The 55,902-nt window shown below is 26.0% G+C and overlaps 3 protein-coding genes across 3 annotated transcripts; 1 reads left to right on the top strand and 2 right to left on the bottom strand.

The window, feature by feature from the left end:
* Positions 1-16,713: 16,713 nt before the first annotated feature.
* On the top strand, positions 16,714-28,319 carry LOC145831762 (uncharacterized). Its single transcript, XM_082939094.1, has 6 exons — positions 16,714-17,105; positions 20,816-21,195; positions 25,329-25,537; positions 26,260-26,451; positions 26,690-26,903; positions 27,775-28,319. Exons 1-6 carry the CDS (start codon positions 16,728-16,730, stop codon positions 27,956-27,958), a joined length of 1,557 nt encoding a protein of 518 aa, XP_082795220.1. The 5' UTR covers positions 16,714-16,727; the 3' UTR covers positions 27,959-28,319.
* A 6,300-nt stretch (positions 28,320-34,619) lies between these two features.
* On the bottom strand, positions 34,620-40,525 carry LOC145831500 (adenosine deaminase-like). Its single transcript, XM_082938776.1, has 10 exons — positions 40,383-40,525; positions 39,809-39,870; positions 38,896-39,021; positions 38,446-38,568; positions 37,910-38,040; positions 36,957-37,081; positions 36,798-36,869; positions 36,144-36,313; positions 35,707-35,836; positions 34,620-34,883 (listed from the first exon to the last, which is right to left on the bottom strand). The coding sequence occupies exons 1-10, from the start codon at positions 40,422-40,424 to the stop codon at positions 34,758-34,760; spliced, it is 1,107 nt and encodes a 368-aa protein (XP_082794902.1). The 5' UTR covers positions 40,425-40,525; the 3' UTR covers positions 34,620-34,757.
* An 8,146-nt stretch (positions 40,526-48,671) lies between these two features.
* LOC145831794 (heme-binding protein 2-like) lies at positions 48,672-55,678 on the bottom strand. Its single transcript, XM_082939133.1, has 4 exons — positions 55,502-55,678; positions 51,518-51,653; positions 51,015-51,195; positions 48,672-49,228 (listed from the first exon to the last, which is right to left on the bottom strand). Exons 1-4 carry the CDS (start codon positions 55,640-55,642, stop codon positions 49,051-49,053), a joined length of 636 nt encoding a protein of 211 aa, XP_082795259.1. The 5' UTR covers positions 55,643-55,678; the 3' UTR covers positions 48,672-49,050.
* Positions 55,679-55,902: the final 224 nt, after the last annotated feature.

Raw genomic sequence — 55,902 nt, 5'->3', positions numbered from 1 at the left:
ACAATAATAGTAAATCATTTTATTACAATTATGCTCGAGCTTTTTAATTTTCTCTATGTTATTTTTTTTTAAATTATGCAGCCTGCAATTACATTTTTTAACGAGTTGAAACAAGAAAAGATTTTTTAGTAAATATGAATTTCTGACTACAAAAGTTGTTTACCACAACCCTAAAAGTTTCATTAGTTTCAAAACAGTTCATATTTAATCAGGATTGATTACAGATTACACAAGGCTTTTTAAAATTTAAGTAATTTAATACACTTTACTGGGCTTATAAGAAAACAACTGTAACTTAATATCCCAAGCCCTGTAAACTACTTTAAACACAACCCAAAAGTGCGTGCATAAGAAATACCAGACTAAATTACATATCGAACACAAATTTTTAGGCTCAAAAGTTTGTACTCAAGAAAGAAACTACTTTTTAAATTCGTGGGGGCGATTATTTTTCAAATTTCTGAAAAGGGGGCGATATAGTAATTGAGTTTGAGAAACCCTGATTTAGAATGAATAATTTGAAGATAGTCTGCTTTTTTTGTATTAGAAATTGGACAGCTTTGAATTACCATTGTACGTAAATTGTTTAAAAGCAGAGATGCAATTTATTTGGTCGAAGCAGATATACTTCATCAAGAAGTTTTAGCTTAAATAGTCGCTTTTAGTTTCTTGTTTTCAATTAAAAACTCTGTTTTTGAAGAACTTTATTAATCTTGATTAATATATTTTGTCCTTAATGTAAAAGGTAACAGACCTATAAAGCAAAAAAAAACCAAGTTAATATTTAATATATTACCTTCAATACTTTATTCTTAAAGGAATGCTATAACAATTAGTTTAAAGTATAAGCTCATATTAGGGTTACCTGACACTCAGGGAAATTCAGAGAAATTTCAAACTATAGAAAATAGAAAAGTATTTCTTTATAGAACGAAAAAAAAAGCGCTCAAAATGTTAGTCCAAAGACCTGGTGTACGAAAAATCCTTTCAGTTATCGAGTCATACACCAGGAAACAGTTTATATAAAATAGAAAATTACAACTCAGGGAATTATGATTATTTTTCTTAACTCAGGGCAATTTTGTTTTTTTTTTTTAATTTCAGGGAAGTTTTATAATTTCAAAAAAATATCTCAGGGAAAATTTATTTTAGAATGAGATTTAGTTGATACAGTTTCAATATTTTGTTCAAATTAAAAGTTTTATTATTTTCAAGTGCTTATTTAGAAATTTTTTAGCCTTGCGGCTAGTACTTCAATGGGTGCACGACTATTGATAAATGTCTTTAAAAGTTGGGGTATGACTCCAAATAGGTGGAGGTTTGTGTATATCCGGTAAGCATGGTGTCATGCTTAAGATTTCTTGTTTAAAACAGACATAGCTAGGTGGTTTAATAATTTTTACATAGTAAAGTACATATTCGGATTATGATTTCAAACAGATTTAAATCGTCGAAAATGCCCTGGCTTTTACACTGAAGCTCAAACAGTTTGAATTCTTCTCTAGGATTTTTCCCTTTAATTTTCCTAAACATTCGCTCTTTAAAACGAATTAATTGCCATGAATTTATTGTTTGGTGGAAGTTTTGATTCTCGGGCGAATATTCTTGGTTGAAAGAAATATAATTGCCATTAGTTTGATTCAAATTTCTAAAGCATTAAGGATTTTTGTTTACCTTATTTTGAAGAATGTCGATTTGTCGTTTAAGCTGCTCAATAGTTAAGTTATTGCTGTAAATTTGATTTTCTGTAATTTGTTAGATCAGAGTTTAAGTGAGAATTTGAATTTTGTTGACGACAATATGGTCGTGAAAAATTGTCCAATGGTGTATTAATTGGGCTCATGTTTGTAGTAAGGAATGTTTCTGTTCCAGATGTTACTGGGTAGCTGGATATATGCGATGTTCTGTGTTTGGGGAATCTTGAAAGTGCGTAGGATTGTTGGCAGCCGTTGTTTTGGTTATCATACATTTACCGGTTGAGTGCGAGTCTGTCAAGTTTATTTGTGAATTAAAACTAGGAACTGAACTTACCACACTTCTTGCAGGGGTATTGATTGGTTGATTGTTTTGTAAAGAAAGTGCTTTTAAAAATTCATCAAATTTTTTTTCTACTACTTTAGTTAGCTCGTTTATTCTTTTAGTGTTTTCTTCAATGGCTGGTGTGAAAGTGCTGGAGAGGACGCCATTGATGTACTCCGAATTACTGTGGTCACTAGCTTCATGTGAAACCGCCTCTGTAACAGATTCGGCAGTTTTGACAGAATCCAGATTAGCAGTAGCTTCGGGGCCATCTTTAGTTGCTACCTCGGTCTGCGACCGAGTACAAGAGTGTGTAAGAGCTAATATCCTTTTCATTTTACTTATAAATTAAGTTTAAATATAGACTAACAAGTATCTATATGCTTTATTATACAATACAATCAAAGACACGACAATAAGTTTATTACTTGAGAAGGCTTCTTGCAGTTCACAATTTTAGTTGGGCTGTAACAAATGGTTGCTCGTACAGTTTACTGGTTCAGAATGTAGGAACTTATACTTCCTCGTTGACACTGTATGTAAAGCGCGCGAGATAAAAAGATACAATATTTAAATAGAGAAAATGAAAGATAAGAGTAGTAAATTTATGCCACCGAATGCGTGGGCTTATTGGTCGAGTTCAATGTTCAAATTGATCCAAACTGGAAGTCGTTGCTGCAGTATGCTTAGGCTTATGAGTATGGCACGTTAACAACTCAGATCAAGTTGTACGCCCCGTCGACGTTGCTAAAGTAGGTATACAAAACGTATATAGAACAAGATATAAAAAATACGAATTTATGAAGTTAAGTACAAAGTAGATGTTTCAGACAACTAACAAATACTTGAATAAAAACGTTTTGCCAGAGATCATCTAGTTTTTCCAACATAGCGACTTAACTTATAGCGCCAAGAGAAGAGTTCAGCTAGCTTCAAGATAGCTCCAAGATGGCGGCTTACGCTTCGGACTAAAAACTGGTGTGGTGATGCTTTTTGTTAACGTTGAAATCCAAATGATCTGCTTTCTCGTTTGCTCTGCTGTTTATATACGTCTTTCTTACTTAACAATCGCCTGGTCAAGACATGGTTGCATGATGTAACATGCTGATTAAAGCATGAAACCCGGCGTGATCAGTAGTTAATTCTACATGGCAAAAATGCGTCAAGTAGCGGTAGTTATTATTTTTCGAAACAATGCTTTTAAAAACCAAAGTGTTTTTATCATTTTAAGAATTATTAGTAAAAGAAAAGGATTTAAATATGAAATTACTTATAAACTCGACTTTTGGACTATCGAAGCAAAAATTATAAAATTTTCACGTCGATGTCCAACAGCTGTACTATTACATTTTAACTCAATTTTTTCAAGAAATTATTGCTTCTACAGAACTTTTAAACAGCTATTTTTATTTATTTTTATGGTAAATGTATCAGTTGCATTCAATATATTTTGTACATCGAATGTGTTTTGTAAATCGCTTAAATATGATGTATTTAATGTTTATTGAACGATAAAAAATGTGCTCAGAAAGTTTTGTGTTAGGACCTTGTGTGCAAAAAAAACCTTCCGGCTATCGAATTGTACATATTGCACAATAAAAAACATTACATATAATTGTTGTGATTTTCTTACCGTTAATAGTACTTGTATGTTATAACCTACACCTGACAGTGTTATATAATGTTCAGAAAAAATTGAGTTCAGTAAGCGACAATACAAGCATGTAAACCAACAAAAAAATTTAGTTTTACAGTTCAGATAGAATTTAAATAGAGTTAAAACGCTTAAATAGTACTATGCTTAATAAGTATTTTTGTGAAAGAAATATTTTTATACAATTCTTTATTAGTTTGAAAATTTTTCAAGTTTGTACTTGTTGGTATTTTTGACAATTTTAAAAAGAATTTAAAAATAGTTAAAATGAGAACGTGTTTCACAATGTTTTTTGATTTAGAGCGCACAATATTGTCTAGAAAAGATTCAAAACAATATTAAAGTTCTTAATGAGGCTCATATTTTATAATAACTTTTCTTTCACTTTTGGAAATATTAAGATTGAGTTATTATACTTCAGGATCTAAATTTTAAGTGTGTCAGTCTAAAATATAAACTAATATACTTTTTAGTAAGATGTGATGCTAAAGATGAAAAAATGTAAATCTTTAAGTATAGTAGTGTAGTTACTGTATTTACAAATTTAATTTGTATCACTGTATAGAAAATTCAAGTAATCCAATTCATAATAATAAAGTTTTATAGCGACCTCAAAATGCTACATTTAATAATAAATTTGAAAAGTTTATAACTTGGTCAAAATACTCCAGATCTTGTTATTTAACTTTTGTCGAATCGCACTTTTGCCATTAACTAGTACGTATCATAGTTTTTTTTTTCGTTTTTTCTGGAATAGAAACTTTTCTTTGACAAAAAATTTATAAATATTACAAACAAAAGTTATAACAGAAAACTTACTTTCATAAGAGACTAACGGTATTTTTAATATTTAACTTTGTTTTATCTAAAAGTTGACTATTTGAAAACTTAATTTTTAATTTCTACAATGAGTAAACTCAAATAATTCATTTAAAAGATAAATAAACTTTTTTAATGCCATAAAGAAACTAAAATGTATAACTTTTGTTAAACCGTGTGTAAATGTGTTTAAACCAAAAATTTCTAAATTTTTCAATTAAGTTTTTTTTTTAAGTTATTTTAAAGTCTTTTTATATATTGAGGTATTTAATTTTCATTTTTTATAGATTTTTCATAAAATATTTGTTCAGTACAAATAACTTTTTCTTCAACAAGATATAAGTTCTAATCTACATTAAAATATAATTTCTATAAATATATACTTTTATTCAAAAAAAAAATATTTGCTTTTAAACTATATCTATAAAAGTACAAACTTAAAAAAGTAGGGCCTAATTAACTTTATATTTTTTCTAAATTAATCAAAATAAAGTATTTAATCTTTTTTGATATACAGATAATAACGCTTGTCTAGTATAAATTGTAAAGTTATTACTTAATACATAATAACTGCAGGGTTGCTAAAGGTTTTTTGGTAAAAAGGTTCTAGACTTTCTGAATTTCTTCCAGGTTTCTAAAAGTACAAGCTTTTTTGTTCATTTTTAATATAAAGTTAAACTTATGGTAAAAGACTGTCTTCAATAGTATAAAAATATTAAATATAAAGATACTGTACTACTATTTTAATAAAAAGTTATAATAAATAATATTTAAATGGTACTAAAAAAATTATCATTATGATATTTTGTATCTAAAAATAATTTAATTATCATAAATATAAAAATTGTTTAAAACTGCAAGTTTTTCCGAATTTTTTAATTAATTTGTGTTCGATATTCCAGGTTTTTTTATAAGATTCCAAACTTTTCGGCAACCCTGTAACAGCCAAATTTAAACTACTTCCCATTTTTCTTTCAATTTTCAACATGAAACATTTCAAGTAGTTCAAAAAAGACTCACAATAATATAGGTTAAAATAATAATTTAGTTGTTTATTACTTGTAGTTATGCTCAATAAAACTATTTTGCGCAGATTTTTTTATTTATAAGAAAATTTGTTTAAGAACTAATCAATTTTCACTAGAACCTTTCCAAATCAAAACAATATTAGTATCCAAATTAAACCAATTTTTTTAAAAGTCGAATTTTTTGTCAAACAGCAAAGTTATTTTTCTAACAAGTCTGAATTTAATAAAGAACAATAATAATTTTATCAAAAATAGAATAAATTGTTTTTAGTCTATAAACTAAATAATCATGTATTAAAATAATTAAACAATAAACTAAATTTTAAAACCTTAATGTAATAAAACTACAACTTGCATAATTAAATATTGTTATTCATTAAAAAGCCGCAAAAAAAATTACAATGGGAAAAAAAGTCATATTTCACTTTTTAATTCTATTTAAAATATTAATAGTTTTATAAAATTCACAACTAATTCAACATTTATAAACGTAATCAGTTTTTTATTAAATTTTTTTAAAGACAAATATTTATTTTAATATTTTTAAACTTTTTGTCAAACTTAAGTTCAATTTGACCAAATATCTTACAAAAAAACAAGATATTTTTGAAAGTAATTTGAAAAATAATTTGCATAATAAAAACTCTACTATGCATTAAAAAGTCGCAAAAACATTTATTCAAACAAAAAAAAGTTAACTGCATATAAAAGATTTTAAAGTTTGCTTAAAAACGAGACTTTTTGTTTGTTTCTACATCAATTTTATAATTGTCCTGTTTAATTGTCCTGGACATGACTTTAAACTGTATCCTAGTGTATGACTCGATAACCGAAAGATTTTTTCGTACACCAGGTCCTTGAACCAAATATTTGAGCGCTTTTTTTTTTTCTTCCTTTAATAAACATTATATAAATGCGGCAAGACTAATGGTAGAATTTATTAGATTGAGTGCGACTAGCCAGCAACAATTTTTAATACAAGTTTGCCCTTTACTTATAAAAGGCTGCTAACTTAAGTTTGTAGATCACTTAATGTGATTTTGAAATGATTTAGTTTCAGCCTGTGAATTTGTTAAGCACCATTTTGGAATAGGGAAAAGTCCAAAGTTCAAAACTACTTAAAAGTTATTTTAAAATGATTGTCGATCAACATGTGAGATATCTTTAATAAAGCAACGAAAAAACTCAACAAATGATTGTGTAAAAACTATGATTAAAAATTATTATTGTATTTCGTTTCAAAACTTAAAAAAATAATTACATGTGTTTCTAATTACTTTTTATAGTAAAAATATTAAATTGATATACAATCTTATACTTTTGAGAAAAAAACGATAAAAAATCGAAACTGCTGTAGTTATTAGTATTATTTGAATTATTCTTTAATCTAAGTTAAAATTTATCTTAACTTGAGGTCTAAAAAAAAAATAAAAAACCGTTGTTCTTTTTATCATTAATTCAGTTGGAGGCAGGCTATTTGTCAATTCAACAAAATACAAAAATTAATCGGACATACCATTTTAATTTAAAACAAACTAAGCTTATAAAGCATTCACGGTCAGTTGTGATAAAAACTCGTTAGATTTCTTGCAAAACTGATCAGCAATACTTGATCGTTAATTTAAAAATACTTTACTGCACTTTTCACTAATAAAGTTAAATATTACGAACGACTATAAATTTTCTGTCTATTTTATTCAAGTATAAAAAAAGTACTTTTGTATTAAGAAAAAACATTTGGTCTAATATTTTAAAACTACAATAACTTTAGTGTTCACTTTTAACAAAATATTATGTTTATAAACTCGTTTAAAGGTCTTTTAGCACTTCCGTAACTTGTGAATAAAAGTTGTCTACTAAAATAAGAGTTTTTTAAAGTTGCTAAGAAAATATATAAATATCTTTTTTTATGTATCTTACTTTAGATTTTACTATATTTTTTGATTTCAATTGAATAAATGTTTTACTTTATAAGATTTTAAAATCTCAGCTTAAGCTTTTTAATGTTGACTTACTCTCTACTTTTTTTTTATTATTTTTTTGTTTTACTTTGTTATTGGCGGCACTTGGCAGCAATTTTTTCATGGATTGTTATTTAGTTTTTTATTTTTGCTTCAATATCTATTTTACGTTAGTCATTTATTTCAAGTTTGATTCTATAATATAAATTTATGACTATTGATTGGAATCAGTAAAATACTTTCTCTGGTAAGGTTCATTTTATAATAAAATGTTTTACTTTACTGGTTATGTATTTGGTTGTTTTTTTTGGAAATCCTAAATAATAAAATTTATTATAATAGGTAGCATTTGAGACATATAGTTTAATGAAGACAAAAAAAAACTTAGTGTTTAGTCCTAGCACCTAGTGCACAAAGAAGAACCTTTCGATGATTGAGTCTCACACCTCTTTGATACTCGTCTTGTCCTGGACATATATTGATAATAAAGACTTAAATAATTTGATTAAATCTAAAATATACAGAAATTATATTATGTTAATAAAATTTTCAATAGTTACGTCACTATTCTTCATTTGAGATAGAGTAGTTCAAATCAAAAATATCAGTATTATGATTATATTCTTACAGTATAGTAATTAGACTATATGTTTTGTTTATAGTGACATTACCAACTCCCCCCTCTTATTTAATTTTGAGTTATTTATTACATTTTTTGTGGTTGCTCTTGTAGAAAGAGCAACAAAAAAGTTTGAATGCATATGGTCATAAAAATTAAATCTATTGGATAGATTGAGTTGAGCTCATTGGAAACTATGGTTTCTATGGTCAGTATTGCAGGGTTGCCAAAAAACCTGATATTTGACAATTTAGGCTGAAAACATCTTGAAAAACCTGGAATTTTGAATAAAAATCACTATAAAACCTAAAAAAAAATGGAATATTAACCAACTATGTTAAGTAGTAAAGTTTTGGTTTGACACAAAAAATCTATTATATTGATAAAACTTCTATTCATCATCAATTTTTGTTTTAAATTAAAAAACTCATTTAAAGTAGCTTTACAGTATCTTTTCAATGTTATTATACTACTTAACCTTAAACTTAACTTTAAGCTAAAAATAGACCCTAAAACATGTAATTTAAAAACCTTTAAGAAATTTTTAAACCTGTAGAAAATTTGGCAACTGTGATATTGACATTATTGGGTTAAAAAGGGTGCTTACCATTTTTAAAGTTAAATAGTTTTTTTTTTTATAATTACATTTGAATTTGTTTTTTTCAATATTGTTTAAAAGTTAACTAAAAGTATTAATTATAAAGCAAATGGTGCACAGCTCAATGACCAAAAGTTCTTTCTCCACACCAATCTAGTGACCTTTGTTGTGAGTGTTCACATCTTTCTTCCATGTTTTTGCCATATCTTAAAGGCAAAGTTGAAAATAGGAAAAAAATGCATTAATTTTTTGTTTTATATAATCAAATTAATTTAGGAACAAAATATTGTAGTTACTTGTTGTATCAGACTAAATCTACTTATTAAAATTTCATTATTTTAAACCAACCCTGTCACAAAAAACTACCTTTGCCACAAGGTCAGCAAAAACTAAAAAAAATGACAAAAAACAAGGATTTTTGAAAAAAAGTCAGGAAATTTGAAAAAAATTATAAAAAAAAACATCAGATGTTATGAGTTCAAATTTACAAAATTCTTTATCTTTCAAAGCCTTCAAATGGTAAAAAATTAATTAAAAATTTCTTTGATCAGACTTAAACATAAAAACTTTGCTGAAAATTTACAAAATAACTTAATTTCCAATCCCTTTATCTAGTTAAAACTTTAAATTATTCTTTATAAAACTGCAAAATGTTTCTATTATAATATTGAACAATTATCCTACTTGAACAAACTGTTTCCATATGCTTTTTAGTATTGATGATCTGTGGTAGGACTTTTCAATAGTGAAACTGTGATATAAACACAAAATTTATCTTGCAGAATTTTAGAATCAAAGTGTTTTTTGCTTTAGTAAATAATTAAGTTCTCAATAAATAAGCACTAAGTTTAGTATTTTATGTAAGAAGTTTTGTGTAAACTTTATCTCTATAATTTTTTCAAAGTTGTTTAAATTTGAAAAATACGGTATAGAGGTATATGCCATGGTTAAGTTTACTTATTTGTAACTTTTTGTAGAATAACTTAAGTTTTTAAAATAAATTAGAGAAGGTTTGTTTGTTTAAAATTTTATACTAAATGATAAAAGGAAATATTTTTTGTGTTTATAAGTTGGAAAATACAAGTATTTTGCTTATGGAGCTACTTATTGCAAATACATCAGACATACACATATGGTTCAATTTATGTAATGGAAGTTAAATGATTAAATTTGGCAAACAAACTGTTGTTTTTACTTGCATAAAAATAAAATTGAAAGCTTTTTATAGTTTTAAGTGCTAGATTATGTATTTTAAAATAAGTTTAAATTTAGAGTTTGATTTAGAAAAGTCTGGAAAATTTTAGTAAAAATTCAGGAAAAGTCAGAAAATTTTTCTCAGCTTGATCTGTGGCAACCCTGTAAAAGTTAGTGCTTTAAACAGGATAAAGATTACTACAAATTTTTTCATTGTTTTATATAAGTATTCATACATAAATAAATAAATTTATTTTGTACTAATATACAGTAATTTTAATATTTAGATATCTGCATTAAACCTAAAATAAACATGTTAAAAGCCACTGAAATTTACTAAAGACCATTTAATAATAATTAAAACTTAAACTATAAAAACAAAACATATTTGTTGAAAGTATATAAGAAGTTTTGAGTATTTATTTAGATAACTTATTTATGTATGATATATATATATAGAATTAATTTATTTAACTTAATAAATTAAATTTTTCACACTTTATTAATAAAAAGGTTTATTTAAAGATGCAAAACTCAAAGGACTCGAGTTTCGTGACTATTCACTCATCAGCTTTAAAACAAGTTTAAAATAAAGCACAAAACAAAATCACTAATGAAAGTTAAAAAATTTTTTGCATTAATAGATTATGACGTAATTTTGAAACTATCAAAATTCATGCAAAACGGCTTGTGCAAAAATTAATCTACCAACAGACAATAAACTAGCAAAAATTCATATAACTTCAGTGAGTAACTGTATATTAGGACAGATAATTGAAAGAGATAATAATAAAATTAAGATGCAAATTGAAATTTAGGTTATTTTAAGATGAAATTAAAACTTGTTAAACTTTAAAAGCGACTTTTTTATATGTCTACAAGACGATACAAACTCTCTTCTTTTGTTTAAACATCTCTTGTCTTCCAGTGCATATACAACGGCTGATGCTTCTTTGAGACACAGCCTACATATTGGGCTATTGCCGTCGGCTATAGGCTGTGCTCTTTTTATAACTTCCCAGGGTATTTCGTAGTCAATGCCGCTGCGCTTTAAGCCACATACATACTTCAAAAGTTCAGTGTCATTTTCATATATGCCGCCTTTAAAAGATTTTTTATGATTGGCATACCTGAATCTAAACTGAGTCGAGCACAAGCCTACATAGAACCTCGTCTCAACGCCAGAGTTAACTGTGGCCTTGTAAACGATGTTCTCTGAACGGCAATTACCCCCTTTCAAATTATATTTACAGCTACCAGCACAGCCGCATTGACTTTGAATTCCTGAGTTTTGAATTAAAATTTTTTGGTTGTGTGCCTTAATGATATTCTCTAAATTTGCCGTACACGAATAACTTATTCGCATATTATGTTTGTTGAAAATTTTTGTTAGTGGATTTTGTTTATTGAAGTGTTTTTGACTAGATTTATAAATTTTCTTCCAATATTAGTTTTTACAGAATTGCTAAAAGGAGGGTTGTACCAGATTACATTTCTTTTTCTTTTGTGTTTTTGATTATTAGGTTGTTGCTCAGGTTTTTCAAATTTAAGTTTGTTGTCGTATGCGCATTTTTTCATTATATTTTCATATTCATCTTTAGTCTTTAGAAAATTTTCTTCTTTGCTTGATCGTTTATTTAGGCGTTGATTTATTATGTTAGGAATTTGTTTTATAATGTTTTTAGGGTGGCTTGATTGTTTGTTGACATACATAATTTTAGCGTTTTGTTTCCTGTAAGGCATAAAAGAGATATCATTCAAGTTGAGCTTCACATCTAGGAAGTCAGTTATCACTAGTGGAGATTCCACAGTGACTCTCAACCCCATAGATTTGAAGAAGGCATGGGTTTGTTTTTTTAGCTTCTCAACTTTAAAGCCAGAAGAGTTGGGCAATACAGCTAGACCATCGTCTCTGTATAGCCCAACTCTATTTAAACCAAAGATATCTTTTAACCCGTCTAACAAGAAAAGTCCAACAAGTTTGCATAGTTCTGCGCCCATGTAAGATCCCTGTGCTACGTCAAAAAGTGAGTTGGTGGTATTTACTCCCTTTCTACGCCACAGAGCTCCTTGTTCGCAGAGTACCGATTTGCAGGCATTTCTTATCAGACTTAAGTCCTCGGCAGGTACGCTAATGTAATTACTAGCAAAGTTCAGTGATTTAATCACCAACTCTTCACTAATAGAAGGATGATAATCGACCACATCGAACTTGAAAAAGCTGTACTTCTGTTCCTCCAATCCAATAAACCAACTTAAGACTTGGTCTGTGTTGGTCCACTGCATAAGTTTGGATTTCAGACGCACAGCTTTGTTGATGCGGTCGATTTTGACCTTACATATACGTCCTACATCAGACTTACTGGGGTTAATCAATCTACATTTAGGGTGTGTTAAAAAATTATCTTTGTGGTCTTTAACCGTTATATATGCACTTTTTAACGGTTGTTTTTTTATTCTGTCGTGTATTTTAAGTGTTTTTGTTAAATTTTTAGCTTCTAAGTTTATTTCATTTAAAGTTGTTATATTACATTTTACATAGTCTTTAGTAATGTTGTTAATTAATAATTTTCTATATTCACTCACTGAAATTTCATAAAAGTTTGCAGTTTTGTCTGAAGGTACAATCAATTTTTGCACTTACCTATATCCCGCACAATTTTTAATAGTTCCGTCTGGAATTGGCTTCTTGTTTTTCTGAATTCCACGTTTTGCACCATTCTGATTAGATCTTCTTCAAAAGCCTGCAGATGTTCTATCGTCTTTGGTGTACGTGTGGTTTTGAAGCCGTAGTTGTCATGATCTTCTGTTGACACATCTTCTTCTTCGAAAAACTTTGCCTTCCACCTCATACGCCTAACAAGATGTTGTGTTTTTTGTATAAGGGCTTCTTTGTATACTGATTCACTTGCATTTGGGATATTTTTCGTCGAATGCTTAATTTCAAACTTCTTAAAGTTTGACATCTTTTTTGATCAATTTAGAATTTATAAAAGTTTACTGTGCTCAACTATAAATAGGAGCAATGATAGAATTAAGTTATTTAACTTAATAAATTAAATTTTTCACACTGAGCCCACCTTGAGGGCTTTATTAATAAAAAGGTTTATTTAAAGATGCAAAACTCAAAGGACTCGAGTTTCGTGACTATTCACTCATCAGCTTTAAAACAAGTTTAAAATAAAGCACAAAACAAAATCACTAATGAAAGTAAAAAATTTTTTGCATAAATAGATTATGACGTAATTTTGAAACTATCAAAATTCATGCAAAACGGCTTGTGCAAAAATTAATCTACCAACAGACAATAAACTAGCAAAAATTTATATAACTTCAGTGAGTAACTGTATATTAGGACAGATAATTGAAAGAGATAAAGATAAAATTAAGATGCAAATTGAAATTTAGGTTATTTTAAGATGAAATTAAAACTTGTTAAACTTTAAAAGCGACTTTTTTATATGTCTACAAGACGATACAAACTCTCTTCTTTTGTTTAAACATCTCTTGTCTTCCAGTGCATATACAACGGCTGATGCTTCTTTGAGACACAGCCTACATATTGGGCTATTGCCGTCGGCTATAGGCTGTGCTCTTTTTATAACTTCCCAGGATATTTCGTAGTCAATGCCGCTGCGCTTTAAGCCACAAACATACTTCGAAAGTTCAGTGTCATTTTCATATATGCCGCCTTTAAAAGATTTTTTATGATTGGCATACCTGAATCTAAACTGAGTCCAGCACAAGCCGACATAGAACCTTGTCTCAACGCCAGAGTTAACTGTGGCCTTGTAGACGATGTTCTCTGAACGGCAATTACCCCCTTTCAAATTATATTTACAGCTACCAGCGCAGCCGCATTGACTTTGAATTCCTGAGTTTTGAATTAAAATTTTTTGGTTGTGTGCCTTAATGATATTCTCTAAATTTGCCGTACACGAATAACTTATTTGCATATTATGTTTGTTGAAAATTTTTGTTAGCGGATTTTGTTTATTGAAGTGTTTTTTGACTAGATTTATAAATTTTCTTCCAATATTAGTTTTTACAGAATTGCTAAAAGGAGGGTTGTACCAGATTACATTTCTTTTTCTTTTGTGTTTTTGATTATTAGGTTGTTGCTCAGGTTTTTCAAATTTAAGTTTGTTGTCGTATGCGCATTTTTTCATTATTTTTTCATATTCATCTTTAGTCTTTAGAAAATTTTCTTCTTTGCTTGATCGTTTATTTAGACGTTGATTTATTATGTTAGGAATTTGTTTTATAATGTTTTTAGGGTGGCTTGATTGTTTGTTGACATACATAATTTTAGCGTTTTGTTTCCTGTAAGGCATAAAAGAGATATCATTCAAATTGCGGTTCAGAGGGTAATTGCCGTTCAGAGAACATTGTCTACAAGGCCACAGTTAACTCTGGCGTTGAGACGAGGTTCTATGTCGGCTTGTGCTCGACTCAGTTTAGATTCAGGTATGCCAATCATAAAAAATCTTTTAAAGGCGGCATATATGAAAATGACACTGAACTTTCGAAGTATGTTTGTGGCTTAAAGCGCAGCGGCATTGACTACGAAATATCCTGGGAAGTTATAAAAAGAGCACAGCCTATAGCCGACGGCAATAGCCCAATATGTAGGCTGTGTCTCAAAGAAGCATCAGCCGTTGTATATGCACTGGAAGACAAGAGATGTTTAAACAAAAGAAGAGAGTTTGTATCGTCTTGTAGACATATAAAAAAGTCGCTTTTAAAGTTTAACAAGTTTTAATTTCATCTTAAAATAACCTAAATTTCAATTTGCATCTTAATTTTATCTTTATCTCTTTCAATTATCTGTCCTAATATACAGTTACTCACTGAAGTTATATGAATTTTTGCTAGTTTATTGTCTGTTGGTAGATTAATTTTTGCACAAGCCGTTTTGCATGAATTTTGATAGTTTCAAAATTACGTCATAATCTATTAATGCAAAAAATTTTTTACTTTCATTAGTGATTTTGTTTTGTGCTTTATTTTAAACTTGTTTTAAAGCTGATGAGTGAATAGTCACGAAACTCGAGTCCTTTGAGTTTTGCATCTTTAAATAAACCTTTATATATATATATATATACAACCATGAAAGATTTAGAATTTATCTTGTGTTTCCTTGTACCTTTAAAATTTACATAGTACATATAATTAGTTACTAATTCTGAATCAAGATTTATTCAAAGATTGATTATATTTATTAAATTGTGGGATTAAATTTTCATTAGTTGTATGATCATTAAATGAAGAAGAGAATATTAGGAGCAAATGAATGTTTTTAAAAATAGCTAAAACTTAGAGGCTACCAATATTCTTGATAAGATTTACACAAAGTATGTTGTTCTATAAGGAGAGCTGTCTTCAGCAGAAATTCAAGTAGCTGCTGGTAACAACTATGGAAAGCTGCAATCAGCTTTTAGATATGTTCTAAATATTTTGTAAAGAACTAGCAAGCAATAAAAGTTGTCAGCTAAACCCAAACAATAAGCTACATCAGGGTGTCCCAAGCTTATTTTTAAAGCCCCTAAACAGAAATTAAAAAAGCTCTGCCCTGCCTCCCCAACAATATTACTTAAAAAAGTACCATTAAAGTCACCTAAGACTTTTTTTTGGCTCTTCATCATCAACTCCAGAATATCTTTTGTAAATTTCAAATTATAACTGAAAAAGTGACAATCCTAATGTTTTTTTTTAAATATTCAAAATATAAGTTTATGTGTTTGTTATTAAAAGATCCTAGTGAAACAAGTTCACTGGAATATATAATAAAAACAAATTATACAGTACTATTCTTTCCTTACAGTATTTATTTTTTACAGAACCCAGTTGAAGTGTGTTAATCCGTTAACACTCTAAAACATATGTTGGTATAATAAAAGAAGTACTGTATAATTTGTTTTCATTTTTATTTATTTTTATCTCTTTTTTTTAGTTTGTCATGATTACTGTGATTAGTAAGTTTAATGTTGACTACTTTGTGTTATATCCTAAAAATTTGATAAATGTGTATCATGATTTTTTATTATAGATCAAAAAAAAGGAAAACATAATCTAATTAAAACCATGTCCAATAAACTCATTAGCAATTTGTTTACTGCTAATTAAATTATACTACTTTTTAATTACACCTTAGCTGCTTGAAGTTCATCGTTTAACAAAAAAATTATAATTTTTTGCTTTTAATGACTCAAAATTTTGGAAAGGGGATATAAGAGAATTCAGGAATACCACACACTCAGGCTAGCAAAAACCAACTCAGGCTGGTTTAGGTTTTTAGGTTAGTTATAGTGTTTTTCTTAAAACTTGAGATTTTTTAAAATCTTTCTATTTAAAAAAACTGTTTTTATTAATTCCTTTTTTTCTTTTTTTGTATGTAAGCTTCCTGATTATAGTAGTTTGATTCTATTTTTGAATTTTTTTGATCATAAACTCAGGCTTTTATTTTTACCTCAAAGTATGGCAGGCCCTTAAAATTATGTACATAAATATTGGTAGTTTTACTAAAATTATAGATTACTTAAAATTTCTGTATTTACATATTTCATTAACAAACTAATATTTCTGCCATAAAATTTATATGTTAGTTCACCAGTAAATATATAGGAAATTCTTTGCTTTTATGTTTTTTTTTTTTGCATATATTAGAAATTTACTTTAGTGTCAGTATAATACAACTATACTGTTCTAATAACTGTTTTAACATCTGAACTTTAAGAGTATATGAGGTAAATTATAAAGTTTATTTTACTCAAAGCATTAATTATTGAATTTTTAGCATATATTTTGACTATAGATTTAAATAATTCTTTTAAAGATGATCACTAGTGTTGCAAAAATATCTTCAAAAAAACCCTGGAGTATAATTAGTCGAAATTTAAAATTTTGTTCCACCTTATTAAATGCAGAACAATCTTCTAACAAAAATGAAAGTCATGAAGAAGATAATGAAAGTATAACAACTACAGAAGAGAGTAAGAAAAAGCAAAATAAAAAAGACTTTTCACAATTATACGACAAATCTTTGAACCTTATTGACTATCAAAGTGTAATGGATAAACAAGTTATAAAACTTCTAATGGGAAAACTTAAACTAGATGTTATAAATAATCTTCCAGCAGATTGGAATGATTTAACAGATCCTATACTTGATCTTGAAAGTTATGATGAACCTTTGACAAAACATCTGTATAAAGTAAGTTAAAATATTTGTTTTTTTTGTTGAAATGTTACCTTTTTAAAAAATACTAACGTTTAAGTAATTTCAAAGCATTTCAATATAAAAACAGCAATTTTAAGACTTTGTTTTACTCACTTTATATCTCAGGCCCATTTAAAAATTTGAATTCTTCAGAAAAAATTTATTTCAAAACTCACTTTATAAATAATTTTTACTAGTTCACGCCATATATTATATAGTCAAGCAAATAAAAATGAATTTGCTATTTTGACAAATTGTATTTTTTAACTCAACATATTTTGAATAATTTTTGTTAATCTAGACCAGGGGTTGGCAAAGTGCGGCCCGCGGGCCACATTAAAATTTTTGTTCAGCTAGTTTAAAATACTAATATTTTCGAAAACACAAAAATAAAATTTTAGTGTTATATTTAAAGGATATTCTATCGCCAAATTTTTTTTTGTTCAAAAAAATTGTCTTAAAATATGTTTTTTAAAGCACATAAAAAAATCTTCCTTTTTGACCTGCCGACCCCTGATCTAGACCATATGTTATTAATTAAACCAATTTGTTTTAGTCTTTAGATTTATTTACAGACTAATAAAAACATTAGCCCTTATTTTTGTTTTAAATAAGGTGTAAACGTTCGTTTGTTAGGATAATAGTTAGTGCTTCTTGATCTCCATTCAAATTTTCATTGTATTACTTCTGACTCTTTGTATTTTGAATAAAATTTTAAATTTTAAGAGTCAGCTCTAAATACTTTAAAGCCCTGAATAAACCATGTATCATAAAACTTTTATTAAGTTGACATTAATTCAGATTGGTTTTAGTTTTCAGAAAAGTTAATCATGATTTGATTTTTATTGAAACTATGCTAGAAATTAGTTTAATTTTTAATGCTTAATAACAACTATTTTTATACAAGTTGTTTTAACAAAAGATAGCTAGCTGTTAATTGATAGTTTTAATTTAACAAATAAAGTTTTTAATTTTAGTGTTTATTTAAGTTTTGTAAACATTTTCAGATTTTTTTTTTCACTACATTTCTGAGATTTAAATATGTACTTAAAACCATATGATCCTACAATTTTGGTGCCAAAAACCTCAAACTTTTAGGTAATGTTGCTTGCATGAATATAAAAAGCAATGTAGAAAATAAATTTTAATAAATGAATTAAGGTTTTTGTTACAATTTTTTTTCAAAGAAAACAAAATATTTTATGTAAATTTTACTTGAAATTTAAAAGTTTCTTTAAAACATGTTTAGTTTCAAATAAGAAAGTCTTTAAATGGTTACCTAATAGCTGTAGGAGAAGGTAAACTTACAATGAGAGATTTTCCATTGTTTTAGTTTGCTCCTTTAGTAAGAAACTTTTTGTACTTTCTAACTTTAGTCTGTTATATTTCAAAAGTAATTATAATCTTAAAAATCAAAGTAAACCCAACTAGTAACTTAGTGAGAAATCTGCAAACTTATGTAAAATTGTCAATAAAAAACTGCTTTACTGTAAGCTTTTTATTTTAATGAAAGTGGTGAAAAACAACTCAAACATGACTTTGAAATACATTTAAAATGTTTGATCTTTTGATTAAAAACTTTATAAAAAGTACAAATATTTTTCATTGTATAGATTTTTTTTTAATATTTACCTATGTATTTTTTTCTTTTGATATTAAAACCTAGGGAAAAAAAACATGTTTAGTTCATAGAAAAATTCTTAATAAGTTTCAATATTGTTTAAAACTTTGTTATATCTACCTTTTTTTTCTAGAAAAGTTATTTTAAATATTATTTCTACTTAACCATGGTATAAAAAAAATTGTTGGGTAATAAATTTTACTCCAATAAAGTAAACCATATTTCATTAACTAAAAATAAACTGTGTACCGTCTACAGTATATTTTATGATGTTTTATTAACTATTTTTTATGTTAAAAAAAATTGTTTAAATGTTTGATGACAATACTTTTTATTACTTGTTGTAAGTTTTATTTTTAGATACACAAGTCTCACTTTTGAGAACAATATTTGAAAAAAAAGATAGTCTTATTAACCTCAAAACTGTAATATAACAAGTTTTGTGTTTTAACATAAATTTTTTTTCACATCTTTGATAAAATGTTAAAGTTTTTATCTCCTTCTCTTTTAGGCTCAAAATTAGTATTTTCATAAAAAAATTGTTTAAAGTTTGAAAAATATTGAAAAAAAATTTAAATCTGTTATAATTTTATTGCAAAATCTGGAAATTTGAACAAACCTAAAATTTCAGAAATAAAAAAAAAAACAGGCAAATCTGTAATTTCAAACGAAATTCACTTAAAAACCTTTTTAATAATTTTAAACCAATTTTACATGTAAAGTAATTAAATTTAGAATAGATACGAAATATCCATCATACAAATTTAATTTTTTGTATTATTTAGAATTCTATTTATTATAAATCACATTTAAGTAGCACTACAGTATGTTATAAGTATTTTTATACTACTGAAAACATTTTTTTACCTAAAATTTTATTTTATGCTATAAATGGACAATAAACTTGAACTTTAAAAAGCCTAGAAGAAATTCAGAAAACTTAAAAAAAATCAAAAAGTGGCACACTGTATCTACAAAACATTTTTTATTTAAAAATGAAATATTTATTTAGAAAAAACTTTACTTAAAATAATTTTTATTTCTTTTTAGTTATAAAAACCTTTAGAACTTTTATTTGCAAAATAGTAAACAGTTTTATGCCGTTAATAGTTAATTGAAAGTTAAAAAATTAGATTCAATTTGATACATAGAAAAAAATATATCCATGCCTCCTATCCTATACATAAGTACAATAACGTGCTGCATAACTACATATTTAAAAAAAATTGTACAGCCAGTATTATTTTATTCAGTTAGTTTCAAATGAACTTTTAATTTCAGTATTTTAGCATATATAAAAAGTTTCCTACTTACAAATGTTTAATGTATATTTTTAATAAATATTTTCTAGTTATTTTTTTTATTATATAAGTTTGATCTTTTATTGTTTTTTGTACAAAATGCAATTAAAATATAATTTTATTTTTCTAAAGAAAATTCAGTTCTCACTCAAACATAATTAGCTCTTACTTATTTTCTTCTTTTTTAAATCTATTCTTTTTTATTCATCATATCCTTTTTTGTTAAAAAATCATTTTATTTTATTTAACTTTTCAAGGGGCTTTTTCTTAAAAATTAACTAGAAGCTCATAAGCATAAATTTTAATAAGTGTTAATAAGACTTTAAATATAATAGTAAACAAGTACATAAGCATTTTTTAGTTGTTTCAAAATAACTCAGTATTTAAATTTTTTTTAATCCTGTTTTAAATCTTTTGAAAAATTAAAACCAAACTCTTCAATAAATCAAAACTGTTTTTATCTGTCTGTGCTTAAATATTAACATTAATTTTTTTTAAACTTCTTATATTGACCTTCTCTTATAAGTATTTTCCTAAATTCAAATTGCTAAAACAGTTATAATTTTCGTAATTTTATTAACCTATTTGTTTTAGTTTTTTAACTGAATTTATTAGTTCGTTAAACAACAGTTTAGGGTATTTAACACTATTTTAAAGCCAATCTGTCAATTTCTATTACAAATAGATATTTTTGACCTAAGTTTAAACTGGTAACCGCTTTGAGACAAGTTATTATAGCTAGGCAAATCATGCTGCAAATAAAAATCTTCTAAAATTTACAGAAAGGAAATCAAGTCGGGGACGATGCAACAGAAAAACTAATGCAAAAGTACCCAGATAAAGTCAAACTCCGCCAATCCATAGCTTTTCAGCTCGCTCAGCAAATGGAGTACCCTGGCTACGGCACTCTGGCCAGCGATGACTTTGACGAGTTCGTCAACCATCCGAGTTGGCAGGACACTCTCAAAACAACGTCTCTTGAAGATGTGGACTCTAAACTGAGCGTGAAAGATTTAACAGTGTTCATGACCAAGTGGAACAACAAAAAGAAGGAGCTTCATTGGAAATCATTGAGACATGATAATAAGGTGGATCAGGAAGTACCACTTCAAAATTCAAAAGAAAAAGGGGTTGAAAAATCATCTAGGACAGCCTACAGCAGGTATTTGGATATTTTTAAATAAAATTCTTGAATATTATTGTAAGAAAACATACCGTTAAATTTCAATCTCAAAAAAAAGTTATAATTGGCAATTATACAAGTTTGGGTTAAAAAATTTTAAGTAGCTTAATTTAGCTGACTACATTTTGAAATCCTTAAATTTATTTTTTTGAAAATTTGGCTTTAAAAGACTTGTATAAATTTTGACTCCTTTTTTATTTGTCTTCAACTTTAACTTTTTTTTAATTAAGTAACTTTTGACTATAAACTATGGAATTTAGAAATATCTGTAAAAAATAGAAAAAATTATAATAATGTTTAAAATTTGTAGAACAAATCAATGGTTTAATTAAGTGTTTTACAATATTTTTTTTAATAAGCCATGGACAACTATAGCCAGTAATGAAAATAAAAAGTTAAATATGTTTAGTAATCTTAGAAAATAATCCGATTACCTAATATAACTAAAACTATATTGAATTACCGTTTTGAAAAAGTTTTTATAAAGTTAGAACTACAGAAAAATATAATAAAACTATAGATGTTTTATTATTGTGTGACATATACAGATATAATAAAAATACGATAATTTTCTGTTGTTAAGTATTGTACAGTGTATAGATTTACAATTTTTGAATTATATAATTAAGTTAATCTTTTTGATTTTAACATTATAAATGACAAGTAAAGCTCATTGTGACTGTTCTAATTTGGACGAAACTGTAGCGTCTGTTTTATTGAAGGTAGTGTTAAGGGCATAGTGGGGTTCAACATTTTTTTTCACTAAAAATAACATTGGATCTTATATGAAAGCTTAAAGTACAAACTACAAGCTAGTTTTTATAGAATTAAAAAATCTTATTTTACTTTTGAAATATTGTATTTTTTATAAAAATTTTCCGATACAAACGTATGGACCGCAAATTTTTCAGGGTCAATTTTCTTAAAAATTTAAAAAATCACTAAAAATCTATCCTTTCCTCCAATTTTTCAACTAGAGACCTCAAACTTTCAGTAAAACTTTCTTTTTATAGTTTAAAAGACTTTGAATGTTAAATTTTATAAAAAAGCATAAAATAAAAAAATTAGTTTAAAAAAACAAAAAAAATAGGTTGTTTTTCTTTATAAAAAAAATATTTTTCAAAATAAAAAGGATTCCTGCATTTAATCTTTTTTTAATTTAATAATACACTTTCTGAGAAAATTTGAATAGATTGGTTGAAAAATGAAGGAGGAGATAGATTTTTAGTGAAATGATCTTTTTTCGCGTTTTTAGTTTGCGCCTTCCATAAGGAACCTAATGAGGTCACCAACTTTGATCGCTCATATCTCAAAAATTACTTTGAATTTTTTCAAGCGGTTAAAAATGTCTGATAGCTCAGATAAAAATCTATAAAATAAGACCAACTTGTAAAAATCAAGGTGGACCCCCCTATGCCCTTAAATTTGTGTTAAGAGACCGCACAATTGACTTGCCATCATGTTTGTTTTATGAAGTCTTTTACTAATTTTAAACTAATAGTACTTAATTATTTTCCTGAATATTAAAAAGTAAAAAATACCTTTTAGAACTGTTGTATTTTACATCAACTTTATGTTTTAAGCACTATTTCTTTCCACACAGCTTTTAAATTGTAATTGTTTATTTTATTAGAATAAATTTTTAAAAGTGAAACAAAAGTCATGTAACACTTGCGGAGACTTTCAAAAATTTCTAAATTTCTACAGTAACTATTTATTGATAAATGTTTTTGGTAGTTGAAAGTGTGTTATTAACTCAGCTGTTTTGAACATGTGGATTATAAAGTTAAAGTTTTCTTCTAATTTCTAGCTTAAGATTTATAGTGTTTTACTACATTGACTTACAGTGCATTAAATTGTTATAAATTCAAACAGAAACAAATTGAAAGTTGTGATAAGTTTTATTTTTTTATAAAACTTTTTATATATAAATTGTACATACAATATTATGTTTATGAATATGTGGAACATTTTATGTATTTTATTATGAACTATTAATTTATTTTCTTGGTTGTTCAAAGCACAACTATAAGCATTATCGTTGAGGCATTTATTACTATGAAGTTCTTTTTTGCTGTTACCGTTCTTAAATTAGTTTCTAGACTCTGTAGGTGATACTGTATTTTTTATTGTTTGCAAGTGCCATGCACTAAAACTTTTAATAGTTGTTTAAAAGTACAGTAACCTCTCGCATCTTTACGCACTCGTGACGTTACGCACTCTCGTTTAGTTACGCATTTTAGAATTCTAAAAAATTCAAACAATGAAAATTTTAGTTTTCTTTAATATTGCACAAATTAGGTTTATTGTATATTTTTAATATAAAATATGTTTTAAAATATTAACTCATCTCTTTATACCTTTATACTTTGTAAACTTATGTTCCTTGACTAATTGATAAACATTTAGTTATACCTCAGTATATCAGAAATTTTGTTAGCAATAAGAGATTAAGTTAAGTTCTGAAATACTTATGACTGTGTTAAATAATAAAAGTATAATGAAATAATGAGAGTTTGTAACATAAATAAATAATACAGTACTCTTGCTCTATATATGAATAAACATATAAAAAATAAATTTAATGAAACTTCCTAGCAAAAAGTAGCAGTGATACTTAATAATTATAGAGCTCACACTTAAAACAAATCTCAATTGTTTTTATAGTAAACATATCACTAATTTTCATTTGAAGTTTTTTTTTAGTTTAAGTTCTTCTTCTGCAACACTTGTTTTGCACAGCATTTTGCTAAGTAGAATAGAACATAAATGTTAAGTATCAAATAAGTCAGATATAACTAAAGATAAAGATAAAATCTACTTATTATTAAAATAAGTAAAATTTTTCTATTAGTATTATTATTTTATATAAAATTAAATCCTTTTTTTTTCAAATATATAGTTTTATATTTTGTTTTCGTATTTATAAATTAAGTAAACAAATTGTTAAAAGTGGGAAAGTCCTCAGTCTGCTCTTAACTAGAAATAATATCAAAAAACAGCCATTATAGTAAGTATATTTGGTACCTCTCGTATCTTTACGACCTCTCATATCTTTACGCATTTTTCTGTGGACACAATTTGCGTAAATAAGCGAGAGGTTACTGTAGTTTGAAATAATATACTTTTTAGTTTTGTTTTTTATATTGTTACATTATTTTTTTTGGTATTTAACGTTAAGCGTTTATTTAAATGTAAAACATTGATGAGATATATTTGACCATGTCGTCTACTATTTCACACATCAGTTTGAAAAAATTAGTGGTTTTCATTGATATTTTAACTTTTGTGTACTTCATTTCCACTTGTCTTTGTCTTTTACTCTATGATTCTGCAGCAGTATCCAAGGTCTATTGCTAATCGTTTAACAACTTTATTTAAAAATGTTCCATTTACTTACTCTAAACTCCATTTCAATTTTAAAACACTTTCTGTTGAATAAATATTTTACATAAGTTCTTGCGACTCTTTCTAGCCAAATCAGGCTAGTTAGAAAAAAAATTGTTAACCTCAGGAAAAAAAATGATATTCATAATTAAATGAATATTTGAAAAAAAAACTGTCCTGAGGCCAACAATTTTTTTAGTTAGCCTGATTTGACTTGAAAGACTTGCAAAAAACTAAAAACAAATTTATTTATTCAACAGATAGGCCAGGAATTAAATAAATCTTTAATCAAAGTTTTTTTAATCAAAGACGTTGTCAAGCTCAAAGTTTTCACATTTTTACCATACCTATCATTAATTTATTTTATTTTGTTTTTATTTGGATATTAAATCAAATTACTAAGCATAACGACTCAAAACAGACGTTTTGTTTTAAAATCGATAAACAGTGACCATGTATCATAATCAAAACTTTTACTCTATACGCAAAGTACTCACGAAAACGTTTTTATACAATCTTTTGAAATACATGTTATAACTACACACATATAAACTGATCGTTCCATAAACAAAGATCAAAAAAAAACCTATACTAAAAATGATCTGTAACAAAATGATACAAAACATGTCTAAACGTCTGATAAAACTCTTTCCACCAACGCCTACTTTTTAAACAAATATTTGTAATTTTTTTTTTTAATAATTTATAAACGAAGCCGTTTGCAGGTACGTGAACAACCAGTACATGGGCAAGTTCCTAAACAAGCGGTTGCTGACCAGGCGGGAGATCAGCCAGCCGCTCATAGTCGACATGCGGTTCTCCAACCCGAAGCTGAACAAGTTCCACAACGTCATCGACCAGCTCCAGTCCCTGCACACCATCAACAAGTCGTCGGCCGACCCGTTCAGGATGATCCACGTCAACCTTCAGCAAGGTGGTTGCTTTTCTTTTCTTTTTTGACTGTTTGATGGTGACGTTTGAGCTGTTTGAAAAACTTGATGGTTTGCATGTATGTTGCATATAATGTAAGTACGATTGCCTTAATTGTAAAACTTTTTTGTAGTAGCCAATTATGTCAATTTTTTTGTAGCATTATTTTAACTGTGAGTTTTAAGTTTTTAATACAATTAAAATGAGTTTTTGTATATTTCGGTTAAAAAAAAACTATTTATTATCAATTTGAAGTTATCTATGTGAGTTTACCAATTAGTATAACAATAAGTTTATGGTAAATATGATATAAAACAAACATTTTTGCGTATTACTCAAAGTTTTGATTTCACCATTTCTGCAGCTAAACGTTTTGGTTTAAAACTTAAGATTTTTGTATATTTTGCATATAATTTTTGCCTAAATTATAAAAATTTGGAGTAACTGATGATGCATAGTTATTTAAGTATGTTACACTTTATTAAGGTTTTATTGTTTTCTTTATAAATCGACTGAATTAAAGTTTTTTTTAACTTTTAAACAATTAAAGCCAGTTTTTGCAAGTACACCAACTTTTTTAAACATTTAGCTTACGGTAAAAGTTTAGAAAATATCTAATTCTTATAGCTTGAAAGTTTTGTTGCACCGTTTCTGCAGTCAAGCGTTTCAGTACCATCAAAATGACTTGTTGAAAATATTAAACAAGTAGAATCATAATATCTGCAGACTCGCTGTTCGAGAAGCAGTTTTTGACGATGGTGAAGAAAACGGACGGAATGGAGGGCGAAACTTTCGAGTACACCAGAAAGTCCTACTTCGACCTGTCCCCGGTCGTTTCTCCCGAGGAGATCGTCTACCTCAGCCCTGACGCCGACGAACATTTGGAAGAGTTCAACCCCAGGAGCGTCTACGTCATAGGTTTTTCGAGAATCTACAATAATAGTTTTTACAAATATGTATAATGTTTAACTATTTAAGATTGATTACATTATTTTAGAATATTTATTTTACTTTGAAAACGACGTATCCCTCTGTGACTTAGCGCAGTTCAACGGGTTATAAATTTTCACCATTTAAGATAAATGTTCTTTTAATAAAACGGTTTATTATTGTGAAGCACGCGCTTTTTATACCATATCAAACTTCGTTCTACCAGGAGCGCTGGTGGATTCTTCTTGCTCGAGGTGGCTGACCAAGACGACGGCTTACAACGAGAAGATCGCCGTGAAGAGCTTGCCGCTGAAGGAGTACTTGAACTTCGGCGGGGTGACTGCCAGAAAGGACCTCAACCTCGACACCGTGTTGAACATCCTGCTGAAGCTGAAAAAAACCAACAACTGGATCGAAGCTTTGAAAGAAGTGCCTCACAGGTGAGTTGTCGTGTTGGTACGTATATATGCACATCGAGGTGTTTGGTAAGAACCGTCACTTTAAGTCCTTGCTAAAATTTCATTTCTTCCTAAATAAGACGCTCATAAGATACTAATTTAAAAAAAAACTGTTTTAAGTTTGAGAAAATAAGAGATTGCCTATCAAAAATGGCAAGGTTTTTGATAGTTATACTGTAATAAAATTTTAAGAAATTAAAATTCTTGACATTTAATAAAGTAAGAGAAAGTATAATCTTTGTCTCTCTTTTTTATCTGTGAAGTATAGTGTTAATTATAATTTTGCACCCAGCTCATATAGATATGAAGCTAAGTTTTACATCAATAGTGTTTTTATTTAATCTGTAGTTTTTAATGAGTCTACTGCATATTTTAGTTTAAAATAAGTTGTAAGACATAACTTATTTTATTTTTCAGTTGATATTATACTTCTTATTTAAATAACTAATTCACTAAACTCTTTGCTTTATTCATTTGAATAGTTGGTAATTAAAGTCAGAAAAGTGTTCTTTTGTGAACATCAAATAGAAAAATTTAAAAGGTGTTATAAATTATGCAGCATAATTTACTTAGAATTTTTTAATTAAATGATATTTATAAAACATTTACTATAATCTATGTTTTTCTAAAAACTATTCTGATTGTAATCGTTTTTGAAACCTCGTCATAACTATTATTTAAGAAATCTTGTTGTGATTTTTAACTTTTTCTGATATCCAGAAAACGAAGATAGAAAAAAAAGTACGTTGTATATCATAAAACTTTGTAATTTTTATTCTCTAGAAAAAATTAAAACTCAGGTAAGCAACAGAGAAAAAACATTACATGCAGTGTAAAAAAAGTACTTGAACAGGTTCCACCGCGGACTGTCGCAGAAAGGGAAGATAATGTGCGGCTTCGACATGGATACCATCAGCTACTTCCAGGAGGGCGAGGAGCGGTACAGGAGGCACAAGCAGGACAGCGAGCCGGCTCCCCCCGTCACCATGAGGGCCTTCAGGAACAACATCAACACGTACTTTGGCCGCGGCGAATGAGCCCCTCATCGCTTGTTTGTACTTTTTGTTTGTTTATGACTCAAATCGAGCGTTTGAGACAGATCAATGACTTGATAGTAGGTTCGCTTTTAAAATGTTTATCACAAGCGCCCCGGTTAATTTTTGCAATGTGGCATAAGTAAACAGCTATATTGTTTAATGTGTCTCCGTGCTTTTTAGTTTTATTAATTTTTGAAAACAAATAAAAAATATTTTTTACTTGATTTTAATAAATTTTTTGGAAAAATTTTTGGTAACTGCTTTATAAAGTAACTATACGTTTTTTTTTTTTTAGAAATGATGAATAAGCAATACACTTCTAATAATAACATTTGCTACTAAAATTGTTTCCTTAAATTTATCGGCAGTGCTTTTTACTACCCGTAGTAGTAAATTGATTAGGAAATTGTTTTAGTAAATTTTTTTTGGTTGTTTTGAGTTTGCCTATATGTTTCATTTTTGTTAAAAAGAAGCAGTCAGTTTTAATTTAATATCTGTTATACTAGTCTTTAATATATCAGTTGTTAATCGATTTTTATAATAAAAAGATCCGAACAAAACAAGTTTTTTACATTACAATAACAACTATATTAAAAGTAATTAGTTTAAGATACTAACTACGTTTCTCTATAATAAATTGGTAACGTATCTAGACGAAGCTCTGAAAAATTATAAGTATTTTAAGGAAAATAAAATTTTGAAAATATATGTATGGATGTGTCTTTTTCAAATATAAATAAAATTATACATACAAGAATTTGTTTGAATAAATTTTTAGTAATGGCTGTTTCTGTGTTTTTATACTTTAATTGTAAGTATGCCTTTTTTGAAAACATAAGGTATTTAATTACTTATCAATAAAAAGTTGTTATCGAGTTGTTTTTGAAAAAACTTCTAATTAATTTTTAATTGTTGTTTTATTTGCAGTTTGCTTTTAAACGTATAAAGAACCAGGCTCTACTCTTAAAGTATTTTTTAATGTTTCATTAAATAGTTTGTTATGGCTTATCTTCATAAAAGCCTAATTTGCAAATCAAATATCGTTTAGACCAGCGGTTCTTTTTTTTATGTTTTACCCCTTTTTAAGAAGGTTGATACTAAACTTACCCTCAAAATACAAAATAGTGTTTAATTTTTAGAAAAAAACTAGATTTTTCGAATTTTAAGTTTATTAAATATAAAAAATCGTGAAATTGAAGGAGTTTATTTAATTTTATAAAATACAGTTAAATGTGTACTAGTATATAAATTAAAAAGACAATTATTAAATATTAATTTACTTAACTTGTAATAAAGAAAATTTACCCCCTAATACAAGGGAATTTACTCCAGGTTAGGAATCGCTAGTTTAGACTTATCTTCCAATTCTTGACTAATTTCAAGCCAAGAAAAGTTTGATCCATAGACATATTTGAAAATAATGTAGAACACTACAACAGTCTTGTTTATCTTTACCACGGCTGATTTTGTTTGGGTTATAAGAACAAAGGGTTGTGCTTAAAAATTAAGAATATTGCAGTTTGAATTGATTCTGCGTGCGAGCTACTCTTCCAAAAGTCTGAATTAAAAATTACTTATCAAACTTTTAAATGTCAGAAACTCTGCAAATTGCGATAAGTAGTATCAACTGAGCAATTTCGAAAAGATAATGTCCGTTTTATACAAGTTCCACAAAAGTTAAATCTTTCTTGAATACAAACGTATTTGAATTTAAAATAAATTGTTTTAAACAGTATATAAAAGACACTCAGTGCAAAAATTCAGATATAGTTCACGCTACTTTCGTCAGAGGATACTTATCAATATATAGTTTATTGAACGACAAAAAAGTTTGGTCCAACGATCTGAGAACGAAAAACCTTTCGGTTATCGAATATATAAAAGTTAAATTTAACTTTTAAAGTAACAGTAGTATTCATCAAAAACAAATATTAATTACATACAAATTTAATAACACAAAACTAATTAAAACACTTATTAATAGAGCTAATTAAATACAAACGTATAAACACCAAAAACAGCATTAAATAAAGCAACACTATAGTCAAATTCATTTTGCCTAAAAGGATAGGTTTTTTATTTAAATTTTTTTACGAAAATTTTAAAGGATTTACATTCTCAAATTAATTTTAGGTTTTGTTAAGCTTTTTAGTCATTTTTAAATTACACGATAGACTTCATTACATATTCACTTCTTTGGGTATTTAGGGGTTAGTAAAGTTACCCACCCCTATCATAGGTAATAAACAACATAAAATTGTATTTGAAGTATAATTAATCATTAATAGCTTTAAATTTTCAGATCCAAGCTGGATTTTGATTTAAAAAGTATCCTTAATTTTAATAAATTACTGCAAAAAATAATAACTTTTAAAACGTTCAGTTTTACACGAAATTTAAAAAAGGTGTTATATAAAAAAAGTCACAATTAACTTTATGCTTAAGTTTAAGACCTGCTTTAAATGTGTCAAATTATTTTCAACGCAGTATTGAAGTTTCAAGTCTATTAAACAAATCAGGTCCTACTTATTATTTTTGTCAAAAACAAATTTGTAATTTGCTGTGTGATTTTATTTTTGAAGATTCGTAGCAGCCTGAGACCTGCTCATAACACTTAATATGCACTGCGGTATAAATTATAGTAAAGGTAGAAAAAATAGTACGTGTATTCTTGTCAAATGCAACTTTAAGACCATGAGCAAAAATTTGTATTTTTTATTAAAGTTTTACCTTTAGTTCTGTTTTAATTTTCCATAAACGCAATAACTATCTAAAGTATCAAATATAACTATCTAATTGTACTCTTATTATTTTAGGAACAATTTTATCTACTGCAAAGTTAGATAAATTTTGAAAATATACTTAAAAGATTACTTTTTACATGATCAAAAAATTTATTTAAAATCTTAGGAAAGTGTGTAATGAAATAAGACTTAACTATATAATTCTTCAATATTTAAAAAAAAAATTATAAAAAAGTAAGTATTTGTATAAACAAACATTATGTGAAGTTTTAGTAAGTAATTCGTTAAAATAAACAAGTCAAAGGAGTAGTTTTTCTGGCATCTAAGTACACTAAACAATTTAAAAGCTTATTTGTGGGAATTAATTGGTAAGATTAAGTTTGTAAGAAACAGAGTTAAGTTAGTCCTCATTTGTAAACGGCATGAAACCAGTCGGTTCAAAAACTTCTAAGGTGTATTTTGGTTTCTCCTAAAATTTTGGAACAACATCTGTAAGTCATCTTATTGTTTTAAATTACTTGTGTGTATATTTTTCCTGTATAGATTTTGTTAGTTTTTATTTTTTGTATGCAGGTTAACTTTAACAGTTTTTTTTGTTTTTCAATTACTGTATTTTATTTTGTGTTGATAAATATGAAATGTCAAGAGAAAAGCGATAAGTGTTTCACATATTAGTAGTAAAGTTATCACCAATAAAAAAGCACACGCAGAGGAGGACGTAGTAAGTACCTTTTAAAGTTTAACCACAATTGCTTACTTCACGTCTTTATAACACACTTATTCAAACAGACCTTAGTAGAAGTATAACTAAGATAAAAGTGTTATTTTATAATAACTCGCTTCTTTTGAAAACTTTTCTTATTTTTTTCTTAAGTTATTGGGGTTAATTTTTAAATTATAATTAATAATTTATTGACTTGCAGCTATACTGATTCAGTGGTATATATATTTGCGACTATTTTTGTTGTAACATAAGTTGTTTTAAAAACATATATCTAACAAAAAGATATAAACGAGGCATATTAAAAAGTATTTAGCAACTTTAGTGTCATTGTACAAAATTTAAGAAAAACGAGCTTACTCTAGATCTAGAATGTGAATCTTGCATCTACTTATTTACATAATAATAATCTTTAATTTACTTTTCTTTATCAAATTTAATCGACTTTTGTGGTGTAAAAAAGTGTAAAACACATTTATTTTTTCGTAAAAGTATAGTAGTAACAAATGACCCTAAGATAAAATTTAGTTTTTAGGTTTTATTTTCAAACTCCGACTGAGTTAGGTTAATCTACAGTCTCTCTGGTTATTCCATCTTAACATCAGTTGCAACTTCATGTGGATGACCAACGTACGTAGTTACAATTTGGTTACAAAATCATAATTGATTGTAAGCTTGTCTTTAAATATGGACTGTTAAAAAATAAATCTTAAAAATCTAGCAGTCATAAACCTTATACTCTATAGCATTTTAAACTATTAAAATTATATTATGCAATAAAGTATAATCATAAGTATATACGCTATAAATTCATAGTATTTACAATTGCTAAATATACAAAAACTCAAACTATGACAACTATGATTGTGAGAGGTAACACATGTTTTCAAACACTTGAAGCAAGCCTTATATTAAATGAAAACTACTTATAAAATTAAAATTTTTGTAATTACTTTTGAAAAAATTGTTTTGAACAAATTACGTCAGTTCACAGTATTAAAACTTACATCTATTTTACTTCTCTTGAACTTATTAAGAACAATTATATTATATGAAATTTGTAAAGCTTACTATTTTTTTACTACTCAATAAACGTTGATAGTTATACTTGCTTGATACAAAAATTTTTCTGCTTAAAAATTTAAGACTTTTTATCATCATTTTTAAACTATGAATCGTGCTTTTCTTATATTTAGTTTAAGACTATTTATTTAGGAACCTTTTTTATTGATATTTCAGTAGCTGTTAAGCTAGTTTTTTTCTTTGCTGATATAATTCTGTCTTTGTAAAATATTTTTTTTTAATAAACAGTTTTTTTAAACACCTAAAATTTTTGATTGTTTAAGATACATTTATATCAAAAACTTCAATATATTCAAAAAAAACACATACTATTTTGACCATTTTTAATATTTTCATTTATTAAGAAGTATTTATTATGAAGATGTATATCTTTTTAGTTTAGCTTAAACTTAAACAATTTTTTAATAAATCTCACCGTTTTTCTACCTGAAAAATTAAATTATAAGCTCTTAACTCAGTAAATTAACCATTATTTAATATTGAAAATAAAAAAATATATACCTCAGAGTTCAATAACCTTTCATTTTGTTCATTTGTAGAGCGTGGGTAGTAACTTCCTTTAAGGTTTTATATAAGTACACTTACATATGTCTAGACTTAACTTCTTTTATAAATAAAAGCTCTTTACTCTTGTCATGTTTTAGACTGTAATTTAAAATATCTTCATTTTCTACAACTTTTTTGTTCGGCTAATATTTCAACAAATTAAAAAGAAACTATTCTACTCTGCACTGAAAGTTTTATGGGTAATGAAAATATTGTAGAAATAAGTTTAAGTTATAACCACAAAGATATATTTATAATACTGGTTATGTTTATGATCTTAAATATGTGGTCTCCATGTACTTAGCTAAACTACGAGTTTTACTTAAAAGTAGCTTACAGTACTAAACTTAATAATATTTGTCTTACTTAAGGTAACTTATTCCTAACTTATAAAATAAAACACACTAAGATTCGATGTACTTTATTATTAATATATTAATTACAACAATTCTGAAACAAACTGTTTACTGTTTAAATCACTACCCAAGTAAAAACTGTCGAAAGTATTAACAATCATAAAAATTATAAATATATACCAACAGTTTGGACGAACGAATTAGATATTCTTAATCTCAAAACTAGATGTTCGATGTTCTTAAACTCGTAGCTCAAAACTAGATGTTGAGTTTAACTTGATGATTCGTTGATCATGCGAACTTCATCGTGAATTAAGACGGCAAACGGCACACAGCACAACTTAAAAACTAACGCGTATTTTAAAGACAAACGCCGATGTATACGCATCGGAATTAAATTAACTCCTACAAATAAACAATGTTGTTTTGGAAATTGGGAAAATTTTATGAGAAAGCATATAGAATGTTTTGATTTTACAAAAAATCCCATGTTTATTCACACGCTTTAAAATTATTAAATGAAATTTTGATTTTAATACAAAGTTATATTTAGTTCTATCATGAAAAGTTTTTCTCGTAGTTTTTAGTTAGCTTTAAGAGATTCCATATTAATTTACGATTTTAAATAAGAATCGCATTTGTAGTACAATGCTAAAAACTAAACAAGTATTCTACTGTGCATTGAAGTTTTTTCTCATTGATCTACTGTGCGCAAACTATAAAAAAAAAACTATCAAACTTGAAACCATTGGTTTGAGCAACAAAAAATCAAACTAAAAATAATATACTTCTTGTTAATAGTTTTATGCATAGAAAGTTTATTTTCATTATTTAAATATAATTAAACTAAACATGTTCTAATTTTGAATTTATAAACAATGCTTTAGATAAAAAGGCATACTAAATCATAAAGTAGTTAACTGTTTTTTTCATTAGACATGTATATAATAAAAGTTAAAAAGTAGTTTTCAAGCTTTGCTTTGATTTATTTACAAAACATCAGCGACCTTATATAAATAAAATCAGAAATTCTCTACAATACGCAAGATAAAATTATTCTTTAAATCAAGCATAGTTATTTTTACAAAACAAGTAATTCACTTTTAATTTAACATTCTAAATAAAACGTTTTAATAGAGATACATTTACTTTATTCGAGAAATTACATTTTTTATTTTTCATATACAATATATAATTATGTAAAGTAAAACTTCTGTTTAAAAAACATTTTTATTAAAAAATACATCAAAATAATACAGTTAATAAATTTTTAGCACAATTTTAAAAATTTTAAAGTATTTAGTACAGTGGTAATAATTGTAATAACATGTTTTATAAGTAAGTAATTCTTACAAATAAGTACAGTTTTCATTTTGCTTTTTAGTTCTAATATTTTGGTATTCATTTTTCAGCTCCTCTAGAAAAGCGTCTTTTGTTACTTTATCTACAAATGCGGCTTCCATTGCATGTATATTCTAATAAAATATTATGTTTTTTGTTATAAGGTAATATTTAAATTAAAATTCATAAAATTAGTATTTTTATGTTTTGTGTACTGAATAACTTTATTGTGATGTTAAATTTAGAAAAATAAGTAATTCTCAAATTCATATCAAGGAAAATAATATATACTTCCTACAAACTAATGATTCGGCATATTGGAAGCGTTAGTTATAATTAAACTGATAATTGAACAAAAAGTATTGTATGGTAGGTAGAAACATTGTATTGTAATAAACTTTTAAATGATTTAATCAGGATTATACAACTTGTACCACTGTACAATTTAAAAATCATTTAGTACAAAACATAATTAGATGGCTACTTTAATTCTTTAAAATGTAGTTGTTCTTATCATTGAACTCAAATCGAAAGTTCTAATTGTTGCACTTTAAACTAAATATGTAAAACTGTTTTTAACTTTATAAAATTTCAACTACAGTAATTCCGTGGGCTTAAAACTTTAATATAAAACTAATTCATCTCAAAGAGACAACTTTATTACTACTTTTAAATATAAATTTTTTGGATAAGACCAAGTAAAGATAACTAGATAAAACCTAAACTGGTATCATTTTTGACCTGAAACTTTAAATTTAAAAAATAATAACTTTGATATCTTAACGCTGCATTTTAATAAATTCAACTTAAGATAAAAACAATTAAGTTTAATTGTTTTTAAGATGAACAGTTGTAACAACGATAAATTTAAAGACTTTGATTTAAATTTAAAATACACTGTTTAAGTTTAGTTCACAGGTTTTAGAATATTAAAAAAAGTAGTTTTGATTAACTTACGCTTTGATATAACATTGGTCTACTAAAACCAAAACTTTTAGTTGCAATTTCGTAATCATCTATAATCGAACTTTGTTGAACTCCGGGGTCATCAGTGTTCAGAGAAAACTTGAGACCGTCAGCCTGAAATCTATATTTAAAAATATTTCACTGATCATAAATAACTTACTAAAAAAAAATAACTATTCATAATAAAAAGAAAAAAAAAGTTATTAGACAAAATAGTGCTTGTGTATGTAAGATAGTTAAACTTTATAGAGCTACTTCTCGTCCAGTAAACTTACTTTTAAGTTTTAACTTTTGGGTAAGTATACCATACTTTTACTTATTCTCCAGATACGTGTGACACTGTTTCATATTAATCTACTTAATTCAGCAATTTAAAAGTATCACCTGTTTTAATTATAAGTTGCACTGAAATTGTTATTATTATAAACCTAACAGCGGGATGTACAGTCATATCTGTGGACACTGATCCTGTCAAATAGCTTGAAAGCGGGCAAACTTCAAAATGAATCTGATCTTCGATGCACTTCTTGTAAAGCTCTTCATCATCTAAAACATGGTAACCGTGTCCTATCCTTTGAACGTGTAGCTTTTCCACTGCCTTTTTTGCAAAATTAAAAAATTTAAAAATAAATTTAAACTAATTGAAAATTTATTTATTTTAAGTTAATTTAAATATGAAGTTTTCATGTTTTTATACTTGTGACTTCTAAACTTTTAATTTTGATAAACAGTACTTGTTTTAAATCTAGACGAGTTTAGATTGTCGTTAAAAATCTAATTGTTATAAGCACTAAATAAAGTTAGACCAGGAATAAAATAGTATGAAAACATTTTAAACAGTTTGTAATCTATTAAAATATTTTTTGTTAAAGAAAAAGAAACATAATTTTTAAACCAAAACACAAATAGTAAAAACATACTTTTAATAAATAAAATAAAAGTTGTTATATTTTTTCTATATATTTGGTGTGTTTTTATGTAAAATTTTAAAGTTTATTTGATGCAAATAAGTTTTCAAGATTCTGTTTCTTTACAGCTAAAAGCTTACTGCAATATTTTTGATACAATAAAACAATTCTCACATTTTTAACTTCATTGGAACTACCTTTCTCACCGGCGTGAGCCGTCCTTCCAATACCGTGTTTTAAGCAAAACTGAAAAAACAGTTTATATTTTTAAATTAACTATAAAAATAAAGTTAGCAGTCAAGTAATGCATTTTATATTTTTCGTACAACAAACATCGAAAGCCTCCTTGTGGTTGAGAATCATGTGTCCTTCCTCATCGCCAGCGCACGCCACGTCAATGCCCACCACTCCTTCGTTTCTAAACTCCAAACACAACTCCGCCACCTCCATCGACCATTCTGGTTGCAAAAGGTTTTATTAGTTTTGTTTGTGATAAAAATTCATTTACCTCAGAAGGCGTCTTACGGGTATTGCTTTCCTAAGACAAATTTATGTGTTTAATAAGGGTTTCCATACTCATTTTCACTAAAACACCTATTTAATAATTAATAAAAAGTCCTTTTTAATTTATTAGTAATCGTCTCTTTACTAGGTACTTACACATATAATTAATCTCCAACTCACTAGTTTTTGCCCCTAATATCCAAAATCAATCTCAAAGAGGCGATATTACCCACTTTTGGAAATACTAGTCTGATTGTTAAAAGTTAACCATAGAGGTAGGTTAAAGTTTTTTATACATTTAAGACTTAACTATTGTGTTTTTTGTATCAATGTTTGTGTAGTTTAGTATATAAATAGATTTTGTTTTCGGAAATCAGTAGTAAAAAATAGTAATGAACTTTTTGAAAATCACACATACTAGGTTAAAACAAGAAAAGTTTTATTTTTTTTATAAGCAGTGCAAGACACAATAAAACTTTTAAAATTTACTTGTATAAGAAAAATGTCAACATAGTTTTTGTGCTTGTTACGTTTAGGTACGTGTATGTCATAAAATAAGTTTCTAGTATTTTAGTTTTTACATTTACATTTTTTACACTAAAACAATTTTTTTATTAAGTACAATAAACTTTTTCAATAATAATACTTAAGTTTATTTATTTTGTACTTTATTTTTATCTTTTTAATAATTTCTTAAGTAGTTCTTATTTTTAGTTTTGAACTACAATAATTTTAATACACAAAAAAATATGTAATTCAAGTAAACTAATATAAAAACCAACCAGGCTTGAATATAACGCAACACAATATGCTTCTAACTTCTATTGATTTTCCTTGCTTTTTCACTTCCTCCATGCCTTCTTTGAATCCAATGTTTACCGCTTGAATGATTTCTCTACATCCTATTCCCTTGCTAGTTTATTTATACAAAAAAATAAACAACATTTAAGGTATTTTTAAACAATGTCAAGTACGCAAATTTTCTAAAAACTGTTATTTTTAGAACTGTTTAATAAGATGATCCATTTTAAGTGCTTTGTTTCAAAATTATACAAACTATATGATATATCTAAATACTTTGAGAATATTAGTTTGAGAAGTTTTAAAGTTATAGATTGCTTTTAAAAAGTGTACGATTGCTAAATAAATAAATATTTCTCCATGGTATTTATTTATGATCATTGAAAGACTACGTTTTGTAAAATTTAAGACTTTTTAATACATAATTATAACTTTTTCTGCTACTTTTATCTTAGCATAAACTCGCTTTTCCCTAAATAGTTATTGAGTTTTTAAAATATAAGATTTTGTTAAAAACCTTGCAGAATCTTCTTCCAGCATAAGGTGAGGGGAGTACCTCATTTCAATATACCTGACACCGTAACTTGCTTTAATTATTACACTCTCTCTTGCTAACCTTTGGATATTTGCTGGATGACCTCTATTAATGAATATTTTTAGCAATTAGATACATAAATTTAAATTGTATTAGCAAATAACAATAGAGTAAAACAAATAAAACACCAGCTGTGTGAAATTGAAAAAATTAGCGGAGCAAATAAAACTCAAGTGAAGGGTATCACAGCCACAAAGCACATTTTAGTCAGAAGCGGCTTAAAATACTTAAAAAGTATGTTTGGTAATATTTTTATCCTAAAAAATTAAATTTAAAAATAAGTCTATATAGCAACTTAGTTGTACAAAACTGTTTTGTTTCTTAGTCTTTTTTTTTTGCTCTCCTCAAACAACCACACATACCATCACTCACAAAAAGACGGGGCCGACGACCATGAAAATTCTCAAGTAATCGTCGAGACTGTCGCATCTTTTCAGGTTGCAGTACATCTTCGATAGCATCACCGGGTCAAAAGATGGAAGCTTGACTCCCCTGCTCCTTTTTATTATTTTTTCATTTTAATTTAAAAAAAAAAGTTTTTTTAACCTATAAAAATTATGAAGGTTAAATTAACTATAGTTCATTTTTAATTTTCGTTAGTGATGTGTTAGAAAATTAAACACTTAGTAAACGTGCGAAAAATTTGCTCTAGGTTTGATTTAATTTGTATCCTTTACTAGCTGTATTTTTTTTTCTACAGTTGTTTTTTTTTAAGTAAAAATTTATAAACTTTTTTACGTACTTAATTGAGGTAATTAAATTTTTAAAATCTTTACTTGCTGTTTTTTTTTAGTTTTCAAAGTATATAAGTTTTTATTTTGTTAAAAGTAAATAAAACACTCATTATTAGTACAAAAAGTTTTAATTAAATAGGTTTCGTATAATTTTTTTTAACATAAGAATTGCTAAATCAATTCTTCAATTTACGGTTTAAGCGTAAACAAGTTTGAAATTAATTGAACTTTGGCTGCGAATAATATTTACATTATTTATCGCTAGTTTGATTTGTTGTGAAATAAACTCTATCAATTTTTAACATAAAGTTTCGAAATTCTTTAGAGTTTATTTGTAACTTTAAATTTTTAAATTGAACTCTCAAACTAAATAAATTGTTTTGAACAGTTTTAATTGCGTTATGAGATATTAAATAAATTATAGTTTCATTTTTTTACAAAACTTAAAAACTACGCTTAAACTTAAGATGAACAAAACTGTTAAGATAGTTTGCGAAGGTTGACATAAGATAAAGCATAATAAGTTAATAAATAACAATGATAACACTAACTTTGCCATTTCAACTATTGAAGAAAGATGGTAAGTACCATCTAAATGACAATGTAGTTCAACCTAAAATTAACAAGGCTGTTATCATTAAGTGTGTAACAAATACAAATTAAAAACAAGTTTAAAAAAAGTATTTTTTATTATGTGTGATCAACTGCAGTTTAAATTGAATTAAAGTTAAAACATCACAAAATACTATTAATAACTTAAAAGTAAAAGTTTTGTTTGATCAATTATTCATTTTGTTAGATGTTAAATCAATTTAAAAGTATATGATAAAAAATACAGTTTACATCAAAAATTTTTTGATTTTTGAACGAAATACAACAAGACTTTTTTAAGTGTGTTTTTCATTGTTTATGTAAGTTAACGCAGTTGATACTTCCTGTTATACTGGTAAAAGAGAGTTGAAACAAATAAACTAAAGTCAACATGGTAATTGAAAACTTTATGACTTTATTTATATCTTTAATTCTAATTTTACTAACAAATAATTTTCAAATTTTTTAAACTAAAGTAACAAAAGTATTATAGTTCTGTAGTAAATAAAAGTTTTAATAATAAACAAAACTTACTTTTGAAAATTCATACTTCGTTAAAGTAGTTGGCAATGACATTTTATAAAACTTTTACAAAAACTGAAACAAATAGCTGAAAAAATTGTAAAAATACTATCAAAACAAAAAAAAAACAACAAGTAAATTTCGTTTTCTCTCTCTTTCTTTTGCTGAGATAGCAGAAAACGAGTTATTTTTTGTGCAGCACAAGGCTTAAGTACTTCAAACCCACTCACGCATTAAATCACGTGTGTAAAAAACTGCAAACACGCTAGTTTCCTTGCAAATGCAATAAGACAACAACCAGACGATTTAGCTAATGATTTTATAGATTTAATAAAATTAGACAAATAAATACATAACAAAGATTGCAAACCTTTCTTACTTTTTAATACTACTAAATTAATTATTGATGTAGTACGCTATTTTGTTTATCTTCTAATTATTAGTTAGTTGGCTTGGCACACAACTTTTATCGATTGAATTTAAGGAAAAAAAAAGGAGACAGATATACTAAGTTTTGATCTCAATCTTAAAAAAGTAAAAAAGCATTTGATATAAAAGTGAAGTGTTTAGATTTCAACTAGGTAGACAAAATTTGATAAACTTGTTTAATGTCTACATAATTTGATGCTTTTTTTATTATAGAAACATTTATCAATAGAGTTTTGAAAAGTTATAACTAAATTCGTTAAAAAGCCAAAAAGTTATTCTTAAGTTTAGTTACAGCTTTTTTTAATTTCCCAGGCTGGTTTTTGGAAAACAAACAAGTTTTTATAAAAATTCAGTCCTATTTTGCGTGAGTCTTTTTTTACTCAATTGTAATAATAATAAAATAAAACTTCTATTTACAAAAAATAGTTATTTAGATACTGCAAAAAACATATAGGAATAATGACGTAACTATTTAAACTTGTTCAAAAAACGTTGTAAAAAGTCTGACTTCAAAAAGTTTTACTAAAAACACAGTAAACTTATTTTGAGTTTTAATCTATACTTATCGATTTATAATAAAACAGGATTAGAATCTAGTTAATTTTTGTTCAACACAACATTAATCTAAAGTAATTTTAGAGAGTTTTAAACTATATTTCAAAACTAAAAAAATTCAAAGAATTTTGATTATTTCCAAAAAATTAACTACTTTTTGATTTTTAATTGTTTTATTATTAATGTACATCCAAAACAAAATATAATTCTGTTTTTTCGTTTTAGAATAGCATATACAGTTTTATAATAACTGCATAAAACTTTGTCAAGTGCATTTATAAAGATGTTGTTTCGACTTAACTTAGTCTTTTTTGATTTAGATGTGCGTATATTTCACTTTTATGCATAAACAAGTTAGTCTATTTTAGAACTCAATTTATACATTGGAAAATTGAGCTAAGAATTTTTTTTTTCTATTTTATAAGTTTTATAATAGCTTAATAAAGTTTTGTATTTTTGAACAGAAGAAGAAATTATTCCTGACCATATTTTAATGTTCTCTTTTACGCTTAAAAGCTCGAATAAAATTAAATATATGTATAGTATTTTAAGTTTAAGTAGAAAATTAAGTGTTAATATTTAAACATTTCCTTACAAGTTTTATTTTGATAATTACGATAAAAAGGAGTATTTAAAGATAAGAACTAAACATTAAAATATATATATAGTATTGCTACCAATATGTCAATAAAGAGCTATTCATCTCAAATGGTTTTTGTTAAGACTTAAAATTTAAGTATATTTGCATAAACTACTTAAGATTAAAAAAAATAGTTAAAATTGTTACTATTTAAAAGTTTTAATTAATATATGTATTTTTTTTTACAGACTAAGTGATTCATAAAACAAAAACTTGCTTTTCTTTATAAAAAAAACTCAAAAACACAAAAAAAAAGTTAAGATAAATATTTTGTATTCTATTTAAACAAAATTAAATTCAAACAAAATATTTATGTAAAACAGTAATTGAATTTTTAAGTACTTAAACACTCTTCAAAACCTTAGATTTGAAATTAAATCCTAGTAATTTAAGAAAGTAGTATTACGTTTTATCTCTACATTTTGCTAAACGATAGCAGCTTGAAATTAGTAAGATGCTTTTTTTTCTTTTTACACTATAAGATTATCAAGTAACATTAATAAAGTAATACAAATTTTAGGTCTTTACAATAGTAAATGCTAGAAACTATGATTAAAATAAGGATTTATAATAGTTGCATGAATAATGTACAAATATATAAACAATTAGATATTTGATTAAATTCTTTTATACCTTATAATTAAATAACTTTAGAATTTTACAGTTATGAACTATCTAAATCTCTCTTGTAAATGTCTTCCAGTTTTAATGTTTATAATGTAAAGCTGATAACTTAAATAAGTCACAAAATATTAAAAATATTTGCTACAGATTTCATGGTATTTAGATAAAATAATTTTCAACTGACGTGAAATGGTAAACGAAATTGTATGTTTTAAATCTATATAAATTTTTCAAAGAGTTTAGAAACGATTATCAAAATTTGTTTTTCGACTTGTAGTAAATTAATTCGACAAATGATCAAAAACTTATATAGTTTTTTAGTATTTGCAATTACATTTTGCATAAAAAAAATAGTAGTGAAAACCATTTTTTATACGTTTTAAAGAAGGTTTTTGTATGTATTATTTTTATCAATTTGTTCTAAAATAATTAAGGGTTAGGCTTATATTTTCTACTTGTTTATTCGGTTTTGTAAGTTTCTCGTTTACTAGTTTGTACTAGTAAATAGATTAATTACAAAACTTATTAAAGTTAGTCACTTAGTTATACTTAAATTAAATTTATTTTGTCCTTCTTGAAAAAAAATATTCAAAGGAATACAGCTAAGCTCGTACTTATGAATTCAACTGCAATCGATATAAAAAAATTTTTGGTTAAAAAAAATTGTTAAACCAACTTACATCTAGAATTTTTCTCACAAATTTACTATGACATTTATTTTAATTAGACTTAACATTATAGAAAAGTTCAACTATCTATTTAATAGATAAAGTACACTTAGATATCAGATGAACAAAATATATTTTTGCTATCTCCTCAGTTGTTTACATAGCAATGAAACGTCAGGTTTTAAAAAGCTTATATAACCACAAGATAATCAATATAACTTGGCTTAAGACAAGAGCGATTCGCAAATATCAGTTGAAATTGAAGTTATTGTTTGTTACTATGAATTAAAGAATTGTTGAAAAGAATATTATTCAGTTGATCAGCAAATTCTTATTTAACAGTAAAACCTAGAGTCATTTTCACGTATAGACCGCTATTAAGACTCAGTGGTATAGATCTGATATTCGAATTTACAAAAAGTATGATAGTATTCCAGTTTAATCCTTCTGTGTAGCAAGATATACCTGAACTACATTTCAAAAATTTAGTAAAAAATAAAGGAACATATGTCAAAAAAAGTATAGAAAACTTTTGTAAAATTGTCGGAAAAACAAAACAAATCATTGAAAACAAAGCATTGAATGCTATGAAACGATCATCTATTCTACAACACCAAAAAATTAACCTTGATTATGCAAACAACTTTAGTTTAAACAGGTTTAAAACAATAAACACTTTTCATGGCATTTACAAATAGACATAATTAGAAGCCAATTATATCTTATTAGGAAACCTAACCTTTCTAAAAACAATACTAGGTCCTGGGCATGACGTTTAACTGCTCTGGTGTATGACTCGATAACCGAAAGGTTTTTTGTACACCAGGCCCTTGGACCAAACATTTTGAGAAATTTTTTTGTCCTTCAATAAATAATAATACGTTGATTACAATGTTGCTTTATTTTCGAAACTGTGTTTATTAACTGTAGTACAAATATTTTTGTATGACATTGTAGTTTACTTTAAATTGACCAATTTAAAGTTCTCAATTTATGTAGCTATAAGGAGACAAATTATATTTAATTTTGCAGATTGTTAAAAACAATACAATGTTTTGTTCATATAGTAAATTTAAAAATACATTCAGTTCTTAAATTAGTTTTTTTTAAGTAGAACTCTTATTGAAATAAAAATATTTAAAAACTGAAGATCTTTTATAGTTTACTAAAGGAGTGAAGCATTTTATTGTTTTTAATAGTCTACAAATCAAAAATATAATATTTTTAGTAATATAATTTAAAAGTATTGTTTTGATTGTAAATAAGTTGCTTGTTTACTTTTACTTCTTGTTTTCTAATTAATTTTTGCGAATTACTCTTGTCTTTAATTATGTTACATTGATTATCATATAGCTATATAAGTTAAATCAACCTGTTTTTTTATTGCTATTTAAGCAACTGAGGAGATAACACGAAATATTTTATTTTATCTGAAGCTTGAGTTGAACATTATTAAATAAAAGTTATTCACAGAACATATACGATGTTTTACGGTTACACTTAATAATACATTATGAATAATAAATCATATAATTTATTTTTAAATATTATAAATCCTAAACAAAGCCATTATTTTAATTTTCACATATCAAATAGAATTATATATTTTAATTAAGACTAATGTTATTAAAACTTTCTAAGACTTTATATAGACATGTTTTATACAATCTTGTTTTTTACCATAGTTTTTCTAATATAATACTATTTACACTAAATAAGAAAGTTATGTAAATGATTATTTTTCATTTGAATGCATTCAAATTTATTAATTTCTTGTCTTTTTTAGTAATATATGTGTCAAATTCTTATAAGTAATCTTAGTTTTCTCTTAAGTAATTTTAAGAGAACTAAATTTTTATTCCACTTTTCTTTATTTGCTCTAAAATAAATTGAACAGATTTTGTAGTTAAGTAGAAGTCTTTATCTTACTTAAATTAAATTCTTTATGTTAAATTAAACTTAAAGTAATGTTTGATAACTACATTAACGCTGAAGTTTTCACAGACTTAATAACCATAATAGACTTTTATTTAAACATTAACTTTCCATAAACTAAGATCCATTGTTGATAATCATAAAACTTTAGATAGGCTAAAGTATACACTTTTTGCAATTAGTGAAACAATTGTATTTGAAAACTTAGTGTTTTATTTATATATATATATATATATAAAACTAAAATACACAAAATAAACTTTTTATTGGGACAGCTGTTTCTGCGTTCAATACGCGTCTTTAGCCAAGTAATTTTTTCTTGTATGTATATAATTTGTTAGTAAAATGCGATTTAAAAATTCTAGAACATATGTTTCATTTAGACAAAAAAGATTGTCTTTAATCTTCAGCTCAAAAAACATTATGACGTAAGAATTGAATATTGTGCATTACAAATATTAGGTGCAAAAATTGTTCTTCCATCTAACTAAACAAAGCAAACAAATAAAATTTACAAAAACCATTAAGGTGATTAAGTTTAAACAATCACCTTATTTTCTATATACATATTCTATATAACATAACAAAACACATTTATTTATTTTTTTTGTGTTTTATTTGAGTACTTTTAAAGAAAGTCTTTTCAAAAATTTTATCTCACTAAATTAAACTGAATTGAAATTAATATAAAGTTTAAAGTTTTAAAATATAATATGATGTAATCATCAAGTGTAAAAATTAACCAAATGCTTTTACTAAAGAATTTTGCTATACTAATAAAATTTGTTAGATTAAAATCAAACTAAAATAAACCAACGATAACAAAAAAAAATAAAACTACACTTTAAAATAATAAATATTTTACTTGAAACAAATTACTTAAAAACTACTTAATATAAAGATTTAAAAAGCTTAGTTGGGTATATGAACTTTTTTTTGCTTGCATAAACTGGGCCTTAAAGATTGAATGTTTAAGGCTTCTAGAATATGTAGCTGAAAAGAACTTTTTTGAGGACCAGGTTTTCAGCTCTGCTCGTTCAAGAACAATTTTTTATACTGATCGACCTTTAAGAGTATTTTACAAAGATGTTTTGTCCACCAAAGAAAAAAGTAACATCATCTATAAATTTAGTTGTCACTGTGGTAGTGACTACGTGAGAAAAATATCTCAAAGGTTTTACGTAAGAATCGATCAGCATATTCCAAAAATCTTAAAGCTGATTTGATGTTCGTTCGGAGAAACCTACCAAAAAATACTTCTCGGCGGTTGGGCAACATTTGTTGGATAATCAAGAGTGTGCAAAAAATTATAGTAAAGAGATTTTCTTTTCAGCTGTATATTTTTTTGATGAGAGCGGAGAACTCTTTACAGCAACTTATTCTAGAAGCCTTATACATTCAATCTTTAAGGCCCAGTTTATGTAAGCAGAAAATAGTTCGTATACGAGACTAGACTTTTTAAGTACTTATATTAAGTTTTTTTTTCGCCTAAAATTTTTCTTTTTCTAAAAGTGTACCTTTATTTTTATTTGTTATCGTTTGTTTATTTTAGTTTGACTTTAATCTAACAAGTTTTATTAGTACAGCAAAATTCTTTAGTATAAGCATTAAGTTAATTTTTTCACTTGATTATTATGTCATTTTATATTTTAAAACTTTAAACTACAGTATAATTTTAATTTCAATTCAATTTAGTTTAGTAAGATACAATTTTTGACAAAACTAACTTTGAAAGTACTCAAATAAATCTAAAGAAAAAAAAAGAAATGTGTTTTGTTATATTTTTTTGAATAAGTTACGCGCCGGAAAAAGGTTGTTCATATATAAATAAATTATATAAAAACATTATTGATATAAAAATACCATAGCATCTACAACCTAAAACTTTTCTTATCGCAGTTATACTTTTCTAAGTCATAAAATATCTTAAAGCAGTACAAAAGTAGCAACTATAAGTTCTATAATGTTTGTAAACTATTTGGTTTGTGCTTATTGAAAACTTTACAACAAAGTTTTGTAAATTATTATCAATCTTTTACCCTGCCAATACTCTCCTTGACTATGCCTGCCTGACGAGTCCTAATAAGAACGAAACTGGTCGTAGGTTTTCTTAGATGCTGTTGGTCGCCTGGTGAAGTTACGTGCTTATTTACCCAACCAATGATGATTATAAAACATTTATATAGGCGTACGACAACTTTGAACTCTTCAATATCTTACTCTAAAAACTGTTTTTATTTTACTCATTTTTGTAGTTAAACTGCAATAATGTAACATATTCTTTTTTAAGTATCTAGTATAAGATAGTATAAAAGGTGTAAAAAAGAACTATTGTTTGGGCAACGTGTTATAGACGTATAAAGTTATTTGACACATACAGTTTTACAAAACTTTATAAAAGTGTTAAAAAAAACTATAAATTCACTAAATCCAGTATAGTATTTGGTGATCATTTTTTTTACTTTCTAGAAGCTACGAACCTTAATCTTCGTACTTAAAAAAAAACAACTAATATGTATCAACTATTAAAGCTTATAAATAAAAAGCAATGATTATCTACATTACTTTTAACTTTACTTAAATCGAAGAGTATGATAAACCAGTAGAGAAGTTTTATTTTCCCTTTAACCTTCTCTGATACGTTTAATCTGTAGTAAGGTAGCCGAAATTATTAAAATTAGAATAACTGTTTTGCTTTTTTTTTTAATTATTTTCAATAAAAATTCGAAAAGTTTCAAATAACAAAACAAAATAATTTCAGTTTTCAAGCTTTTGTAATTTATGAGTTTTTATAATTATAAGGCTTTACAAAATAATAAATTAATATTTACTTTCTAAACCTAGTATTTCTGTTTCGAAGTCTTACAAAGGTCATTCTTCCAGTGTAAATTTAAATAATCCTAAATATCAATAATTAAGAAACGTAAGTTATGTACTAAAAGTATTAATAAAAAAAGCATTACAAACTAATACAAAAAACGTGACTTATTTTACATTTAGATATTTTTCTGTATTTAAGTATAAATTTAGTACTTTTCAAAAAATTTTAGCTTTTCTTGATTCGGATCCAGTAAACTAATAAGAATACTACAAATCTAAAACATGCTTTATATATATATATAATATTTCTTTTTCTGTCGACCAAGCATATCCTAGATAAAAGAAACAAAACATTTTATGTTATGGATATAACTTATAAGTAAATTAAAAACTTAGTTTGATTTTTGATTAACTAAAGACCTCTTCATGAATATTACAGAGAAAGTAGTATAAGTAGTAAGGTACACTTGTTGCTATAAAAATCAAAACTTTAATTATTATGACTGTGTCTTACTGTGAAGATTTTATTTTGACAAAAAAATGGTTTTCAAATTTACTTGTTGATTTGTAATTCCTTTGAGTATTTCTATAAAATACTCTACTAAACATTTTTAATTACAAATGCTTATTTTAAGTAGTTTATTTGTTATTTTCTTAACCACAACATCAAAATAAATTTCAAAAATATGCTTTAATCATTATTTGAAAATTATCATCAAAAATGTGTACGAAACTTTATTGCTGTATGAAATCGTTAAAAAGTTAAGTTTACTAACAGAGACAACAAAATACAAAAAATTAAGTGCAAAAGCAAACAAAATCACCACTTGTACTGAAAGATAAGTTTTAAACGTATGCTTTAAATTAATGATTAACTAAGTATAATTGTGTCACAAACGAATGATTGGAAAAAATCTACAAAAAATAATTTCAATTCAAACATTTTTTAGTTATCACGATAAAGGTATTAAGATGCGTATATCTAACAACACAATGTTAGAATCAAGTATTACATTTTAGTAAACCACACTTCATTTCTTCTGTGGAAAATGTCCATGGGGGAGTTGTAGGCAGCAAAGTGAAATTGTTCCATGTTGAAGTCTGTGATGCCGTTCTTGACAAGTTCCTCACGCAACAACGAAGCTTCGTGTCTCCAGTCTCCCTCATAAGCCCTTCCTCCAAACTTGCTGTTAATACAAATAAGTTTATACGAGAACTAACTCTATTTTGTACAAATATCATAGTTGTCAAAGGTCTTTGGAAAATTTTCTCCAGGTTTTTATAAGTACTCATTTTTGGGTCTACTTCAGGGGCGTGTTTTGACTGGTTAAGAAAATTAAGAACAAAAAAAAATTGTGAACCCCCTTTGAAAAAAGTCTAGACACGCCCCTGGTCTACTTTTAATGTAAGAAACTGTGTTAAATAGTATAAACACATTGAAAAGATATTCTAGAGCTACAGTAACCTCTCGCATCTTTACGCACTCGTGACGTTACGCACTCTCGTTTAGTTACGAATTTTAGAATTCTAAAAAACTAAAACAATGAGATTTTATTTAATTTTTAAAAATTTCTTAAATTCCAGGTTTTATTCAGGTTTTTTAGCCTAAATTGTTAGATTCTAGTTTTTTCAAGGTTTCAAGGTTTTTTGGCAAGCCTTAAATAAGTTTCAGTAGGTCTGAAAATCTAAAAATTTCAAATTAACAGCCAAAAAATTTGTAAAACCTAAAACTTCTGAAATTTAATTAAAAAAAAACGTTTGTATGCTAATATTCATTTCGTATGGAAGTATTCTATATTCAAATATATAGGCCTATAAACACTTTAATCTTTATTATTTATAACAACTAACATATTTATTTTTCTAATTTAAAAATTGATAGCTAATATTTATGTGCATTTGTTTTAAGGAAACGGTTTATTTTTTACTTGAAAAATAATGAATAATTCTGAAGTTTTTAACTCAAAAATATTATTTTATTAGAATTTAAGATCTAAAATTTATACTTGTACATTATTATGCTAGATTTTACATAATCAATGTTTGGTTAACTTATGACAATGCTACTTTAGTATCTACGAAAGATTAAAATACGTGACAAAATTAAAGTTACTTAGTATATTATATATAATACAAGATTTAAAAACATAGTTTAAACCTTTTCAAGTAATGTCAAGTATTTTTTGTTTAAGGTTTTTATGATATTAAAAATAAATGTTTAAACAATAAAACTGTGTTAGAAATATTTTTTGCTAGCTGATCCTGATAGATTATATATCTTACATGTTATAACAATAATGTTAAAATTAGATAATAAATACAAGTTTTTATATATGAAACCTAGAAAAAAACAAAGTGTGTACATTAAAATAAACATTAAAGATTATGTAAATCAACTACAAGTATGTAGTTACTATTTTCAAGTAAGAATGTAAATAAAAACTAAACCCTTTGAAAAGTATTTTTTTTTTAATTTGTTTAGTTTTTTTATATTTTAAATAATGTATGGTCTGTAAAGATAATAAAATACAATAAAATGAGCTACATAATATTACACCTGTGATTGAGGAAAGAATAAAATAACTTAGAGTATATAATTTTAGAAATTCATTCTATTTGTATTTGTATTAATTTAATTTATTAAGTTGTTTTGATAGGCTTCAAAATTTTTTGCTTTAATGCTAAAATAAAAACTTTATACAATATTTCTTTAACAGTACACTTAGTAAATCTATTAGATTATTCTAATTACTTTTATAACTATTGAAACAAACTTACTGAACAAGCTTTAAGCTAACAAAGGTCACAACTATAATTATAGATTACATACCAAGATTTAATCCAAATACGTATGAACAATTAATTAACTTATCAACAAACAAAAAACCTAAACAAGTATGAAATAAATATCAAAACTTGTAAACCGAAAATAGTTATCAACATAGTTTTAAAAGCATAAAGATACAAACTTACCGGACATAGAAGGTGGTTGTATTCATTTTATTGATTTCTAATGATGAATCAATAGGTGTTGGAACATTGTCTTGAAATTCAGTAGGGACATAGAACATCATGGCCATAGGAAGATCACACATCACACAAGCCCTAGATCCTACTTTAGTCAGCACTGGTTTGGTCATTGGAATGTGCTCATCTGTTTACCAATAATGTCATGTTGTAAAAATGTTTTGAAAGTATGTAATCAAGAAAAAAGGTTTTAAATTATAATTAACTGTTTTGGTTTTAATCCTATTTAATACCTCACTTAAACATTACTAGTTTGAAATTCATAAAATTCAAGTACATTTTTAATAAATAAACAGTTTAATTAATAAATGTTACAATTAATAAAACTAAAATGAGCATATAGACTTTATAAACAGTTGCAAGCAAAACATCTCTAAAATATCATGTTGAAGAGTATATAGCTTAGTTAATTTATTTGATGAAAAATTAAAAAAAGCTTTCAAACTAACCCTGATGATTTCCAGCGTTAATATAGTTAAACAACTTCATAAATTCAGTTCCCATTTTCCCGTCAATTGAACTAGAATTAAAAGAGTTAACAACCCAGTTGGCAGCCATATATTCACGAATTTCAAATGATGAGCCCTAAAATTAAACGTTTGTTCAGATTTTGTACTTGTGGTTAGATATAATTTTGATCTTAAATAAATTTGAGTTAAGTTAATACATTCCTAATTTTTATATAGGCTAACCATGACCAAGATTTTATCAATTTTTTTCTACGATTAGACAAACTAGTCTAAGTCACTTAATCTTAGCCTGGGTCTGAATAAACGAATTCAAAATTTATGTAACTTACAAATTTTTTTTTTAAATACTTAAATTTTTTTTATTACATATTTTTTCAATTGATACTAATAAGACATTGTTTAAGAATGTTCTTCAAAATTTGATTTTATGTTATAATGTGAACAAACTAGGAAACTAAAAAGCCAAAGTTTAAACCAGCTATAAGTACATTGAGCATGAGCAAAAAAACTGTACATAACATCATCATTAAGTTAATTTGTTCCTTTTTTTTTTAGATATGTGCTCACAAAGTCTTATTCAAAAGGACTTAACATCATTATTAAACATATACTTTAATACTTATATTTTAGTACCAAATAAAGGATACTTACACAAACTATTCAAGTAAAATAAGTAGTAAAATATTTAGTAGTTAAATATTTGTTTAAGGGTCTAAACTTCCTTTAGTAAGTTTTAATGAAAAGTAGATGGCTCAAACAATTAGCCAGAGTTTATGGGTAAAGTGAATTTAGAACTTTTAAAATAAGTATAATCATAACAGCTTGAATTTTAAATGTCAATTTAATTTAGATACTTAAAATAACTGAATAAAAATTTTTTATTAATTAATTTTAAGAAAATCATATTTTGATAAAGATACACTAAAACTAAACATGAAATAAAAGTAAAAACGACCAATAGATACAATAAAAAAAAACAATGTATACTAACTTTTACAAAACTTTTATAAAATTTAAATAACAAAAATTTTAATGTAGTAAAACTTAAAAACTTATGTCTAGCTTGGGTTATTTGAAAACCTGGATATTTTAGTTTCTTATCGATTTAAAGACAAAAAAGCAGTAACACATAATAGTTTAAAGTTTTCTCTTAAATACCAACAGTTTCACCTACTTTTGAACTAAATTATATATAGGGTGAGTAACAAATGGGTAAATAGTTTATAAATTTTGTCTTTTTTAAACCTATATTAAATTATTTTTATAACTAACAGAAATTTTTTAAATTGTTATTGTGAACAAAAAGTAGTTAAAAATGTTATCAAAAAAAAATTAAACACATTTGGCTAAATATAGATTTCATCTAAGTTTTAAACATGGTGGTCCTTGGATTTTTTTAAACTTCTTACAGTTTTTCTGATTTTATTCCAGGTTAAAAACAAAAAGTTTTCCTGTCACATTTAAATAAACTTAAGATAAAAGAGGTGTTTTGAGCTCAAGGTTGCCACACTTTGAGGAAAAAGAAATCACCCTGAGCAACTATAAACTACCCTTATTTTTTTTAAATCTTTTTATTTTTTGCTTTCACTACAATCATCTTTAAGCCAGTATGCATTATCATGGTTGCCACTCAAAAAGCTGAGAAGAATTTCCTGACTTTTCCTGACTTTTTCCTGACTTTTTACCAAAGTTTTCCTGACTTTTCTAAATCAAACTCTTAAACTAGACTTATTTAAAATACATAATCTAACACTTAAAACTATATAAAACTTCCAATCTAACTTTAATACAGGTTTTAAACAATAGTTTTTTGCTGAATTCTATAATCAAACTTCCAGTACATCACTTAAACCATCTGTGTATGATTGATGTTTGTAACAAACAGCTCTATTAGCAAAGTTCTTGTATTTTTACCTTATAAACACAGCTTGTCTGAAAAACGAAACAATTTTTTAGCAAATCCTAGCATAAATGTATCTAGAAAAACAAACGACATATAAGGAACTTTTACAATTAAAACCTTGAATTAATAACGAACTTTCACAACTAAAATCTTAAAACAATAACAAGTTTTTACAGTTGAAACCTTAAAACAATAAAGAACACAATTTTTTAGAATATCCTAGTATAAATGTATCTAAATGAACGAAACGACATATAAGGAACTTTTACAATTAAAACCTTAAATTAATAAGGAACTTTCATTCAGAAATATTTTTTTCAGAAAGCCAAGAATTCTTGAAATATGTAAACTTTGGCATAATTAAAATATAAAAAAAACAATTAAATACTGATCTGAAAAAAGTAACGATGGTTAGTCTGAGTTTAAAAACCCAATACATTAAGTGTTAGTTTTCTGTACAAATAAATCTAATCTAACACCTTAATACAAAAAATTAATTTACTCTCTATCATAATAAGCTATTTATTTATCTAAAAAAGTAAACTTTAGTCAGATTTAGCATATAAGTTGTAAAATAAATCTAGTGATAAAAATTTAGCGTATAAGTTAAAAATATCTAGTAATAAAAAGTTTTTACTTAAAACATGTTTTACTTATATAAATTGTTCACTTAGCTCAATAAAATACACCCAATATTTAATATAAAATCCTTAAATAAAATAAAAAAAGAATATACTTAAGTGACTGTAAAAAAAGACATAAAAAAGTAAACTATATATCTGTTGTATAAAATATTTCCTCTTATCATTTAGTATAAATTTGTAACAAATAAATATACTCTTAAATACTTTAAAAACTTGAGTTACTCTCCAAAAAATACAAACAATAAGTAAATTTAATCTTGGCATATTATACCTCTCTTATAACTTATTTAAAAAATTTAAACAAATTTGAAAAAATTATAAAGAGGTAAAGTATACACATTAACTTGTTACATCAAATACTAAACTAACTGCTTAGTTATAAAGAACTCAATTGTTTACTTGAACAAAAAACTCTTTGATTCTAAAATTATGCTAGATAAACTTTTGTGTATATATCACAGTTTCACTATGGAAGTGTCCTTGCTACAGATCATAAATACTAAAAAGCTTACAAAATCTGCTTGTTCAAGTAGGGTACTTGTTCAATATGTTAATAGAAAAATTTTGCAGTATTATAAAGGATATTTTACTAATTTATACCAGCTGAAGGCATTGGAAATAAAACTAAATATTTTTGTAAATTTTTAGGAAAATTTTGGAATTTTTTTCTGACTTTAAAGGACTTTTAATTAACTTTTACCACTTAAGGCTTTGGAAAACAAGGAATTTTGTAAATTTAAACTGACAAAATCTGACTTTTTTTTTTATTTTATCAAATTTCCTGACTTTTCCTGACTTTTTTCAAAACCCCCCATTTTTTCCTGACTTTTCCTGACTTTTGTAATTTTTTCAAATTTTTCCTGACTTTTCCTGATTTCCTGACTTTTCCTGACCGAGTGGCAACCCTGCATTATAAACAGTTTAGTGAAATGCTTTTTTTCATGTCTTTACAGGCAAATTTTTGAGGTAAAAACTATTTAAACATATGCATAATCAGTGTTGACAAAAATTAAACTTCTTTTCATAGTTATTACAACATATATACCACTAAACAGGTTAATTCTGGCTAAATAATCAAAGAAGCCCAAGTGGCTTGATGCAACTAAATACATACTGAAAATTTCCTATAGATGTTTAAAATTTATTTTGCATAAAAAAATGTTGTGTTAAATCATCTAAAAAGAAAAATTATCAACAACTAACAAAAAACAATATTAATTACAAGACTAACACTCTGAGTAAATAAAAGAAAATTTGAAAAATAAATAAAAGTTTATTAATTCTAAAATTGGTAAAATATTGTAAATATAATAAGCTATCATGACTTTATAAATATGAAAAAATACTAAGCAAAATATTTAGTGAAATTTTTTGTACACCCAAAAATTGTCACAATAATGACCAAAACCAACTTACATCAACAGGATTTGGAAGAACTTTATACTCAGGTTCTTCTAACTTGTGTTCACCAAATATATTGAGTGATAATTTTGTAAAACTCAAAGTTTTTGAGTTCACAAATGCTACTAAAAATAAAAAACAAAACAAGAGTTTCATTTTGGTATATTTAATCTAAAAAAGCATAAGTTTAGATATATATAACTACCACTGTGAAAATAATGTAGATAAGTTTTGATTTTGTTGGAAATTTTTATAAGAAGATATTAAAATATTAGTTGAAATTATAAAAATGCAATTTTTATTGTTTTAAGTCTAAAAGATTTGCTTGAAGAGCAGCTCTATAATCTATACTTGGTCTAATACAGTTTCTAATTTTAACATAAGGGGTCAATTATTAGACAAAATTGTTAAATTAC

The sequence above is a fragment of the Thalia democratica genome, chromosome 3 (genome assembly GCF_965202585.1).
Source record: "Thalia democratica chromosome 3, ktThaDemo2.hap1.1, whole genome shotgun sequence".
NCBI classification, from domain to species: Eukaryota; Metazoa; Chordata; class Thaliacea; order Salpida; family Salpidae; genus Thalia; species Thalia democratica.
The sequence above is the reverse complement of the archived record's forward strand: the minus strand, read 5'-3'. Positions and strand labels throughout refer to the sequence as shown.

Coding starts and splice junctions, on each gene's coding strand:
- LOC145831794 (XM_082939133.1), bottom strand. CDS start 55,642: ATGAAACTCTTGTTTTGTTTTTTATTTTTAGTAGCATTTGTGAACTCA. Junction 51,196..51,517: donor TAACGCTGGAAATCATCAGG/GTTAGTTTGAAA, acceptor ATTGGTAAACAG/ATGAGCACATTCCAATGACC. Junction 49,229..51,014: donor ACAACCACCTTCTATGTCCG/GTAAGTTTGTAT, acceptor TTGTATTAACAG/CAAGTTTGGAGGAAGGGCTT.
- LOC145831762 (XM_082939094.1), top strand. CDS start 16,728: ATGATCACTAGTGTTGCAAAAATATCTTCAAAAAAACCCTGGAGTATA. Junction 25,538..26,259: donor CCACGTCAACCTTCAGCAAG/GTGGTTGCTTTT, acceptor TAATATCTGCAG/ACTCGCTGTTCGAGAAGCAG. Junction 26,904..27,774: donor TTGAAAGAAGTGCCTCACAG/GTGAGTTGTCGT, acceptor GTACTTGAACAG/GTTCCACCGCGGACTGTCGC.
- LOC145831500 (XM_082938776.1), bottom strand. CDS start 40,424: ATGTCATTGCCAACTACTTTAACGAAGTATGAATTTTCAAAA. Junction 39,022..39,808: donor TCAATAGTTGAAATGGCAAA/GTTAGTGTTATC, acceptor AATAATAAAAAG/GAGCAGGGGAGTCAAGCTTC. Junction 34,884..35,706: donor GACCAATGTTATATCAAAGC/GTAAGTTAATCA, acceptor ATATTTTATTAG/AATATACATGCAATGGAAGC.